Here is a 71,727-nt window from a genome sequence, read left to right on the forward strand (position 1 = left end):
AACGCCTGTCGCCTAAACAGGTGTTCACCAGACCTGGCCAAGCTCAGCTTCTACTAAGGCAGATGTCTGCTTCAACCTCAGAGGCACCAGAAGCCTTTAGAGTAAAAGTGTTTCCTCCTCTGCCTTTGCTGGCAACTCCCTTCTCTTGTCTCTGTCCCGTGCGTCAATGCTCTTCATGACATCTGTTTGTCACCCATGTCCTTGGATATGTACACCTTGTTTTGCAGCATTTTTCTCACCTGTAACTTTTAAGTTCTGGACTCAAGGGTGTTCTGCAAACAGAAAACACCAGGCACAGCTCCTACATCTTCCTTGTCCCTGGGAGAGGGGAGGTAGGACCTGAAGTCAGGGAGACATCACAGAGCAGAAGGCGCAGGTTATTTCCCACTTAAGATACTTCCAGAGTATACTGTGCCAAGTGAGCTGCTACGTGCTTTTCAAACATACTGAGTTCATTTTCACAAAAACCCCGAGGTAGGCACTCTTTTTACTGTTCTATCTTACAGATGATAAAACTGAAGCATAGAGAGGTTAGCTCAGTGGCTCAGGTTCACTTAGCTAAAATGGGCTGTGCTGGAATTAGGAGGAAGGACATTCATTGCCTCGAGTCCACACTTCCTCTTGGCTCTGCTAGAGGGAGAGCTCCAGGACCCTCCACAGACCATTTTAACTTTCTTATAAAGTGGGGAAATTACTGCCACTGCTTTCTAGAATCTAGACACAAATTCATCAGGAATCAAGGGCAAGAGGAATGGCCCAAGTCATATGACACAGCAGTGTCTGTAAACAGCGAAGGAAGACTTCGTCCCCAGACATGTTGGTGATGTGATCCAGCACCTATTATAGGTGCAGGCAGAAGGCTGCTCTTGGCTACCTAGGATGCTCCAGGATAGGCTGGGAAACAAGAGACCCTGACTCAACAACAACAAAGTAAACTTCCCATCCCTCATCATCTCATTTGCCCTGAGCAGTGAATTTTTAAAAAGCTGCTAAGAAACAAATTTACTTACTTTGAACAAATTTGGGTAGTAGCAAATCTGAAAAACCAAAGTCCAGGGAGTAACTACAATCCAATGTTCTACAAATTTAGAACACAAACTACTTCAGCTATTGCAAAAGCACAGTTTAATTCTAAGGAAATTCATAGCACCTTGTGATTCCTTGAGTGCTCCCAGGGCCTGGGCTGTCCTCTCCTCCCTGTTAGGACACAACACAGAAACCTTTCATCTGAAGCTTGGGAGACTCAGAAATGCAAAAACCCCTTCAGACTAATCTACACAGAACAGCATCTTCCGAGCCTGACCAGTCCTTTAGAAATACATCTTCAGTAACTCCTCTTAACCCCAGGAACAGTACTCTCGTTCTAGAGAGAAGTACAATGAAGGCCGACGGTCATCATTTGAACACATGCACTATGATTACTGGGTACCACCTGTAAAGGAGCGTGCTGTTCAGCCCTCAGGAACAGAGGTCGGGGAAGGCAGCAGAGTGAGGCCAGTGCTGTTGGAGGGGCATGCTCAGGAGAGCAAGAGCAGCTCCCTGCCCCTGGCCAGTCCCATCACACAGGTTAAGGCAGCCAAGAGTCTGGGTGCTGTGGGGTAAAACAGCAGTGGCAGGCCATGGGCAGGAGACCAGAAGGAAAGCATCCACAGCAGGAGGAGAGCGGCATGTGGGCATCTAATGGACAACCGACATTTATCACTGGTTCAACGCATCTGAGCACCTCCGAGAAGATGGGCTTGCGCAGTGTGTGAGGACCCCATGAGGAATGAGGCAGGCAAAGGCCTTGCCCCAAGAGGTATAATTCAAGTAACGAAGTCTTCTCAGAGGATGAAGATCCCACAGAGAAAGCCTCTAGGAAACCTAGTATGAGCAGCTCACTGAGGGAAGCGCAGTGAGGACCGTGTGCAGGCCCAGGTCATGGAGGCTCTGTAGGCATGACACATTTGGGTTTTGTTCAGAATGCAGTAAGAAGCTTCCTTAGGTTGCAAAGCGGGAAGCAGTGACATTTCATTCATGGTTGAAAGCGCAGCTCTGGACACTCTGTGAAGATGAATTACTGGTGTTGGGTACTGGAGTGGTACCAGGTGGGAGGCCATGCCCAGACTTCAGGTGAGAGTCTGTGTAGTCTGGAGAAGGCTTGTACTGTAGACAAGAGCAGTGGGGGAGCTGAAAGAAGCAGAAGCAGCAGGGCCTCCCGATAAACTGGGCAGAGCACGGAGGAGCCAGCAAACACGAGCCCTGTCCTGAGGTGAATCTTAGCCAGGCAAACCCAGAGTCCTCTGCTGGAAATGTGGAGTGTTGAACCTGTCCAGGACCACCAAGACATCTCACCACCTGGAGGCAGCTCTCATTCCTTGACTGTAGAGTACACTGGCTTTACATGGTCGTAAGAGCTTGGGAACAGAAAGGAATGTTCTAGAGAAGACTGTGCTAAGTGAGGAAAGCCATCCAGAGCCCTCCAGTGATGGCGAATGATGTGGAGAGACCAGGCAGACAGAGGGAGCCTGCAGGGGCAATGGAAGATGAGATTGATGCGCAGAGCTTAGGTTGATAGTGTCCCCCGTGGCAGGAGAGCAACATTAGAGCAAAGAGGGCTCAGGAGAGAGGAGACCAACCAGAACCATCACTGCCAACAGCTGTTTATGGAGATGTTTGCTGAAAAGGAGCAAATCGTATAAAGGAGATGACCAGTTTTCCTGTTTCTCTTTAAAGAAAGAAGAAACACTAGGATGTTTGTGCGCTGATGGGTAGGACCCACTAGCAGGGGGAATGGAAGGTTCTGGGTCCCTGAGCTGGCAAGGACAGCATGCGCCTTCTCCTTGTCTCAACTGCACACTCCACTTCCTGTACTGGTCCGGCTCCTGTGATCCTCCGCTGCCCAGAACCCAGCTCTTCTCCTCTCTCCACACCTCCTTGGTTGTCAACAGTGTGGCTTCAAACCCTGTCTCCCATCTGGCTCTCTCGTCAGCATGCAAATGCTGAGCATTCACACTGGCTGTCCCAGGAGCCCCACACTCTTGGACTTCGGGGTAGGGCAGAGGATTTCCCCATGCCCTTCACACACTTCTAGCCAGACCTTGCATGGAACATGGCGAGAAAGGGTGAGAAGCCAGCTGAGCAACTCCAGAGCCAGGCTTCCACTACATACTTCCTTAAGGGAAGCGCTGTAGTTTCTTTGTTTTCAAATTGCATTAGAAAATCTTTATTGTAATTAGTACACAGCTATTCACATTTCAGTCAGAAAGAAAAAGTATTGCTTTGTGGTAATAAATATTCATGTGAGAAAAGTCTGCAAATTGGTTTATTCTCACAAGTTACTGTTGGGAGAAGTCCTTCAAACAAGTCAGTGAAAATAATTAGCGCAGATTTTTCACCGCTGCTCTCGCAGGCATCCTCTGTATTATAACTTTATAACCGAGCCATCTGTCTGCGGCTGTCCAGGGCTACACAAGGGCCGTGAACTGCCTCACCGTCCTCTCGCTTTCTCTTCTCAGCTCTTCAATGTGTGCATCCAGGCGCTCTAGAATATGGTGCGACCGTAGCTCCTCCTCCTCCAGGAACCTGGTAGCTATCGATCCCAGAGGAGAGACAGGCAGCGAGCACTGGGAGAGGGACAAACCGTGACATGTGTTAGGAAGCAGAGATGGATGCTCTGACACTATTTGTGATATTTTCTGCCTAGCAATGCAAAGGGGAAATTTTCCTCTGAAGAGATATTTTTATCTTACTGTCAAGAAAAAGGAAGGTAAAGTTCTGAAAACATTGCACCACAGGTCTCTTTCTTTCTGACCCAAGCAGTGTCCACGTGAAGTGTAAAATTGGTATAGAAAAGCTCGTCACTACTTGGAGAGGATCTCAGCTCAGACTTGAGTGTCTGCCTGCCACTGAGACAAGAACACAGCCAATGCCTGCTACTTCAGACGCTGAACACCACTCTCACTTTACAGACTGAAAATCTACAGAAAGCAAATTGGATGCTGGTTAAGAATCAATACTTTTCTCCCTTTCTCAAAATTCCACTCCATGGTCTTTGATCTGCAATTCTTGGATCTGGCGATGTTTCAGATCTCGGGTTTTTTAAGGTAATACAGGAAATCTACCCCTCATTTACAGTTATATTTGAGCATTACCCTGAATGCTGAGTTAGCACAGACGGCTGCCTCCAGAGTAAATAAACACACAGTACGGAAGAGTCCCTTGTCTCCATCTGACAAAGCAGAAGTAGGTTTCTAGAGTGGGAAATGACTTTCCCAGGGCTGACAGCACACTAAGTGGGGCTGGAATTAAAACTCTTACACTGCACGGTGTAGCATCAGCACACGAACACTGAGACAGAAATGCAGGACGAGGCTGCCCTGTGCTACCTCCATTAGGAACTTGTAAACCAGCTCTCCTGTTTTGTGTATGTCCACACACGGGCACAGCAGGACCACAGTAAAGTCTAACTGGCAGGCAAGCAGGCAACTGCTGAATAATCAGGACAACCATGCTGGCCTCACAGAGTGCTAGCACCAAATACCGAGTACTTCTGAAGGAAAATACATGGATGCTCACACTAATCAGAAAAAGCAACATCAATAAAATTCACATCATCGCAGGTCAGAGAAGGTGTGCTGCCAAACTCAGGAAGAAAGTCACTTTTCTGGGTGATGAGTTTTTTGTTTGTTTTGTTTTTAACTACATGTAAGTAAAACAGATATGTATTTGACAACTAAAGGGGAACCTTTCCATGAAACTGCTGACACATTTTACAAAAATCAAGGTTACTGAACTTTTACAAGGATACGACCACAACTGACAACAGACAATGACTGGTCCAACACAAGTACTTCCCTACTGAGGACAAAGAACAATAGAGCCCAGTGGTAGGGATGAGAGACCAGCACAGGGTCAAAGATGGCCTCTACCACCGGCCACTACAGGTACCTAAATCACACTCTGCACACCTCAGATGCACCACCCTCTGCCACCTAACACCAAGCCCTCTTTTCCTTTCTCTCTATCCATGCTTTTGGACTCCATTCTTGATGCAATCGTTGCAGCACAGTTAGCCCTCTCTGTAAAAGGCAGGCAGGAAGGTGCAGGCTAACAGCAGTGGAAACTTACACTCATATTTCAAAATGTGAGTTTCAAGTCATGTTGGCTGAATGTGCTTTCACAAGTAAAACTGTATGGTGGCAATGTGTGAAAATAATAAAGGGCACTGACTAGGACCCGGTAAGAAATAAAACAAAAACAAAACACCCTCTCCAGCTTAAAATAAAAGATAAAATAAATGTTAAGATCAGAATGTTTCCATACCGAAGACACAAACTCTTCTTGGTCATTCATACAGTCAGACAGGACATCAGAAAAGCTGGCATCATTTATATCTAGCATTGAAGGCAAAGAGTGAGCATGGCACAGAAAGTTGGAAGGCAGAGACACGGTGGAGCTGTCAGGGCTGATGTGAGAACTCCGGGGACTGGGGCCCCTGGCCATGGGGTCTTTGCTACCCAACATTTGTTCTCGAGGCGAGTGGTGACCTGTTTTATACTGCTCAGTCTTTATTCCATCATGTCTGTGCTGGCCATGGGTTGGCCTGGATAGCAGATTAGAAAACAAAATAAATGAAAAATTGTAGCAACTTTTCTTTCTGTTAACTGCTGAAAGAAATATGCTCATTTGAATGTTAAATAAGAGGCTAGGCAGTGAGGCACTGTCACTTACAAAGGAGCAGCCCACTTGGGGACAAGCGTTCCCCACTCATTCAAGCTCTACTCCCATGTTTCCATCACACAGAGGCCAAACAAGCTGCCACTGTGATTCAGAGTGAGCAGGCAGGGCAGCCTACGCCCAGAGAAGACACACAATGCCACGGTGGGTGAGAGTGGGGGTGGGGTGCCACCAAAGACTTCTGATTGGAAAACATACAAGCTATATATGATGAACTGAAGCCACTTGGCTTCTCATTGAATGAATCTTTCTTACGGTAATAACCTAAAATTAATCAACCAAAAATACAATGGCTGCTTTTTATAAAAAGCCACGTTTTACTTCTTATGGAACAGGTGGAAAAGAGGTGGTGGGAGGCAGCATGGAAAGGTTCTGGGGAACAAGACGGTGTTGACACTACATCCAGTGCACAGAACAAAAGCTGTAATGAAGTAAGGGCCGAACCACCTGAGCCGCGTGTGCACACTGTAGTCAGAATTAAACCTAGAGCCTGTGATGACTACTTCTCAAAGCAGAGGAAATCACATTGCAGCACACACATTTCAAAGAGACTTTTAAGAAACTTTACTTAGACTCTGTGTTCTTGAACTCGGCTGCTCTGCTATGTGCTGGTTTAAAAATCCTGCCATCTTTTTTTTTACACACGAGAGTAGCATGCTGCAGCTGAGACTTGGTGTTCATCAGATCTTTCTGGAGTTGTTGATTTTCAGACACTAATTTATTTAATGCCTCAATATAATTCTCCTGAAGGTCTGCTAGTGAAATCTCTTTTGCCTAATGGAAAAAGAATACTAGAATCACCCGCGTGTTTAAGGGTACATACAATCAATCTACAACAGTGCTGGCTGAAATAGTTTCTTTTTCAGTTGTACTAATCCATGGCTTTACTTAAAGAAAGTGAAAATTTGTCTTTAGCCATATTAAGATGAACACAGAGAAAGCATCAGTCTTCCTAGAGGAAAGGGAGGAGAAAATTGGGGGCAGGATGGCTTCCTCCTATACATGGACACACAAGGGACAGAAAGAGGACAGAGGAAAGCTTAAGAATAAGAGACAGGGGAAATCAAGAAAATAACAGCCATGGCTCTTAAAGAAGAATGAGGGGCTCCCTTCCCACCCTACCCCAGCTCACACACAGAATACCTGTGAAAGAAAATAAAAAGAACTAATTCAAAGAAAGTAATTTAAACACAAGGCTCTAAAAAATTCTAGCCAATGGGGTAGCTTTTAAATAAATACCCTCTCCTCTTAAGCACTTTATGGTACCTAGTTTTACATAAAGTTAGGCGACATAAAAGCAGGACTCAAGTATATGGCAGGAATTACCACTGTGATCTGGTCTTAGTTCTAGGACCACACATCTCATTTCTTGATAATACAGGTCTAATTTTGTTTTCTAATGATAGATTTCAATTAGCATTCTAAAACATAATTGTGATCTTTACAGTTTAGCATTTCATTGTCTGTAAAGAAAAAATTGTGAAAGCTAGCTGGTAAATAGTGCTCTGATAAACATAATTTACCTGTCACGTCACAAACGTGTATATAAACCTGTAAACTAGGAATTACAAGATCTTTCAGTAGCTGCCCATGTCTGACACATCTCAGAGAAGCATGTTTGCAGGACACGGGATTACACTGTCAACTACCACCCATCCTTGTGTTTGCAGGACACAGGGCTACACTGTCAACTACCACCCATCTTTAATGTGATCAATATTCATCAGAGCTGCTGCTTTCATTACCATAATTAGATTAATTTAGAAAAGTAATCTCACCTTCCCGGGTGGTAGCATGCAAAAAGTACTTCCTAATAATTATGTTTTGATAATTTGTACAAGATATCCACACTGTATGTAACTCTGGAAACACAGAAAGCTAAGACTGACAGGATTTTTTTTACCACTTTGATGTCTAAAAATCATTAAACTAGCATTTTTCAACCAGTGGGCTACAATCCCCTTTGGCAAACCTCTATCTCCAAAAATATTTAAATTACAATTCATAACTGTAGCAAAATTACATTTATAAAGTAGCAACAAAAAAATTTATGGTTGGAGGTCACCACAATGTGAGGAATTGTATTAAAGAGTCAATGCATTAGGAAGGTTGAGAACCATTGCACATACATGAAAAAAATATAATACTTGTCTTTCCGTGTATCTTCCTGGAATCTCCAAGACTTAGTGGTTTATTAACAACTACTCCAGGAACATGAATGGTGAAGGCAGCATGACAACTGGGTAGCAGGCCTGTACTTAGTGGGGTAAAGAAGGGTCAGTGTTCCCACTAAGATTCAGGAGAAGCTCAGCTGCACAGAACTCTGGGCAGAGTCCAACTGTGACATTCCTGAAAGCTCTCAGTTCTGAATGTGAACAGGGAATCACTCTATCAGGTAGGGGCCCCTAAATCTTTAACACTGCCAAATCATATATTCTTAAAGGATTCTGTAGTATAAATCAGATTAGTTCATGAATTACTATTCACTCAGTGTTGGCTTTACCAGTGCATACAAGGTCATTTGTTGTCCATACTCCCACTCAGTTACTTACCCACTCACCCACTAATCCACCCATTTATCGTCCATCCATCCAGTCACTAAGCCAGACAGCTCGTTAGCTAACTGGCTTCCCAACCCCTGCCCTCCATCCATCTTCCACTTCCTTTATAAAATGTTGAGTTATAGGACTGAGAAGACGGTTCAGTTGGCAAAGTACTTGCCATGCAAGAGGACCAGCGCTCAGATTTATAACACTCATGTAAATGCTGGCCGAGTGGACTGGTAGACTGCCTGTAAAACTGAGAAAGAGGAAACAGGATCTCTGGAGCAAGGTGGCTAACTAGATCAGCCAAGTCAGCAAGCTCAGGGTTCAAGTGAGAGACCCTGCCTCAGTACGTAACGTGGAGGATGATAGAGGAAGATGCCAAGTGCCAATCTCTAGATTCCATTCATACACACACATACACACATGTGCCCCCACACATGAAGACAAGCATATACCACACACACAAAAATAAAAGCAAACATTTTGTAAATGTTTGGCTACTGTCTCCTCTCCTATTTTTCCCCATCCATACAAGTTTGTGCTTTAAAAAAACAACTTTCATTATATCAAAGGGATGTGGAGTGGGGGCAAAACTGAATGAATATTCCCATCTGCTGTATTAAAGACAGCATATTTCACAGTACAGTCACAGACCAACCATTTTAGTAACCAGTTTATTTCATAATACTGCTGTGCCCACTTCCAGACATTTACTCCTACAAGATGGGTTCTTTGGGAATGCAAACTGCTGGGGACACTGAAGAACATGACTATTAATATCACAGCTGTAAATACCCCGGTGTACTTGGGGCTGTATGTATTTACAGCTTGATGTCCACGGCCAAACTTTCCTGAAAGTCATATCAATGTGCACAGCAGAACCTGTCCTTTTAATATTTGCCAACAGAAGCCATACATTAGCTTTTTAAAGCATTATCAAGTCCATTAGCAAGAGAAATTTTATTTTTAAAATTGTTGGTTATTAGGGAAGTTAAGCAGCTTCCCTCTCTCACTTGAATTTAAATTTCTATGAAATATCTACTCAGTTCTTTGCCATTTTTCTTCTGCATCCCTTTCCTATTACTCTTTAGGACATTCTTATTTGATAGCCTGCATCTGCTTATAGGTTACTTCTCCTTGTCTGTCATTTGTTTTATAGTTAGTTAGTTAGTTAGTTACTCCTTTTGCAGTGCAAGGGATATCAAATCCAGAGTCGCAGGCTAGGCAATTGCTCTCCATCTAAGATACACTCCCAGTTCTTTTGCTATTACTTTTATTCTGACACAGGGTCTTGCCCAGTTTGGGCTTGAACTCTTAGTCCTCCTGCCTCAGCCTCCTGAGTAGCTGGGTTTATAAACATGAGCTGCCATACCTGGCTTCTATTATTAGTCTTTTTAATGGAGTCTTTTGCCATCCAGAAATTTTACATTTTTATGTTGTAAAATCCTTTATGGTTTCATGATGCTCAGAGAATCTTCCCACCTGAGAGATTACAGAACTAGTCCCCTATTTTTCTAGTTGGAAGTAAGTGTTCTTCTAGCCTTTTGCATTTTCTTCCATCTCAGCCTCCATGATTGTGAAATTGGGACTACTTAGGAGCAAAGAGAGAGCCTTGTGTGACTATACATCTTTTTGGAAGCAGAACACTCCCTAGAAGTTCAGAGAAAAGAATTCAGTCTTCAGACATTTGACCTATACCAAAAAAAGATGGGTCAGAATAGATGTATCATTTTATAAATCATAAGAATTTTTTAATAAAATGTTTAAAGAACATCACACTGCCTATAAGTCAATCTTGTCCTCTCTGATTTCACAGTAGCTATTATGTATTTCTCGCGGTCTCTATTAAATTAGTGGAATGTCTTTAGAATCAAGAATTTGATCATTCATCCAATGTTCAATCTAGCACTTAACTAAATATTCTAGAATATTTGACAAAATAAAATATACCTCATTGAAATGCAATAAAAACTGAATTATTTCAAAGATGGCATACTTTATAATAAAAAGACACTGTGAGTACAAGAACACAGGACTAAGACCAGCACCAGGATCCATTTCATGCTTACTGCAGCACCATGCTGAACCCTTTGCAGACACTCTATTTGCTGAGAACACAGACTATACAAGCATCGTATCTCACACAGAACAGAAAACTATTCTATTGCTGCAGCAAAAACTCCTCTGGCAGTAGGATACTTGCATTTCATCTGTGACTACACCTACCAAGGGACTGTTTCACTAGTTTAATTCTAACTCCAACTAACATCAATATTTACAAATTACTTTTAAAGGCTTCAAAAGTACAACAGCTTAAGTGTCTATGTGGGTACCTCGTGCAAGCCCAGTTCCAGCTTCATCACTGTTTCAGAAAGACGGCGATTTTCTAACTTGAGTGATTCTAGCTGACTCAGAATCTCCTGAAGAAGGAAAATCAGGGTGAAAAAAACTCACATAAATCAAATTATCTTACAAAGCTTTTCCATGGCTAATTTTCACTAGTCTAGTTATTCTCGTCTACATCCTCCATTCATATAGATAAACTTATTAAAAAGTGTGCACATATACTGTGTGTGTTGTATGTACATAAGGGCACAAGTGTGCCTGCCATGCATGTATGCAGAAGCCAGAGCCAGCGAGTTCTCAGAATCCACCTGTCTCTACCCACCCCACCCCACCCTGCCCCCACAATGCTGGGTAATAGAACACAACATGCAGCCATGCCTGATTTTTTATGTAGGTTCTGGGAGTCTGAACTCAGGTCCTCATTCTTACAGAGCAAGTGCTCTTACCCCCTGAGCCATCTCCCAGGCCCCACACATCCTTTTTAAAATAATGTGTCAAAGGTGTTAGCACGTAAACTAGCATGCATGCAATTAAATGTCACTCCCAGTGATGGATGGGAGCTGGGAAAGTTTCAGGTCACAGGTAAACCCGTAGTCACAACCTGCCTCCACCCCTGATCTTTCCACTTTCCAATACCACATGGAGCTGCACTTTGATAAACTGCTCAGTCCCCGCCCTGCTGAGATTTTCTACTTGACTATCTCTATGAAAAGACTTCACACCTTCTTTCTCAGCAGAAACTGCCTGTAAAAGCTCCAGCTCACTATCTCTTTTTGTTTGTTTGTTTGTTTGTTTTTATTTTTCAAAACAGGGTTTCCCTGAACAGCCTTGGCCCTTGGCTGTCCTGGAACTAGCTCTGGTAGACCAGGCTGGCCTTAAACTCCCAGAAATCCACCTGCTCTGCCACCCTGTGCTGGGATTAACCACCACCACCACCCGGCTTCCCACTATCTTTTTAAACCCAAACTGAGAAATATCTTAAGTCTAATTCAAGTCACTCTTGTGCATACTCTATTGCTTTTTCATTAAAGCCACTATGTCTGACGAAGGGGAATTTCAAATGCCAACTTCATGCAAGGTCTTCCAAAACTAAAGGGCTAAACCTTGGATTCCAGTCTCTCCACGGAGCCAACTAACCAGTTTTCCCATATAAAAGTCCAGGCTTTATCTGAAACCAAATGAGCCACACCAACATCCCCCTCCACTAGCTTCCCTAAGACTTGTATCATCCTCCCCAACCCTTCAGCTATTTTCTGTCTCATTACAGAGTATTACTTAACTTCCTCAACAACAGCTTCTTTCACAGTCTACTCTGCTATCCCAGTCTAATCAAACACAAAGCCTAGCCAATCAAACCAGCCAAGAATCCTTAGAAGCCAGTACTTCCCTCTACAGCCTTCGCACACTGCTCAGGCCACGTGCTGTGTCACACCCACTCAATGTCTATATCCTTGTCTGTATCCATCGAACCTCCCCACCAACCCTCACTACACTGTTTGCTGACCATCCAAAATAGGTGTCTACTAAAAGCTCACTGAGTAAATATGGAAGTTATACCTTGAACAAATTCATTCTTTGAAAACAAACAAGCAAATATCAATTAGAAAGCTCTGGGTGGACTTTACCTTATGCTCTACTGCCTTTTCTTCAGCTTTCTGCATCTCTGCCTTCAGCTGCTTTTCCATGTCTGAAGAAGAACACTTGGCAGAAGCAATAGTGATATCTCGCTGGTGTAACTCGCGAGTCAGCTGGGAGATTTCCATCTTCATTCCTTCCAGCGCAGAGCTATAGGTCTGATCAGCCTGCAGAATCTGTTCTTTCAACTACAGAGAGGCACAAAACATCAAAAGTGCAGGACGGGATTTAGAATTTGGGAATATGGTAATGTACAGAGTTAATTCTAGCACTCAGGAAGCGCAGTCAGAGGCAGGAAGACCCTAAGACTGAGACCAGCCTGCTCTAGTCAGTGATTTCGAGGCCAGATTGAACTTCACTGGAAGATCCCATCTCAAAAATCGAGGTTTGGGGATACAGCTCATTGGTATAGCACTTGCCTAGCATGCAGAAGGCCCTAGAAGAAAAGAATACTTAGAGAGAAAGACACTTGGTTAATGGTTACCAGGGAAGGGTGTCACCTTCTTTGATGGTGTAGTCACTGGCAAACTGCTCCAGTAAATAACAATGTTATGTAAGCAACCCTAACTAAACTCAGTAATCCTAAAAAACAAAACGAAGTGAAAGCAGCAGAGAGGCTAGATGGGAAAGGTGAGCTCAGCAGTAGAAGGGGACAGAAGAAGGTAATGGTGGTGAATATGATAGCAGTACATAGTATGTATTATGAAACTGACAAGTCAATGTTTAAAATGGACATAATTTAACTAAGAAAATATATGAAACATTAATAATGCAATGCTTATCTTAACTCAAGACATAAAATTATTCCTAGATTAAATAGACAGAAATGAGCAATTTACCAACTTGTATAATTATTTTGAAAGTCTGGTAGTTAAACTTAAAATCATGTATTAAGTATCAGAAGAGCATGAGTTACTCAAACATTGAGGGTCAATTTCAAGGTCTATGCCCAATTTATGTAGGGGGCCCTAAGACTTTCATTCTTCTCACAGCTACAAATTAAAATTTTGTTTTTTGTTTGTTTATCTGGTTTTCTGGTTCACAGAACAGGCATAAAAGATAATAGGAAGAAAGGAGCAAGAGCTTTTGGGGAGATGGCTCAAGCTACGATGCCCCTACAGGAGAAGCATGAGGGCCTTGTCTATACTCCTGGCACCCAGTAAAACATGCCTTGGCAGTTTGTATGTGTCTGTAACCCTAGCATAGGGAGAGAGGACACAGATCATCCTGGAATCAAAGACCAGCTAGGCTAGTCAACCAATGAGTACTGAGTTCAGCAAGAGCCCCTGAGAAATCCCATCTCAAAGTGGGTGGGGGTGAATGTCCAGGAAGAGACAGCAATAGACAGACACCCAACATCTACTTCTGGGCTCTATGTACACATATGAACACATGTGTGTACATGCATGCACACACTGATACACTCAAACTAGGAATAACTCAGGAAGTAATGAAAATGTAATTAAACCACGCTTGATGTCACACAAGTCGGAATTCAAAGGCCAGAGGATTGTGAGTTTGAGGCCCATGTCAGCTACATAACAAGACCAAGCCTCTATATAAGCAAGTAAATAAATGCCAACAAAGAGAGCCAGAGCCCTTTACTAATTTATTGTTGGTATTTTGAGACAGCCTTGTATAGCCTAGCTGGCCTTGATTTCCTGTGTCTTCACTTCTCAAGTGCTAGGACTATAGTGTACCAGCATACCTGGGCCAGGAACCTCTAATAGAAAGGCTCTCAATAACTCAACAGTCAAGGAGGACACTAACTGCATCACAGCAAAGAGGAAATACATATTTAGCCAATGACAAAATATTAAATGACAGCTCACATAATATGTTTTTATAAGAAACAATACAATTGTTTGGAAACCATTATGATGTTTAAAAGAAAGTTTTAGAGTTTGAAGTGAACACATTTCAATTATATTTTTAATTTGCTGATTCTTTCACAATTTCATTCATATACACAATGTATATGATCATCTCCCCATCATCCTCTTTTCCCTTCCTTCCCCAGTGAACCTCTTCTTTCCAGCCAGACTTCCACCAAGCGTACTCCTAAACAGCTCCCTCACTAACAGTCTCCCCACTCGCGCCTTGGCCCATAAATACATCCACCTTGTGACCCAGGCACACAGGGCTTCACCTTTTTAATCTCGGTCCTGTACTCATTGTTATGCCCTTCCATTTTCTTCAGTTCTTCATATTTTTCCATTAATTCTTGGCTCAGCTGTTTACAAGTTGCACTCACAGATTCCAAACTGTATTGCAGAAATACAACCACATATAAATAAAATTCTTGAAATCCATAAAATGGATTATTTAAATGTACTCTCTTGATGCCCAAGATACATCCTCCTAATACCTTAAACTTCATACCCCATATTAAAAAGTCCCTTCCAATTGCCCATAACCAGATGCAGCAAGTCCATCCCAAACCTTTGAGGTAGCTTTGACTTCAATGTTTACCTCCACTCTTCCTCTTGATTTAAACTGAACTAGTTACAGAATTATAAAGACACCAACTTTACTAATAGTTTTACGATAGCCATATGACTTTTCTCTAACCGTATGAGAGAGGGAAAGCTACCAAGAACTGTCACAAGTGCAAACTTCATCACCTTAGTGACACATATGCCAGACTATACAAAAACCTCAAGAACAACCTTTAAAGAATACTAACTCACAGGGCGGTGGTGGCACACGCCTTTAATCCCAGCACTCCAGAGGCAGAGACAGGTAGATCTCTGAGTTCTAGGCCAGCCTGGTCTATAGAGTTTCAGGACAGCCAGAGCTACACAGAGAACCCTGTCTTGAAAAATCAAATAATAATAATAACAGTAATAATTAGTTATAATAGTAAGCATTATTTGACTCCATCTAAAGTAAACACATCTACCTCAATAGTGATCATCAATGTCTCACATACTCCAAAAGGGGTAAAGTTGACAGTGTGAGCAAACAAAGCACGCCCAATACTAGTGCCGTCCAGAAACAGCAAAGTGAAACAAAAGGATGTAATGTATAAAGACAACCTAGAAAGTGCAAAGTGGCATTTCTTCTTGTTCTTCTCTGTTTGCCTAATGGCTAATTTGTTTTGTTTTTCGAGACAGGGTTTCTTTGTAGCTTTGGAGTCTATCCTGGAATTAGCTCTTGTAAACCAGGCTATCCTAGAACTCTCTTTCTGTAGATCAGGCTGGCCTCAAACTCACAGAGATCCACCTGCCTCTGCCTCCCGAGTGTTGGGATTAAAGGCATACACCACCACCGCCCAGCATGGCTAATATTTATGTAAATATTTCACCTATCTTTTGCACACACAAAAAATTAGCACACAAGCAATTATGATATGAGTTGAAAAAAATTTATCAAGCTCTGCCTAGTAAAAAATGTTTACAAATATAATAAACTAAAAGTTTGTAACTCTGGCAAAAATAAGCATCACCTGCTACACTATGCCATGATACACTACACTATGCCATGACACACTACACTATGCCATGACACACTACACTATGCCATGACACACTACACTATGCCATGATATGCTACACTATGCCATGATATGCTACACTGTGCCATGATATGCTACACTATGCCATGATATGCTACACTGTGCCATGCTGGGCTACACTATGCCATGATATGCTACACTGTGCCATGCTGGGCTACACTGTGCTATATACAACAAATACTACAGTATACTATGCCATTAGCCAGAATTCAATTCATATACAAGAAAATCTAAATCATACCGTATAGGCGAAAAAGAAGAAATAACACGTGCCCACTATGTCCTCTCCAAGAACAGTTTCCGTGAAGTAGTAGAGAGGAAAGTTGAATTCAGGCCCCTACAGGGGGCCTAAAAAGGCAAAGGGTGAAGTGAGGACAGTCAGAACACACAAATCTTGAAGAATTTGATTTTGAAGAACAAAGAAAGAGGAATTTTTTTTTTTGGTACAGGTAAAAGTTTTAAAGGGAATTTAACTGTTTTCAAAATGGAAGAGATCACAGAACACTTTCTGTCCATATAAATCATACTAAAGAAAGAGCCCAGAGAGGAAATCAGGGCAGGAGCAAGTCAGTCTCAGACATCTCAACAGACCATAGGCCCGATACAGGCAGACTGGCAGAAAGATGGGACATTCTCTTCTATGTTTTCAATGAATTAGGAAGCAAGGCCATTATGAATGCTAGAGGGGAAAATCAACTTTATTTTCCACACTGTATTATTATTTTACTGAGTCACCAAGAAGATCAAAGTTCATCCTAACAACTTGAAACGTGAAGTTTCAGACATGTAGCTAATTATCTACCTGCCTTCAAGACGAGTCACCTCTGCCTGCAGGAGCTCCTCGCTGGTGTGGCTGAAGTCCAGCTGTGATAGCACATTATCTAGGACTCCTGGGCCTGGAGACGGGAACTTCCTTTCTGCCTGACACTTCTCCAGCGGCCTGAGGGGCAGGAAAGGAGGGAACAAGACAGTGCAGAGCCAGCCTGCTGTCGCAACCGCTCTCGTAATTAAGCTCAGTTTGCCGTCTGCTTTGTGGATAAAAAGAAATATATACCAGGAGAACAATCCAGGGTCAGCAGCAATTTAATCTTTACTAGGATTTGGCGTATTTTTCAAAGGGAAAAGGCACATAAAACAGCAAAACCACTCTGTTGAAACTTGATTGCTAACTGATAAATGACAAGATGTACGACTTAAACAAATTCACTTAATTATTTTTTACTATAAACCTAGCAATAACAGATATAGAAAAACAAACCCAGAGCTGGGGATGTACAGCTTAGCTGGTATAGTACTCCCATGGCATGCATGAAGCCCTGAGACTAGATGTGGTCACATGCACTGGTAAACCCAGCACTTGAGAAATAAACACAGGAGGATCAGGAGCTCAACATCATCCTCAAAGTATTAATTCTGAAGGTAGACTGGGATACATAAGATCCTGTTTCAAAAAATAACAATAATAATACAATAAAATCAGTTTTCAAAAGGGCTAGCTCAGTGACAGGCTGTTACTGACGACAAGCAGCTATGCCCTAGTCTCCTACAGCATGGAGGTTCATCAGCCAATGAGGAAAAAATAAGGAGTTCTCAGTTTATGATCCTCAGAATCACAGAGACTCAAATGAAAAGGAGACAAAACTATCCATGAAAATGTTATGATAATGAGAATCTAACTCATAAATTAAAACCAAGTCAGACAAGATGATCAAACACAGAAATGTAAATGTTCAATATTAAAATCAGCATTCAATGCCAAACCTTCAAATGGACTGGCAGAATAATACTTAAGATTTGAACAGACCTCATGCTTTCTATGGGGTGCTGAGTGTCAACTGTCTTCAATTTTGTTTGCAGTTTCTCCTTCTGCATTTTTGCCTCAAGGATGAAGTTTTCTTGAGATTGAAGACTTGCCTTCAATCCTTTCTGTTCTTCCTGCAGAGCCTGCAAAAAGAAAAAAGTCAGATATTATTACAACTTTTCTTCAGCTCTCTCTTTTTCCTGCAGAGTCTGCAAAATACTCCAAAAAAAAAAAAAAAAAAGTCAGATAACATTACAGCATTTCTATTTCATGAGAAAAGCAGCAACCAGAGAGGCTGACTGTAAGTTTTATGACAAGGACAGTATTAATACAGCTATCAGCAGCTGAGCCATCAGCCTCAGCTCAAGGAGGAAGCTGAGAATTCTGGAACATAGTTCTAGGTCAACCAGTCTTAAACACTCGTACACGTTTCCCTAACCTAAGCATTCTAACACACACCTCTAATAACTTCTCAGACTCCCTCAGTTTCTCCTCCTTCTGCCGCTGCTCCTGCAGGATAGTCATATTGGTCCCCATCAGGTCATTGACCCTCATATTAAGGCGCTCTATTTCCAGCTCGTTGGCACAAATGGTGTCCTTGGCCCGCTCGAGCTTACTGTTCAGGTGCTGGATTTCTGACTGGCTGGACAGCTCCACAGACTCTAATTTCTGTTTCCGGTTAGCAAGCTGAGCCTAGAAAGATATTAATTTTTATTATTAGAAATTATTATTAGGGATTTTTAATAGGAAAAGAGAAGTGATAAAAGAATAATCAATAAAATAATAACTATTCATTGAGGAAAAAGTACTCATAGGAAGGACTGGTTCAATCAGCGGGTTTTGGAGACTTCTGAGCTGACAGATATAACCAAATATAAACAGCTGAAATTAGTTCCTTCCAGTGGCATCACTATCAAAGTCTACTCAAATCAAAGGACTCCAAGCAACTGTGTTGTGGGCCTGTGGTGTACAGTGCCTAGCCTTACAGCTCTGCACGCCAGCTGAGTATTTTGGCTTTCCACATTCTGGTTTTCTCAAGTTTTAATTCAGTATCCAAACTGGTTTTTCATCTATACATTCAAAATGGACATGAATCATTTGTAAAGGTTAACTTCCTTTATTTTAAACATCTTTTAAGAAAAAGACACACAGTTTTATTTTAGAAATTCAAACAGAAATATCTCTGTGGAATTCATCTGCTACAGATTTAAAGATTCTACTGTATACAATACAGGATATCAAACTCTTGTACTTTATATTATGGTGACACAAAGATGCTGCTGGGAGAGAGAGAGAGAAAGAGAGGGAGGGAAGGAGGGAGGGAGGAAGGGAGGACAGACAAACAGTGTTTGTGAAAATGAGAGCTCAAGGCTTTAGTGTAGAGGCAACTGCTTTGTCTTTTGACCAGATCCCTAGAATGGTGTGTGTGACAGTCAACCCAGCTTGACTGCTAACTGCTATGTATGCAATTGTCTCCACACTTTCAAAAACAATTTAATCTTCTTACCAAGAAGATATCTTCCACAGAACCCTCTGCAGAAGTAAATACAGAGATTGGTTGAGGGTAGGAAGGAGAAAGTCTGTGGCTCTTTGTTGAGCCTCGGTTCACTCCAACACTAACCTATCCACTAGCCTGGAGCTCACAGGACACAGCTGGAAACCTCTGCCCAAATGAGAGCTCTGGGGGACAGACAACACAGAAAACTCAACACTGTGACCACTATGTAACACTGTGATCGCTATGTAACACTGGGAGCGCTATGTAACACTAAAATGGCTATGTAACACTGTGGCCACTATGCAACACTGAGATCACTATGTAACACTGTGATAGTTATATAACACTGTGATCTCTATATAACACTGGAATCTCTATGTCACTCTGGGATCGCTATGTAACACTAAGATGGCTATGTAACACTGTGATCGCTATGTTACACTGGGATCGTTATGTAACACTGTGATCACTATGTAACACTGTGATCACTATGTAACACTGTGATCATTAAGTAACACTGTGATCGCTATGTAACACTGTGATCTCTATGTCACACTGGGATGGCTATGTAACACTGTGATTGCTATGTCATACTGGGATCACTATGTAACACTGTGACCGCTATGTAACACTGAGATCGCTATGTAACACTAAGATGACTATGTAACACTAAGATGACTATGTAACACTGGAAGCAAATTCAGTTCTGAAGCTTTAGCTGTGTTAAACAACAGTGTAACCAGATTTGCTATTTTAAATTAGCTTCTCAGTTTTGAAAACCAAGTCTTCTTTTAATCATTCACTATTTCACTCATGTAAAAAGACAGTGTTGGCACTGACTAGAAATGATACTCAGGCTGTACTGTGCACTAGAGCAGTAAGAGACATATTGGAGACTGACCACTGCGCTGTGGCTATTCTGATTTTAGAAATGCTCTAATGTAAAGCGCACAAGGGAGTGCCAATGGCCTGGTTTTAAAAAAGAATGCAAATTCTGAACTGATAATATTTGACATACTGGGTTAAATAAAACATATTAATTTCTTTTTACCTTTTAAATCTAACTACAAAAAGAATGGTAAATTGTGCAACTCACATTATATTCCTGCAGTGGCACTAGCATCAAGAATACCTCTTCAATACTAAGCAAGTATGAAAACCACAAAAACAACTAAAATTATCATCACTTCTCCTAAACAGCTGACTTTAGAAGCATTTAAAGGTAAATATATGAGAAATCTTTTCATGTACAAATTACTTCAAGGAAGCAGAAATTTTCCTTACTTGCTAAGCATTCAGCATTGTTTTACTGAATGAAGAGGGGAGCTACTACAACTCCACAGAAGACAGTGGAAGGAGGAAAGCACCGAGAGGGCGATACAGCAGGAGACAGAAAACTCTTCAAGTCAACCTGCACTGGACGGTAGGCACAGCGGGGTCAGAGGTGCTCACAGAGGCTTCCCACTGGGATATGATGGCCTGCGTGCACACATCTGGAGGCGACACTGATGGGGAGATAGGTCAGGGCTGGGGCTGCAATGACTAGGCCTTTCTACTAGGATTCCCTGGAAAGATCAAAGCCCTGGCTCCTTCCAACCATGCTGTTCTTAAGCAATTTCCCTATCTGTAACAATGGCTTCCTTGAAGCTCCAAAATTACATTGTAAAAAAAAAAGTCATAGAAAGGATGTCCTCATTTTTCTAAAATGAGCATGAAGTATATAATTTTAATAGCCGAATAGAAGAATTGGAGTAAATGCATGACTCAAAGAGCATGAAGTTATTTTTCAATCTAATTTTTAGATATAAAAATACTTAAGAATTTTTTCTCATAAGATTTACCCAGTCTCCCAGATTTTCTGCTTTCCTACATATCAGCTAAATGTAATGAGTCAAGCTCAACTGGATTCTGCTTCATACAGCCAACAGTGGAAGGGTGGCTTTTAGACACTTGGAGAAAACTGCACAGAGTGAATATTAACTTATATTGCTATGATTTATCTATTAATGTCATTCTGTCATACTATAGAAATGTTAAGTCCTTACGTGCTCTGAAATGAGATAGTCTCATTTGCATTGTAACTTTGGGGTGGGGGAGTTGAGACAGGGTTTCTCTGTGTAGCCCTGGCTATCCTGGAACTCGCTCTGCATACTAGGCTGGCTTAGTCAAACTCACATACATCCAACTGCCTCTACCTCCCATTGCTGGGACTAAAGTGTGCCACCATGTCTGGCCTGCTTGGTAATATTTTAATAGCCAAAAATAAAGAGTAAAAGTGTACCCAGTTTTAGTTTTCCAAGATGGAAAGAATCAGGCTGGACAGGTGGTTCATTAGATAAGAACATAAGCTGCTCTTCTGGAGGACCTGGGTTCAGTTCCCAAAACCCACACTGTAGTACACAAGGATCTGTAACTACAGTTCCGAAGAATGCAAGGCCCTGCTCTGACTCTGTGGCACTGCACACAGTGGTACACATGCATACGTGCAGGCCAAACACCCATATACATAGATAAAAGAAAATATACTGATTTTTAATGCCATATCCAAACAAAGAAGAAAAAAGTTCCAAATAACAGCTGTACAAAAATGTAGACATGTTATTAACACTAATGAACAGCACACAGAAAGCCAGTTTAGATGGCATGGGGTTTAGCTCACTGGTACAGTGCTTGCCTAGCATAAGTGAGGCCATAAGTTCAATACCACACTGAAGAAAAAATTAGGTATAGCCAGGTGGTGGTGCGCACGCAGAGGCAGGTGGATCTCTGTGAGTTTGAGGTCAGTCTGGTCTACATAGTGAGTTCCAGGACAGCCAGGACTACACAGTAATACCATGTTTAAAAAAAGAAAAAAAGAAAAAGAAAGAAAGAAAGAAAGAAAGAAAGGAAGGAAGGAAGGAAGGAAGGAAGGAAGAAAGAAAGAAAGAAAGAAAGAAAGAAAGAAAGAAAGAAAGAAAGAAAGAAAGAAAGAAAATTAGGTACATTTCTGTAATACATTTCTAACGCCCACTCATACACAAGATTGACAAGATGATGACAACTATTAACACTAGGTAATGGGCACACAGAGTTTAATTAAATGTTTAAGAATGATAATCATATAGCATTGATTGACACAAACTGAATCACAAGAAGCTTTAATTCTTGTTTAGTTTGCCAAAGGAGAAAGAGAAGTACATTTATCAGATAACTTTATTTTAAACAAAACTATGATAAGAATTATTAAAACTATGATAAGAATTACTCAAACATTCTTAGTGGATACAACAGACGTCAGCTCTTTAAAGGTGTCTTATTTTAGCTCTAGTCAAGTGAATGGTAAATAAAAACTCTATTTTTACTAACAAGGAAGTTTGAATTACATAGAATTAATCACAATAGTAATTTGATAGTAGTGGCTTAAAGGCTATGTAATCAATAAACAACATGAATAAAATGAGAACTGAAAAAAATAAAAACTCAATTTGTTCTTTCCCAGTCTAATGGCTATAATTAGAATACAGCAGTGTATAGCCTTTAAGAACGTAGGGCTTTCTCAATTAGGTTAAAATCTCACCCCATCCCATGCCCTCCCTCAATGAGGGCTCCACAGTCCCACTTTGGCTGGTAGCTTCTTGAATTTGACAATACAGTCTTTGTTCTATGGGGTGTAGGGTTGTCCTGCAAGTCTCGGCAGAGTTCCTCACAACAAAACCACTCACAGTAGTGTGCCAGACAACTGGTATTTCAGGGAGCCAAAGAAGATGAAGGTTTAAAAGAAAAACAAACAAAAAAACAAGAACATCTTCCTCTAGCTCTCTGAACTTACAGGCATTCTAGAATCTGAGAACTACCAGTGTGGATGGATTGTCATACCTCAAATAACACACCTACTGACCAGTATCCAACAGGTAACAGAGAGTGGTTATACAAACTCACCACCCTCTCTCTGTTTATTTCTTTCTGTCTTCTTGATTTTAAAGGAAAAAGGCAAAGAACTGGCTATGACCCAAGAAGACATATCCTGAAAAAATTCAGTGTCTATTTAGTTTTTGCTGAAGTCATTAGTTTCTGTAGCCACAAGACATTATTTTCATTCGGGTGCATACCAGTGCAGTGAGATGCTTTTCAAACAGCCAAACTAACTGAGATCTCTGGCTGAGGCACCTTAGCCAAAGTGCTCGACCTGTCATGGAAACAAACAAAGCAGACGGAAGTAGAGACAAAAAAACCAATGACAGAAGCAGAAAGAAACGGGAAGAGAGACAGAGAGAGGGAAGAGGCACGGTGGGATAGGTAGAAACCAAATTTAGGAGAGTGAAGACAATGTGGACGAAGGGTGAGGCAGGGAGAGGAGGAGCTGAGCTCTAGATGCTGACGAGGCTAAGCCACAGTAGAGGAAGATGGGCTTGACACGCAAAGGTTAGCAAAGAGAATCCAGAAAGAACAACAACCATCAGAAGGTGCATGGCAGTCGGTCTAATTCAGTCAAAACCTGTCTGCTGGACAGCTTACTCTTACCTGAATGATCTCCGACTGTTCAGCTAAAGCCTTCCTTTGTGCTTCCAGAGAAGACACCTGTTGCTGATAAATCAAACGCTGCTTCTCCCAGTCCAGAGACTTCTGTCGGAATTCCTGAGGAGACAGTTATGGTACTCAATACCTAAGTGCTTCCTGGACTGTGACACTCCTCACTTTGCTTCCCAGCCTCCCACTCCTGGATGCAGCGGTGCCCTTCTCCTCAGCAGGAGCTCCATTAGCTGGCTGAGCAGGAGAGGAATAATGAACTCTTCTCACACTGTGGGTGCCTGTCTTTCTAAACTTAACACCCTGATGGTAAAGAAGAAGAAACAGACCTGACAGTGGGCTCATGGGCATCTTCACAGGTCTGCTGCCACCTAAGGGCTGTTACCATTTCGTATAATTTTACAGAGAAGTGATCTGAAATAACAGTATTTCCCTTGCCATCTAAATTCCTGACATCCACACCCAGAACTGAAGAGCTTTGGACAGATTTCAAAATCAGTAACTCAATAGCCCAATTCTAACTTCATATTCTACTAAACCAGTATTTTTGATAGTCAAAGTTTTATTATTCCACAGAATTGCAAAAGCTTGAATAATATGGAAAATATGTACCACATTTTAACAGGTATTTATTCACAACCCAGAGCCAAATAGTTAAAAGTTATAGTTGATGAACAGAATTTTAAATTGTACACCATGAAAATGAGCCTGACATTTCTGAAAATAAGGCAAATCAAAGAAAAAAGACCCTCAATCGTCCCATCTTTGTCCTCCAAGAATCCTCAGCTTTAGATTGTTCCTTAGATTGTTATTTCAGCTTTCTGATATTCCATTCAGTCAGTCAGTCAGTCAGTCTGTATGGCATTCCATCATATGTGCCAGCACCGATTTAGAAAGTATTTAAAAAACAAAAAAGCCCAGCCACACAACTGGAGGGTGACATGTACATGGCATGCACACTAAATGAATAAATAGATAAGAATATCTAATGACATCACACAGGACATAAACTTTTGAAGGAATTCAAAGAGGACATAAACAACCATCTAAATGAAATAAGAGAGTCAGTACAGAATACGAAAGAGAAATTCAATAGAGATAGAAATACTGAAAAAAAAAAAGAACAAACAGAAATTTTATAAATAAAAATCTTATTGAATCAAATAAAAACTTAATGGAAAGTCTTTCCAATAAACCAAATCAAAGATAAGAGTTTTAGAGTCTGAAGACAAAGCAGATGAATTAGAACTTCCCGACAATGAGAAACATAATAAGAAAGTCAGGGCTGAAGAGATGGCTCAGTAGTTGAAAAGACTGACTGTTCTTCCAGAGGACCTGGGTTCAAATCCCAGCATCCACATGGCAGCTTACAACTGTCTATACTCCAGTTCCAAGAATCGAACACTCTTACACAGACACGAATACAGACAAAACACCAGTGCACATAAAACTAAATTAAATATTTAAAAAAAAAATAATAAGACAGTATGAAGACAATGTACAGATCCACAGGATACCATTACAAGACCAAATGTAGGGGCTGGTAAGATGGCTTAGAATGTAAACAATGCTTGCCATGCAAGCATATAGGCCAGCACTCACTAGAAAATGCTGGGCATGGCAGTACACAATTGAAATTCCAGTGCTAAGGAGGTATTAACAGAGGGATCCCTAGGCTTAAAGGCCAGCCAGGCTAGCTGGATCAGTGAGTGTCAGGTTCAGTGAGAGACTCTGTCTCTAAAAGTAAGGTAGAGGGTAACGGACACTGACTTCTAGCCACCACACACACATGCATGTTCATACACATGTGCACATACATACATAAAGATCAATCTATAATTCATTAGCATAGAAGAGTGAGAAGATCAAGATAAAGTAGCAGAAAATACACTCACCGCTATGGGTTAAAACCCAAATACAGGAGCTGAGCAATCAAGACACAAAAAACACCTAGAATGTCAAGACCAGAAAAGAACCTTTCCACATCATATTATAGTTAAACACTAAACATACAAAACAGAGAGCACCAAAGCTACAAGAAAAAGGCACAAATACATACACAAAGGTAAAGTCATCAGAATAAAAGATTTCTCAATGAAAATTCTAATAGCCAAGGCATTACAATGTAATTCAAGCTCTGAAAGACAATATTGCCAACCCAGATTATTTTAACCACTGAACCATCTGTGCTAGTTGGCTTTATTAATTTGGCACAAACTAGACATGTGGGAAGAGGGAAGAGTGCCTCCATCAGACTGGCATGTCTGTGGGGCACTTTCTTGATTAGTGACTGTGGTAGGAGATGCCATCCTTCGGCAGATGTGTCCGGGCTGTGTAAGAAAAGCACTTGAGTAAGTCGAGGAAGCAAACCAGAAGACCGCATTCCTCCATTGTCTCTGCTTCAGTTCCTGCCTGCGTTTCTGTTTTGTTCGAACTCCTGTCCTGGCTTCCCTTGGTGACAGACTATAAGCTGTAAACTGAATTGTCTCCCCAAGTTGGTTTTGGTCATAGTGTTTCATTCAGCACAGCAACAAAATATTACTAACACACTATTCTTCAGAACTGAAGGAAAGAGAAAAATTTTCCTTGATAAACACAAACTAGAGGAATTCTTGACCTCGTTGTAGTAATACTGAAGTAATCTACATACTGATGAGAAAGATCAACATCCATGATGCAACAGGAAAGAACAAACTTCAGTGGACAAATGAGGATTAGGAGGACACCAGACACTACAAAACAAGATGACAGAAATGAACAGTAACTTTCACTAGTATCTCTGAATAGCAATGGTTTCAATTCTCTAATCAAAAGACACAGACTAGAGCTAGGGAGCTGACTCAGTGGGTAGGGGTGCTTACTGAGAAAGTGACAATCCCTGAGTTCAAATCCCCAGGACCCACATAAAAACTTGACATGGTTGTGTGTGCCTGTAATTCCAGTGTTTGGAGGGAGAGACAATAGGATCCCAGGAGCTTGCTTGGCCAGCCACCCTAGCCAAAATGGCAAGGTTCAGGTTTACTAAGAAACCCTGTCTGAAAACATAAACTTGAAATTGGCAGAGGAAGATACACAATTTCTCCCTCTGGCTTCCACATGTGCTTATATGGGCACACAAAGACATGTGTACATTCAACTCTATATAACCTCTCTCTGTATCTCTCTCCCTCACAGGCTAGTTAACTGAATTAAAAAATAGGATTCATCTATTTGTTGCCTGCAAGAAACACACCTACTGGAAAACATAAACACTGCCTTAGAGGGAAAGAATAGATCATTCACTATGACCAAGTATGCACCATTACAAGGATACAAGAATGATTCAACATATACAAACATAATGCATCATATTAACAGACACAAGGACAGAAATCACATGACCCTCTTAATTGATGCAGAAAAGACTTCTGACATAATCTAATAGCCTTTCATTATAAAAGCCTTGAAAAAACTAACAGTAAAGAATAATATCTCAACATAATAAAGGACATATATAGCAAGCCTATAGTCAACATACTAAATAAGGAGAAGCCCAAACATTGCCACTAAAATGAAGAGTGAGAGGTAAAGACATACATTTTCTCCATTGTTATTCAATAGTATTTGGAGTTTTAGAGCAAAAAGCTAAAGGAAGAAAAGAGATACAAATAAAGGAAGAAGTCACATAATCCTTTCTTTGGACACAATGATCCCGTACATGAAACTCTACTCCCACCACCAGACAGCTTCCAGAACTGATGAACATCTTCAGAAAAGGAGCAAAATATAAAGTCCACACACAAAACTCAGAAGCTTTTCAATAACCAATACCAGACACCCTGACAAAGAACTCAAAAGGGTAATCTCATTCACAACAGCTTTAAAATAAATTATTTATTAAATTAAATGCAGAATTAAGTAAATACACATATGCACACACATACATATGCCGTGGGATAACACAACCAAGAACCCAAGAATCAATCTCTTCAACGAAATCTTTAAAACACCAAAGAAGGAAATGGAAGAAACACTGAGAATGGAAAGGTCTGCCATACTCATGGACTGGCCAGAGGATAACTCCTGAGGTTCTGTGCTCATGGCTGGTAGTGTAGGTTGATGATAAGGATGTGAAGGGCTGGGAGAAAAGGTAGCAGTGGAGACGGCTAGAGGGAAAGCAGTATGTGTGTGGTATTTTGAGTCCAAGTTCTAAATTTATAAAAACATTAAAGTATAAAAGAGCATTAAGCATGAGAGTTACAGTTCAAGACAGTAAAGTATACTGGCATCTGTGTGTGACAGATAACCCAGAACAGAAAATGTTTAAGTAGTCACACAGAGGTGCTGACTGGTGTTTCTCAAATAGGGTAAAGTGTAGATTCCTAGATCCCATGCCTACTCTGAATCAGACTCTCTGAGGTTGCAAAGCACCCTGGTGACTGTTACAAGGCACTGCAGAGCTCATACAGAGAGGGAACTCATTGCCTCCTGTCAGTAATCACGGAGTTGCAGAGCAAATACAAAATCAGCAGAGGGAGGCGAACCCTTTGTAACTCCGGCCCCATCTAAATGGGAACTGAAACTAAACCACCTGACGTGCAGAGCACTCTCTGCAAGAAAAAGCCAAGAATTCCCCACATTTGCTAACACCTACGCAGTTAGGTGTGGGAACACGATGATAACAGGATGCTGCTACACTAACTGATGGTCACCGTTCTCACAATAGGAGGTACTGAATACTAGGATCTTCTCCAGGATACAGTCCCAAGCATGTTGGCTACCCCTGCTCCCTGTACCCTAAATGCCAATTTCACGCTCCGTCATCTTAACAACAATAACAAAAAACAAGCAAAACTTCCACACATTTCCAAGGGCCCTGCAGGGTAGAACTACCCTCTTGAGAATGACTGACGGCCTAGAACCCCATCAGCCACAGGGGAGCAAGTGATGATGGGCTGGCTGTACTGTGGATCACCCACCCACTACTGAGTAGCTCAGAGGCAGCCCCCGAGATGGCAGGAACTCGCTTCAGGAAACGGGTTCATGGGAAATAGCATTTTCCTCCACAATGGCTGATGGTCGCGACTGAGACTACTGCTGTGAACATACCTCTATTTTTCCAGTCAGCCTCTCGATCTCAGACCGATCCTCCGGCAGACTTTTGGTATTTCCTCTAAATTCTCTTAGTTGCTTTTTCTGCAGCTTTTCATAGCTTCTTTTCAGTCTGCCTAACTGTAAAAACAGTTACTTATTAACTTAAATTTTAAGAGCTAGTAAATTGTGGTGGTCAGACAAATTGGGATTATAAAGCAAAAGCAGTACTAAATTATCCTATTGAAAATAGATTGGAAGCATGCTAGAGTTGCAAAACAAAATAAAAAAAAAATAAAAAGAACACCTAAAAATTCTAGGGCTGGCATATAGCTCTGCTGGTGAGTGCTGACCTAGTCAGCACTGGGTCTGGGCTGGATGCCCAGGACCACATAAACTGTGTGTGGTAGCAAATGTGGTTATCACACAGCTAAGTGGAGGCAGGAAAAAAATCAAAAGATCAAGGTCATGAAGAATCTGAGATCAGCCTTACCTCAAAGTACACGCCTGCTTGCGTGTGTATGTGTGAGAAATAAATGCTAGCAATGAAATTTCCAGGCAGAAAAAGGAAAACAAAAAGTCTGGTTCTACTACAATTGCAATGCATTCACAGACCCCCATGACCCACTCCACATAAGAGAGGAAGCAGTAACTGTTCCCCTTTAGGTCAGTGGTCTCAAGACATACTCCTAGGGCATTAATGCATAGTAAACAGACTTTGACTTCAACCAAAACAAAAACAATTTTCCCCAAAGTTAAAAAGTAAATTAAATACTGCAATAAAGTTTTCTTCACTTTAAAGATTTTATTCTTAATTTCTATTATGTGTGTTCTAATTATGTCTCTACGTGAGTATGTACATGCAAGTACAGATGCCCATGGAAGCCAGAAGAGGGTGTCAGATCCCTCAAGCTGGAGTGCTGGGTGGTTGTGAGCTTCCTAATGTGGGTGCTGGGAACTGAACTGGGGTGCTCTGCAAGCGCACTACACTCAACTGTTGAGCTAGCTCTTGCCTCCCAATCTTCTTCCTTTAAAAAAAAGCTTTTAAAAATATTTATTTCTTTATTTGTGGGAGGTAGGGTGTTGGGGAGGGGTTAGAGTGTGTATCTATAGCCTACCAAGGGAGGTTCAAAGGACAGCTTGCAGGCCTCTACCCAGTGAGTCATTGCGCACCCTTGCTTTTCTTAATCCCAAAATATTTCTAAGCCTTTTGTCTCTTTCAATATTTAAAAACCAGCTACTGAATTAACTTACAAATTAAAATATTAAGTTTTCTGGTATCAAGATTTTAGTATCATAGCTCTTTTTCCTTTAGGTGCTCAGTCAATTGCTGGTTTAGGTAATATCAAGTGTATTAGGCAAGATTCTTTGTCGAGATTCAAGGTCAGAAAATATATTTCTACCACATACTTCCCACAGGGTATCCTGTACGATATGTATTTCCTACCATATAAAGTAGTAACCAGTTCTCAACACCAGTCAAGGGTTACAGAGAAAGAACATCACATCACATCACATCACATCACAGAACTAAAGCCTCACTTCCTCCTGCAGCTTCTTTAACTCCTGCTTATACTCTATGGCCATTTCTTGCTTGCTTTTTTCATGTTCTTCTATCTGCTGATGCAGCATTCCAATCTAAAAGCAGAAAGGGGTAGTACAATTCAGTATTAGCATTGAAATAATATCCCTGCAACACAGAAAAACTAATCCTTGCATTTCCTTGTAAACTAACATTCTCAATGTATCTACATGGTTAGCCTTAAAATACGAATAATTCTTTTACAAATTTAAAGTTAGTTCAAGACTCACACTCCTTGTCTGATTTTTTCCCCAACTCTCTTTGTTAAAATAAATAATAAGTTCTCATAAAAATAGCATATGTTTAAATTTTTTATAACCAAAAATATTTCACTTTTAGAAACCTGTAAAACTTTCTACAAGTAAAGCACAGTTCAGTAACATCAGAGACAGACTGAAAGACAGTGAGTAGCTACTACTTACTTCATAATTTCCCTGACTATCAGAGTAAGGAAGGGATCCTAACCCATTCTGCAGTGACTGGATACCAGTGACAACAATTTCATAGCTCATCTGGTCAGCTAGACTAGGACCCTCCACTGCTCATTACAGATGTGTGCAGTCACACCTGCAGTGGACATGGTGCTGGGGATTGAACTCATGCTTGTGTGGCAAACAATTTACTGAGCCACTGTCCCAGCTTTTTCTGATTTCTTAAAATGGTTATTTAAATGACTGATTTTCAGCCTTCCTATTGTAACATATCTGGAGATATAGCTAGGTAAAATTCTCTTTAGGTACCATGTGAGAGGCATGCTGTGTTGTTTTTCAGTTTATCTTGGTTCTATGCTGAGGACTGATCTTAGGGCCTCTGCAGAGACAAGCACATACTCTGCCCCTGTGCATTCATCTAGTCCTACAAATACTGATCCACAGGGACTGAACCCAGGCCTTTGCATGTGTAAGTACACACTCTGCCACTGGGCATTCATCCAACCCTACAAATGTGACCCACAGGACGGTCATTTTCATTATCAAAGTATATTCTAATTTTTACTGTGATTTCTTCGTGATTTAAAGGTATCTGGGAGGCTGAAGAGCTGGCTCAGCAATGAAGGGCACTGACTGCTCTTAGAGAGGACCATGATTCAGTTCCCATCATCCATATGGTGGCTCACAATCATCTGTAATCCCAGTCCCAGGGGATCCAACGCTCTCTTCTGACCTCCTTGGGTACCACGCATGCATGTGGTGAACATAAATAAAATAAACAAATCTAAAATGAGGGTCATTTAGGACTATATTGCTTTTCCAAGTACTTGAAAGGTCTTTTTAGAAGTATATTGCTTAATTTCTAAGTACTTGAAAAGTTGTCTTTTATTGTGTTGTTTTAGCTTAAAACTACTTTGTTACAAAAACACACAATTTAATCTGCTGTAGCTGCCTGACAGCAATAAAATGCTTCAGTCACATTAAAAGAACATGTTTAAAATTAATTAGGTCAAGTTGATTTTGGTCAACCCTCCACCTTAACTGCCTTTCCATGTACTTGTTCCATCAATAGCAAGAGAGCTGTGTTAAGGCTTCTACAGTTTCCATGAATAAAATTTCTCCCTAAATCCTGTGTTTGCTTTGTACATTTTAAGACTGTTATTAACTACTGACAGTTGGATTACTAGAGTTACCAAGTAGAAGTCAGAGGACAACCTGTGGGAATTAGTACTCTCCCTATACTCTGTGGGTACCAGGGATTGAACTCAGATCTTTAGGCTTAGCAGCAAGCATCCTTACCTGCTGAGCCATCTTGCTAGCCCAAGTTACCTCCATTTCTTTTGAACGTCTTCTCATGGCACAATATTTTCAAATTCTTACTTTCAAATTTTGGTGTATATTTTTCAATTTTCCTTCCTCTAAATTTTTTGGATTTAACAAGCTTTCTTCCTAACCTCTGAAATAAATCACTTCCTACAGATTTTCAACCTATCTTCTTCTGACATACTCTTATGCCCTCTTGGACACAACTGCACCCTGCAACTCTCATTATAGTTCTATCTACTACCTTTCATTTCTATTATGACTTCTCTGAGTCACTCAGAACCTTACTTCTTAATTTCCAAATGCACAGATTTTTCAGTTATTTCTGCTATGTTAAGAGAGTTTATCTGTGATTTCAAGCCTTTGTTCATGGCAAAATTCACTCCACAGCCCAGGATAGAGTCGATTTTGGTAATCAATCAGTTTGTGCTGGAAAGAAATGCACACTCTGCAGTTCCCTTGTGTCATGGTCTATAGTTACAAACTAGGTCAGGTTTGCTGATCACGCTATTCAAATCTGTATCTTTATGAATGTCCTCCATCAGTTACTAAGAAAAATGTGTTGAAACTCCCAAGCATGACTGTGGCTTCATTATTCCTACTGACAGTCCTGGTACTTTTTGCATACATCTAAGAAAGGTTAAAACTATCTTACTGTATTATTTTGCCCTATTTTGAGTTTTCCTGCAATCTGAGATGTAGACTTCTGAACAGGTAACTGGAGTGACCGTGGAAAGCACAGTGAGGTGACAGGAAGGAAGGGCCATACTGGGTCTATTCCTGGGCAGAAGACCACAGTAAGCAGCTAGAGCTGTGTTCCTGGGAACCTACTAAGGAAGCAAACAGATGTGTTTCAGAACTGTCTCTATGAGCAATGGGAGCCTGCTGACCTTACTCACCCTCACCCTGCCGAGGTTTGCCCTGGGAAAGTTAACTACCCCACAGCTGTAGATTTAGGGTGAGCAGCTTTCCGAGGTCCAGAGAGGAGCGCGTGCAGTGGAGTGATGATGACACAGAAAGCCATACTTCATGGCTGAGAATGAAGTCAGAGGAAGGGAATGTGGCACAGAATGAAACAGTGTCACTGACAACTGCCATCCTGAGACTGACGCCCTGCAGATGGAGCACCGCTGTCCCCTTTAGTCAAGCTCTGCGATTCCACTTCAAGCACGCTTTTTCTAGCATGAACAGTTACATCATCTTTCTCTTCAAGTGTCTGGGTGGCAGCTATTTTTATTTTGACATTTACTTTTAACCTTCATGTGCTTTTACAATCATTAAATAACCGTGGTTCATTATTTTCACTTTGTTAGCTAATTTTTGTCTTTTAATTGAGTCAGTGCCTAACGGACTCACTTGAATTTAAATTATTGTCTTATGTGCTATGTATACTTAATAAGCCCTGCACCTTTTTTCCTTACTGCTTGCTCTCTTTGGACTGACTCTGTTCTCATCATTCTATGATCTCCTTCTATTAACCTGAACAATATTCTCAACTAGTATAAACTTTAAGGTTCCCTCAGCCTGACACAGGAATCACTGACATAACAAGTCTAATGTCAGATGGTCACATTTCCAATTCCCTGGTGGTAATCCTGAGATTAAAAATGTAATTTAATCCCATTCATCACCAGTTTGACTTCACTATGCACAATACTGAATGTATGATAAGCTGCTGCATCTGACCACTATTTGCTTAGATTTTCTTCCTGGAGCTCTGGTCATCCATCTGAAGGATGTTCTTTACTAATTGTTTGTTTCATCCATTGTGTGCATGTCTCATGCATGCATGTGCATGTGCGGAGGTCAGTGGACAGCTTACAGAAGTCAGCAAGCACCTCACCACTGAGCTATGACCCCAACCCTCAGGGGTCACTTTAGATATCACTTATTTCTTTCAAGGTGGTCTCAGTCTTCACAGCAGTACTGGTATAGGGGTCTCCACTTTGTACATGATGGAGCAGGCTGAAGCTACTTGTCCAAAAACTTTCAGCTGAAAAACACTGAAAGAGGGCTTCAAACTCTCATTTGTTCCAACTTGGAGTTAACAGTGGCAGACTCCATCAAAATCAACCTGATCTCAACTCCTAACAACTCAATCAAGGAAGCAGCAAGTCAACTAGAAACTAAGCTAGAAAAGTAATTTCAAACTCAGCCTCAGAGTGGAATAATAGTCTCACAATTATAAAAGTGAGTTTCTTTTGTGGATTTTAACAAACTAAACAACCTAGACATCAATACATACAGTCGTTTTCTGAACCAGGAAACTGCTGCCACTTCAGTTACTGAGCATAACTGTTTCTGTCTTGCCCCAGGAGAAGTGAAGAAGCCACAGTAGTTCCCAGAAAAGCAGCATGGGTCTACTCAAATTGATTTGTTTGCTTGTTTGTTTATTCTTATATGTGTGTTTTGCCTTCATGAATCTGTGCACCATATGCATGCCTAGAAGGTGTCAGATCTCCTGGGACTGGAATTACAGACAGCTGTTAGCTACCCTATGAGTGCTAGGAATTGAACCAGGGTCCTCTGAAAGACAGCTGGTCCTCTTAATCACTGACCCAGCAAGTTAAGTTGTTGGGGGAGGGAGGTTGTTGGTACTTTTTTTAAAAATCCAATATGACTGTCATTTGGTGTGCTTTTTCATCACCTTCCCAATCTTTGCATAAATTATATTCTTAAAAGATCTAACTAAACTTTAGAATAAACTCTAGACTAGCAAATAAACCATTTATAAAATTCTAAATTTGATACAGATGTTATTACTAAAGTGCTATTTGACTCTAAGTGCACTAGGAGATAATGTTTTAATTATTTGAAAATTTCCTGCATGTACACAGTATCATCAACCAATCACAATGTTGTGTTGCCAGTCCTGCCATAGCAGTCAGCTGTATTAACCTTGATGAGGGCAAATCCCATGTAGGCAAAGCTGGCAAAATAAGAATGAGGTTTGGGGTTAGCATCTACCTACAGCTCTTCATTCCCAGACTAATTTGTATAGAAACTTAGAGACAATGCTTCCACCTGCAATACTTCCTGCTTCCCTTCCAGTATTCAGTGTTCTCCTAGTGTACCAGCTGAATTAGGAGAAATAATCAGGGAATATTCTTAAACTTCCCCCAACACTATCAGTATTAGTGAGTGATAGGACTGCAAATTTATTTTATTTTCCTTCTTCTCCCTTAGTTTTTTTACTTTTGTCTGGTTTTTCAAGACAGGGTTTCTCCATGTGCCCCAGCTGGCCTCAAACTCACTTTGTAGATCAGGGTGGCCCTGAACACAAAGATCTGTCTGCCTCTGCCTCCGAGTACTAGAATTAAATGTGTATGCCACCACCACCTGGTGGGTCTCCCTTAGTTTTAAACAAAGGTCCTTCTGAAATAGATTTCCTTAACTTAGCTTACAGTGCTGGAGATCCTGGCCAGGACTGTGCACATGTTAGGCACACTCCATCACTGAGCTGCTTCTCCAGCCCTGATTTGTTAACTTAACAAAAGAGGCAAATTATTAAATATAAGGACTCAATTCTTGTTTTTGTTTTGTATTTTTGGGGGGTTGGGAGATAATGCTGGGAACTGAACCTAGGACTTCAAGCATACTAAGTAAGCACTCTATGGTTAAACCATATCCCCAGGACTTAACTTTGTTTTTTATCAAAATTTGCAAGACAAAACCAGCTCCTATTAAACTTGGTGACATTAATACAGACATGTAATTTGATAAAAGTTATGCAAAGGTTACGTGGCCCTGTCTTCCACTCTCTTCATGTGCTGAGGTTACAGAGGCACAGCCCCATGCTCATCTTTATCAATGGGCCCTTAGGCTTGCACAGTGAGCACCAACACAGTCATAGCCCCAGCTCCTCTGACACTTTCTTACATAAAAAAATGTATGATACGTCTGCAAAGTAAAATGTCCTTAAAGTAAATATTAATATTATTACACTTTAACAATAAATTTTCAACTAAAAGAAACCATAAATATTGGAATAAACACCAAAAAAGAAAAAGCAAAGAAGAAACTAATTTGGTAAACAAATGTTTTTTTTTTTTAACAATACTTAAAAAACATGTTTAGTACAAAATGTCAAACTACCAACAGAGTGAACCGAGGGTACTGGGGTGTCGGCCTGACACGGGCGTGCAGAACCCTGGATAACAGAGTGAACCGAGGGTACTGGGGTGTGGGCCTGACACCCTGACACGGGCGTGCAGAACCCTGGATAACAGAGTGAACCGAGGGTACTGGGGTGTGGGCCTGACACCCTGACACGGGCGTGCAGAACCCTGGATACTCAGACTGAGGCCCAGAGGTGAGAGCAAGAAGAGTGACAGCCCGGCTACCTCCTTGTGCTTCATGTCCAGCTGGCTTCTCAGCGTCTTCAGCTCGCGATCGCGGATGTCCAAACAAGTCTCCAGCGCGTGCGTCTGCCCCTCCCATTCAGATTTCTTATGTGCCACCATTATGTCGATCTGTTTCATGAGCTCCTGCAGTTCTGCTTCACAGGACGTCAAAAATCCCCTACAGACACCAACAGACCAACACCACTTATGCCCACGTGGGTTCTCATCTTTCACAGATAAAACTACCACAGCCGAAGCCCAGCTGACAGAGTAAAACATCGCAGCAGCACACCCAGGATGTCTGTGCCCTTGCTCTTACGCTGTCGTCTCCTACACTCAGTGGGCTGCTTACTCTATACACCATTTTGCTCTCCTCCAGTGTGTAACCTAAAGCTGAAGCCACTTAAAACACAGATGGTTGTTTTACATCTGGCTTTCCAAATCAGATTTTCACTATTACTAACCACATTGCTGGGATATTTTAGAACGCTCTTGGGAGAATCCAGGCAAGCTTATGTCACGACTCTTTTAGCCCAAATGAATGGCCACGGCAGCAAACGGGCTACTGTGCAGGGAAAAGATACTTAAAAAACCAGCCAACAAACAAAAAGCTGTTTCAAAAAATTCATCCTTGAGCAACATCTATTGCAATTATTTCTTCCAAATGTTACTGGGAACGCACCCACTCACCTACCTCACTGCTCTCCACCTACCGATGCCCTCTGAACCATAGGACAGAAGCAAGAGTCCATCCACCCTGGTACTGTTAGACTGAGATGCAGGGAGGGATGCCATCCACAAATGTACAGTGGCTCAACTTAGCATCTGCTTACCAGAAGCAGATAAGCTTTTAAATTGCACCAAGAAGCTCCCAGTCAAAGACAAACTTACCCGCTATGCCCTCGATTTTGTATTCCTTCCAACAAGGCCTCCATCGCTAAATCCCCTTTGTTCTGGCAACTGGAGAAAAAAGAAAAGGAAAGGTGAAGAGAGTGAGAAAAGTCACTGTTCTCAATCCCAACATTCAACCTAATGTGAATGAAAGCAGTCACAATATGAAACAGAGCAGGGTAAGACGGCTGTAGAAGCAAGGAATCTCACTCAAGAAATGCTAGCACAGCCGGGTGGTGGTGGAGCACGCCTTTAATCCCAGCACTCGGGAGGCAGAGGCAGGCGGATCTCTGTGAGTTTGAGGCCAGCCTGGTCTACAAGAGCTAGTTCCAGACAGGCACCAAAGCTACAGAAAAACCCTGTCTCGAAGAAAGAAAAAAATGCTTAGCACCAAATACATTCTAAAAGAAAAAAATCCTAATTGCTTCTGACATTATCCTGCAAATCAATGAAACACCTAATTATTCTAGGCCTTTTCATTCATTGTTGAATTTAACTTAATTTTTGAGACAGGGTCTCACTACACATCCCTGGCTGGCCTGGTATCAGTTTTGTTAAGTAGAACAGACTGGCCTTGAACTCAGAGAAGCCCACCTGCCTCTGCCTCCTGAGTAGTAACACCACGCTTGGCTTGCTGTTTTTGTTGTCAGGTTGATTTTTTTTTATTGATTTTTTTAACTGTGTGCTTATGCATGGGTGTGTAAACATATGTTCAGGTACCACAGAGGCCAGAGGCATTGGAGTCACCAGATCTGGGAGCTGGGAACAAACTCTGGTCATCCTCAAGAACATTAAGTACATGCTCTTAACTGCTGAGCCATCCCTCCCGCCCTGCTAGGCCTAATCCTTAAAGAACAGGGCGGAAAGCATTTTCTCTCAAGGGACTTTTACAAACCTCTTTACAAAATGAGAGGAAATAGTTTTTCACTCACATAACACAAGGGTTTTTGTTTGCTTTTCAAGCATAGGTTTCTTGATTTTTAAAACTAGAGCCATTATACAGAGGCTAAACTCCCTCCATTATACAGAGGCTAAACTCCCTCGTCAGGGGTTGGAGAGACAACTCAGTAGTCACTCCTGCTCTTGAGGAAGACCTGGGCTCAGTTCTCAGAACTTACATGGCTATTCACAATTGTAGCTCCAGTTCCAGGAGTCCCAACACCCTCTTCTGGCCTCTGCAGGCACCAGGTATGCATGTGGTAAACATACATGCAGGCAAAACACCCATACTTATAAAACAAAATAAGGAAGTCTGTGAGTTTGAGGCCAGCATGGTCTACAAGAGCTAGTTCCAGGATAGTCAGGGTTGTTATATGGAGAAACTCTATCTCAACGCTCCCTCCCCCACCCGCCAAAAAAAAAAAATTAAGCTCCCAGGTCAGCAACAGACCCTACTGACTCTAAGAGAAAACTTCCTGCATCATACTCTGTCCCCTGAAACCTAAGAACAGGGTCAACAGCACTGCATGGTGCCTTGTCTTTGACACACTCCCCCACCAGTCATCCCAAATTACACAGAATTTGCATGCTCCTCCTTTTTTCTAGACCACCGGTCTCTCAAGGACAGAAAACCAACAAGACTCATTTCTGCAGTGGAGAACTGAGCTGTGTCCCAACATAGCACCATTGCATGCCTTGGGTGACCCCATCTCCCCTTCCTCATTATGCAAACTGCTACAACTAAAGACAAAGAGGGGAGATAGAAAAGAGAAAGTCATACAAAAGAAAAAGACCCTTAAATTCAGAAGTATCGTGAGTTGTGTGGTAAGTTTCTCTTCATAAATCCTCAAAACATTCCTTGGCCAACCACCTTTCATGACTTAGAAAGTGTCCTATTGGCAGAAAGAAAGCTTAAACGTTAAGGACACTTGTTATTGCAGAGGACCCAAGTTTGATTCCCTGTTGGGAGCTGCAGACTCCTGGCCCCGTGACTTTCTTTGCCTGCCTCAGACCCTTTGCTGCTGGAATGAAACAACTTGTTTTCCTGTGCCTGCAGCTACTCTGAGCACGAGACCCTTGTGGTTCCTGGTGGCAGGGGAGTGAATTCTGATGAGTTTTACAGCTGAAAATCCCAAGAGCTGGGGCGTGGCTATCAGTTAAGGATCCCTGGAACACAATAAAGTTGGCATTCTTGTTTCAAGGATGACTGTGTCCCTATCTCTCTCTCTCTCTCTCTCTCTCTCTCTCTCTCTCTCTCTATTTTTAAATCTCCAGCTAGTTCCCAGCTCACATACCGTCCCCAGCACCCACATGGCAACTCATAACTATCCATAACTTTATTTCCAGAGGATCGGCAGGCACGTGTATGGTGTACAGATAAACATGCAAGCAAAACACTCATACACATAAAATTTAACTGTCCTCTTTCCTTAAGCTTTCAAAGTCTCAACCATGAATTAGCTAAAGGTTAGGGTGTAGAGATTCGGTCCCTCTATCCTAATGCTTTTCAAAAAACTGTATTTCTCTGAGAAGTAGATTGCTTCAGTCTACAAAATCAGTGTTATACAAACTGCTCTCTAGATAGCAATAAAAGGTATGCTCCTTCCCAAGGAATACCCCAGCATGGGACTGAAAAAGAAACAGAAATGCTCACCATCCCAGGCAATGAATGTAGGGATGGAGGACACGCAGAAGACTCCAGAGACAGACGAGGATGAGAAGAGGGGGAAAAGCACAAGTGTGCTGGATCTGCACCTATTTCTACACTGTGCACTCTTCTTGCATGGTGTGGGCTCTTTCCTCCAGCTAGTGTTCTGATAGATTTCACCATGACCCAAAATAAAACCCTAAAGGAGAGGACTCCACTTTCTTCCAAACCAGTCAAATTACAAATTACACTCAGGCCCCGCCTTTGCTCTGCTCCAGAACCGGGAGGCAGAAGAGTCCACTCAACACTAAATAGAGGCCCATAAAGCAGTTCTGCTCTGCAACTAATCAGCTATGAGTTGTCGGACTTCAGTTGTTCCATCTGTAAAATGAAGGTATGAACAGTAACTGCCAAAGTCTTATTTCATCTTTATAACTATTTCTCAAAATTACACCTCTTTAGGTCACATTATTCTTAGGGACCTACTTAATAATACATAATTTGTTGGCATTTGTGTATGACAGTATTTAATAACAATGTGTATAATAGATGTTAAACTTTAGTGACTGTTTATCTTATCTGCCTGCCTCTTACACTTTCTATCTTCTGTACACCCATAAAAGACATAAAATATGGTTCAGTGATTAAGAGCACTTCCAGAGGACCCAGGTTCAATTCCTAGCACCCACATGGCAGCTCACAACTGTCTATACTCCAATTCCAGGGGACCCAACATTCATGACAAAACACGAATGCACATAAAAATATGTGTGTATAATGCATGTTATATATACACGCATACATATGTATAATATAATGTATGTGCGTATATGTGTGTATGTATACACAGGTGCTATCACTTTAAGGAAACAGCCTTAGAGAGCACGATGACTTCACTACAGAAAGCTACAAACTATATTGAAGCTCAAACCCAAGCAGTGTGACCCTCTGGTCCGAGCCATGTGCTACCTTTTATTTCACTCTGCCTTCTTATGCTTAACGAGATCTTCTCGGTGGGAAACAGAATAAAATTGAAGTATGTGGCCTTGTGGCCACTAGGTGGCAGCAGCACTGTGATAAAGCTATTAAGGTGTCAGGCGAGCCACCCGCTCAAAATGAAATCCTGAGACAAAGGCATTCTTGTTTAAAACAGGCACAGAAGACCGGCAACGCGTCCTGGAAAAACGCCTGCCAATGTGAGGTGTGCTTCTTTAGCAACACCCTCTGCACCGGTCTCCATTCTCCAGGATCAGATAAACTGCGAGGACTTGGACTTCCTGCGGATTTGGTTGTCTCGTGCTTCTCACAGCCACAACACTGATTCTGTCCCTAACCAACATGGCCTTCGTTCACCTCAGACAAGTCACTTGTTTCCTCTTTGAAGGAGCTGTGTGACACAAGACTGTGTAGCAGAGTATTCTGTGTCCCTAATCAATACAGATTTAAGTAAAAACTGTTTGATGATCTGCCACTCCTTACCACCGACACCGAACGCGGCCTCTGCAGCCAGCCAACAGGCAGAACTCAGTATTCACAACAGCCTTTGGGCTGAAGCCTGAAGGGAAAAATGTCAACTCAGGACCCAAGGAGACCAAGTTCTCAGCACAAATGAGATTTGTTTGACCCAGAGGGAGAGGAACAGAGGGTAGGGAATAAGAGACAAAGATGGGAGACAAAGGATGAGGGAGAAGGGGAAGGAACAAGGGAGAGGGGCAGGGATGGGTATTTGTCCCAGAGGACAAAGGACTGCCTCTGGATAGAGAGGAGGCAGATGGTGGAGCAAAGGCAAACGGTGGTCTATAAAGTAAAAGGGAAAATCCCTGTGTTAAGATGAGGTGCTTTCTTTAAATTGGGCATGTTAATTAGGTGAGCCACAGGGGGCTTTTGACTGCTGGACTGATAGCTGGATCTTGGTAGTCAGTCTCAGGAGAAGAAAGTGACCAATAAGGGAATGGAATTTGCTGTCTTTAGGAATTTAATCTAAGGGTTTTTAGCAAGGCAGAGAGAACGAGAAAGAAGGCAAGACCTGCCATATACACAGTCCTGCTTACTGGAAAAATATCAACTGAGATGTATAAAGGGCATTCCCGGCAGCATTATTCACAAAGTAGGAAATCACTTAATATTCATTCACTGAGGGAATACTAAGAAGCTATAAAAAGAGGTAACAATCACAATACTTCTTCTATGGAGGATCTGTTACAAGGTAAAAAGAGTAAGACACAGAACAGTAAAAGAAATGTGTAATGTAGAATATTATTTTAAGATGTGTTACATTTGTTTATGCTATGGAATATTTGTTTAATGATGCAAAGATGTGTTGCATTCTTTTTTTGTTTTGTTTGTTTTTTTGAAGACAGGGTTTCTTTGTGTAGCTCTGGAGCCTGTCCTGGCATGCACTCAGTAGTGTTCTCCAACTCACACAGATCTGCCTGTCTCTGCCTCCCAAGTGCTGGGATTAAAGGCGTGAATCACCACCGCCTGGCTTAAGTATTACATTCTTTTATGTTGCATTTGTTTAACTCTGTGAAGCTGTGTTACTTTTCCTATCTAAAACACCTGATTGGTCTCATAAAGAGCTGAATGGCCAATAGTGAGGCAGGAGAAAGGAGAGGCGGGGCTTGCAGGCAGAATAAATATGAGAAAAAGGAGAGGAGGATGCTAGGGGCTTGATAGTCAGCCACACAGCCAGCCATGGAGTAAGAAAGGAAGTTAGATTACAGAAGAAAAGGAAAAAGCCCAGTGGTAAAAGGAAGACAGGATAGTTTAAGTTAGGAAAAGCTGTCTAGAAATAATCCAAGTTAAGGCCAGGCATTCATAAGTAATAATAAGTCTATGTGTGTTTATTAGGGAGTTGGGTGGCAGGCCCCAAAAGAGAAAAGAGCAAAAACAGCAAGTGTGTTTGCCGTTGGGCGCTTATTTACTGAGAACAAACTGTGAAACAGTGTACCTGTAAGGAGAGAAATAATCACGGTGGAGGAGATGGGGCTAAAGCTAACCTGCTACACGTAAGCCTGGATTTACGTTGTTTTATAGGGACTGCGATGGTGTTTTATAACTAACACATTAAAAAGGAAAAGAAGCAATACTGAGCTGGACATGGTGGTTCACACCTGTAATCCTAGCACTTGGGAAGTGGAGGCAGGAAGACCATAGATTCAAGATCATCCTTGGCTACAGAGCAAGTTCAAGGTCAGCCTAGACTACATAAAACCCAGGTAAAGCAAACTAGAAGGAGGAAGTTATCAAAACTATGGGTCTTGAAGAGTTGCCACTGGCCAAAAACAAAATAATTTTGGGTATCAAAAAATTTACAATCCGTTCAAACAATTTAAACACATTAAAGTCTATTGGTTTCTTTTTAAAGGTAAAGCTCTCAGGTCGCCTCAGGAGATTGCTAGGCACAGATTTAAACATATCAAAGCCTATCTGTTAGTTTTAAAGGTAAAGCCTTCAGGTTACCTTTGAAGGTTGCTAGGCCACCAATTCATTGATGTAGTCTGAAAAGAAAGGAACAGAGTTAAGCATTTCTCTTGCCGTTCCTATCCCAGTTATATTTCAGGGTAGTCAGATAGTTGTGGAAGGCAGGTTCTTCAGCAGAGCGCCAGCTAAGCAAGCACTAAGACATGACACAACTAGAAAGTGCCACTCTGTGGCGTCGTGCAGTAACAGACCCAGGCACAGCTAGTCATGAAAGATCTCCCTGTTCATTAGAAGACTCTTGAGCAACTTCATGGTGGGTCAACTGAGCTGACAGCACAGGAACCAGTGCACAGCTCAACTGTAACATCCCAAATGGGAGGACTCAGATATCGTATGTCTCCCTGGTAATGAATGCAACAGATAATTTTCCTAATATAAAACCTACACCTATGGCATTTTTCTTGCATCTCTCATGAAAAAAACAAGGTTGAATCTAACATTTTGATCACTGTATTTCAACAGAATTTTCTATAATTATGGAAACATTTGTATCTGTATTACTCAAACAGTAGCCACTAGGCAACCTATGACTGCTGGACTAATGCAGCAAATGCAACTGGGGAACCACTTTTATTTCATTTAAACAGCACGGCTATATGATGACTACCACATGATGACTGGACAGTGTAATTCAAGACTTAGTGTGTGGAGGAGAGGTCACAGAGGAAGTAGAGGCACATTCAAAAATACATACAAACAGCTAAATTTTAAATAAATAGGAAAGGGAGATAAGAAACTGCTGCTGGTTAGAGGAGATAAACGCCTAGCAACCAGGTGCAGCAGACAGTTCTCTGCAGAATTTTGGTCCAAACAAGGTATTGCAAGCACATATGGAGTAGCAAGAGAAACCTGATCCCTCTGGACACTGACATTGTGTATTTTGCACAGATTTGTACTGATAAAAATAGTATTGTGGTTTTGTAAAAGTAAATCTAGCCCTTGGCATGGGACGCACCTTCGCTATGACAGCCAGAGGGTGGGGAGCACCTTCGCTATGACAGCCAGGGGGTGGGGAGCACCTTCGCTATGACAGCCAGGGGGTGGGGAGCACCTTCGCTATGACAATGTAGATTAGGGGGCTGGAGAGATGGCTCAGAGGTTAAGAGCACTGGCTGCTCTTCCAGAGGTCCTGAGTTCAATTCCCAGCAACCACATGGTGGCTCACAACCATCTGTAATGAGATCTGGCGCCCTCATCTGGCGTGCAGGCATACATGGAGGCAGAATGTTGTATACATAATAAATAAATAAATCTTTAAAAAAAAAAGACAATGTAGATTAATGCTGTCACCATCAGCTCCTTCCTACACAGTACTTGAGGGCAGAAAGGCTAAGTAACAGTCCTCTATGGCTCCACTGGAGGAAGCAGCATTGGCATAATTAACAATATCTGTATTGTTAAAACTTCAGTGTACACACATTTTAAACGACTGTGTCTGAGTTTGTAAATCTCTGACCCATTTTAGTTTCAAAGTCTCCTTTACTATACCGATCACTAAAAGACAGGTACAAGGGACAAAACTTAACCTAAAGATGGTGTTACATACCATAAGAAATTTTGTTTTATCATACATTAAGCTACAGACTTTAAGAGTAAGTGTAGCTGGGCGTGTTAGCGCACGCCTTTAATCCCAAGCACTGGGAAGCAGCCACAGAGGATCTCTGTGAGTTCAAGGTTCTGGTCTACAAAGCAGGTTCAGGACAGCTAGGGCTATTATACAGAGAAACTTTGTCTCAAAAAACAAAGTTTTAAAAAAAAAAAGAGTAAGTATAAATAGCTAAAGATAATTTATATTCATTGACCCTTGACTTACATACAAAATATAAATACAAAATTAAAACTAAATGGAGGTATTTGAGAAATTGAGCACCTACCTTGTTTTACTAAATAAATCTTAAAAATCTAAATTGGCCTCAAGAGAACTTAGAAAGTCAAGCGAGGTGATGCAGATCCTTAACCCAGGAGGCAGAGGCCAGCCTGCCTTATACGAATTGAGTTCCTAGCCAGCCAGATTTTTTATTGTTGCTGTTTTTCCGAGACAGGGTTTCTCTGTGTAACAGGTAACAGCTCTGGCTGTCCTGGAACTCGCTTTATAGATAAGGTTGGCCTCGAACTCACAGAGATCTACCTGCCTCTGCATCTGAGTGCTGGGATTAAAGATGTGTACAGCTCAGGTTCATAATAAAACCCTGTCTTAGAGGGAGAGCAGGCGCTGGAAGTGAAGGCGTACATTGGACAAGTGAGTATACAGTCCACACTGGCGACAACGCTCTGACTCCACGGTTTTGTAAAGGACAAAAGCCCTATTTGCAATCCAGACTACTGTCAAGTGTCGCCGTGATTACAGCCTTGTGGAACTGCCCTTTCAAAGCTTTCATTTCACTCTCCCAATATTGTTTCCGATGCTTGACTTGAAGGCAGGAGGCCATCTGCAATTCCCCTGCATCAGGGGTCCCGCCATACTTCCCCACCTCTCCTACTACTAACATTACCAGGGAACCCTGCGGGCTTCCCGCTTCGCTACTAGTCCCCTACACACACACGTACACACACACACTCCTTCACTACTGTCCCCCCCCCCGGGGGAGCTGGTCCTACGCCGGCGGCGACAACCGCCCGCAGCCTGCCCTCCTCTGCCGCCGAGGCCGCAGCACCTGGCCGGCCAGCACGGAGCTGCATATGGAGGAGTCGGAGCAACCCGGGGGTCCTGCGCCCGGGCGGCCGCGGGTGGACGGCAGCAGGCCTGGCTGCAGGCGGCGGCCGGCGACGGGCAGCGGCCGCGGGCCATGCGGCCTGGAGGTTAGCGGCACCACTGTGGCCAGGGCCGCGTCCGCACCACAATCAGCCGCCGCTCGCCCGGCTTTGGGGCACGCAGGCGGTTACAGAGCGCGCCCCCGGCCGAGCGCGCCCCCGCCGGGCCGGCGCGCCGTTCCTCGGGGGGGGGGGGCGCGTCACAACAAATGGACGCTCGTCCCGCCCCCTCCCCACGGCCGCGAATGGACTCACCCGCGTACGGGGTACGAGCGCGCCGCGCGTCACGTGACCAGGCGGAGGGGCGGGGCCGGGAGAGAGCCGTTTCGCGCGCTGTGGGTAAGGGTGCTTTTCGCGCCAGCGGCCCGGGTTTTGGAGGGTGACCAAGCGTGTGCCCTAGGCTTCGGGCGTCCAGTGCTTCCAGACACGCAGGCAGGTGCTCCCGACCGACCTTCAGAGCCACTTCTTTATTGTACGCCGCGCGGAGTGGAAGGGACCCGGCATGGCGACGCTCCACCTCCCCTATGCACTTCCGCATATGGTATCTCCAGCCTTCGGGCCGGAAGCGGCGGCGGCGGGCGGCTTTGCGTCTAGTGACCCAGGATGGTGGCCTGCGAGGGCCAGTTTTAGTGCCGGCGCCGTGCTTTTAGCTTAGAACTATATCTACAAAGCTGTAGATTTTGAAAATGTATATTACGCGTCTAATACTTGAAAAGAAATTTCTTGACAGTGTAACAAGCTCCCCTGTTACCAAGTTTTGTGCCCAGAGATCTAGGGGACTGGTGAAGAGATGGGCTCTTAGAACTTGCGTTCAGCATGGGTCTAAAGGAGACAACCTCAGAGATGAGAGTTTTGTATTATCGGGTGTGGGGGTGGGCGCTAGAAAGAGAAGGGTACATATGTAAAAATATGTTTAAGAAACCCGGAGAAGTTAGGACGTGCGGTAAGAGTTCGGCGCAGTGGCGGTTGCCTGGGCATTGTCTGTGCTTGCTTCTTTGTTCATGTAAAGGGGGGAGTACCCGACTGCATCACCCAAAGATCAGTCATCGTGTTGTGCTTGGAAGGACGGCCAAGCATTACTGATGAAGACGTGCAGGAGGTGGATGAAAAGCACGCCAGATGGCGAGCGTGTAGAAGAGGGACATGTTACAAAATATTGAGGCCAAATTGTAGAAAGATTGGGAGTCATTGGTACAGCGTTTACACGTTACCACTGAAACAGAAGTACCCTACCCACCAGTCCAAAGCTGACCTGATTTGTTTCATAAGGACAGCAGCAAGCCTTCGAGGACAGAAAGCCTCCTAAAGCTAGAGGAGTCAGACCGCTTAAGAAAAGGGTGCGATCTATATAGACCTGGTCAGATCAACAGAGCAAGTGTGAAGTGTAGCCCACAGCACAGCCCCAAGAACAAAGGAGTGATAGAAAAGTAGGAAAACTTGGGGAATTCTAGACGTGTAACTAGAACTGACAGGAAGGATTAGTTATACACTACTGCAGGTGGGAATCCTTCAGTTAGCACTGGCTAGACACAGTGAAATCTAAGTAAAAACGCTAAGCCGTCACCTGGTTCCTAGGTGGCAGGTGGAGCTGATGGTGGTGAAGGTTCGAGCCTGGAGGTGGAGTGGGGGGTGAGTGTAGAGGCCAGAGGTCAACAGCAGTGTCGTCCTCCGTCACTTCCACCTTGAATCTTTCACTAAATCTGGAACTTTCTGATTCAGCTAGACTGCCTGGCCTGGCCATCTCCCAGAGATCCTCCCGTCTCTGCCTCCCAGCTCTGGGATGAGTGCCAGGATCTGAATTTGGGTATTTTTGCAGAGCAAGCACTTCACCCACTGAATTGTCTCCCAGGCCCCTTCTTTGTCAGTTTTGAAAGTAAAAAACCATTCCCCCCCAAAACCAGATAGTGCTCACTTGCCTCAAATACTGTTGGAGCCAAGTGCATACTTGTATGGCAGAGTTAAACTGCAATGCCAAAGGTTGTTTCTTACATTGTTTCTTACACTGGTGGTGGTAGTTTCTGGCCTTCTGTGGGTTGCCACTTTTTGCAGGGAGTACAGTGGGGCATATTTGTGGAAAGGAACAAACTTAGAAGCTGGAAACCCAGAAGTACTCCATGATGACCAGTCTTGTGGATTAGATTGCCACTGTTTCAGGAGAAAAATTAGGAGTGGCCTATGGTCAGGGAGCACTGGGGCCAGGCCCTGAGGAGGGCCAGCAATGTGACTCAGTGGCATAAAGGCCAGCAAAGCCTGGCAGCTGAGTTCTACCTCTGGGACCCACCTGGTGGAGGAAGAGAACCATTTACCCCAAGATGTCCTTTTACTTCCACATGTACATACACAAAGAAATGTAATTTTTTTTTCCAGAGGAAGAGGGTTGGGTGTTGGGAGCGCAACATGAAGGTCCTTGCACCCACAGATCTCCAGGGAGACTAGGAAATGTTCAGCATACAGGATTGTCTTTCCAATGGGAAAAAAAGGAAAACCTGTTCTTCCATCCAGAAGGCTGGGAATTGGAAGTGACTAATAGCTTGATGATCTGTGATAATCTGTTGGGCCAGGACATACCAAGCTCGCACAACCAGGACTAGAGAAATAGTCTAAATAACCCTTACAATACTGTATAACCAGAGACTCCCCCAAACGCCCATAGCCAAGACCAGACGTGGCTAATAGTCCAAACGGCCTCTGTGCTATCTGTTTGACTGAGACCGAGATCTGACTAGACCCTTCCTTGGGCCCTTAAGCAAGTACAGGTGCCTATCTCTAGAACCCATCTTCTTGGAAGAAATGACATGTACCCTGAGTCAAGTTTTGTTGTGATTATGCTTCCTTGTGCACTGGGGATTGTATTGCGCCAGGTAACTTTTTCCAAATTATACTGTGTTTAAATGTGTTTGGAATAAACCACCTGACATCAGATTCCCCAAGTGTGATCCGAGTTGACAAAGTCAATCTGAACCCTGTTTTCATTCTCGCTTCCTCACAGTTTACTTCCCTGCCTGGACACCTGCAGGACCCTCCTCAGCTGGGGATGTAGGTCATTTGGTATGGGCCTTACCTAGTATATACAGAACCCTGGGTTCAATTCCCAGTACCTCGGTGGCACATGCCTATCATCCCATTGGTAGAGGCGGGGGAATTAGGAGCTTAGGCTGATTTTGGCTATGGAGAGTGTTTGAAACTCCGTCTCAAAAAAAGAGGAGGAGGGCCCGTTGGGTGGTGGTGCACACATTTAATCCCAGGACTCAGGAGGGAGAGGCAGGTGGATCTCTGTGAGTTCGAGGCCAGCCTGGTCTACAGAGTGAGTTCCAGGACAGTTAGGGCTACAGAGAAGCCCTGTATGAAGTGGAAGCCCAGAGGGACACACAACCTGGAGCTGCCACTGTTGATCATGGCATACTACTTTCAGAGCTCAGTCTGGACGCTGTTTAAGAAAGGAAGTGTTTCCTTGGCACGCCCATATTGTTCCTGCGTTAAGGGTTAGCAGTTGGTCTATGGCTAGTCACTTCACACGTTCCAGCTCGGTGTCACCCTGCATGTTCCCATAGCTTCCGTGTCTCAAGAGTGCCAAGGTTTGAGCCAAGGCAGGTGGAGATTTGTGCCAAATAATGGGGGAGGGCTTAAGGAGCAAGAGATGAGACTCAACAAAGACATAACAAACAGGGAAAGATTGTAAAGAAGACTACATTTAGATGCAGTGCCTTTCAGGGCTGTTTTCAGAAATGTGTTGCTCTCTGTTACACTAGGAACTTGTCTGTCAACTAGACCGTCTCTATACACAATCAAGAATCTGTCAGTGAAGTGAGGAAAGAGCTGTAGTCTTTTATGTTGTCACATGACCCATATAAGATGGGCCCTTCCTGGGATGGTATTAAGAAACAAAACAAACCACAACAAAACCAATTTCAAGCTTTAAAATGTGGGGAATCCTGGTCCTGGATTATACTGTACCCTCATTATGACCTCTTTGGCTTACAGAACTGACGAGACCAAAGCTGCAGGAAAATGGACAGCGAGGTGCAGCGAGATGGAAGGATCTTGGATTTGATTGATGATGCTTGGCGGGAAGACAAGCTGCCATACGAGGATGTCGCGATCCCACTGGTAGGTCGGGACAATGAGTCAGAGGTGTAATGTGGTGAGGCCTTGTGGATGCTGCTGGAAACCCGTGCTGTGGCATCTTCTAAATCTAGAAGCCTCTGGAAAACAGCTAGTTCATCTCTTCATGGCTCAGAACCATCTGGTGTAATCACCTTAGTTAGGGGTCATTCCAGAGCTGGTGCCCAGATTCTCAGAGCCATGTTGTGTCGCCCAAAGCCAAGGTGAGCCAAGCATGAGTTCAGTGGATCACCACAGAGGAGCGAGGAGCTTGTGTGTCCTCACTTCCCGAGTTCAGTGCATCACCACAGAGGTATTTTACGTTTGTAAAATAGATGCAAGTGATGCAAACACATTTGGGTTTTTCTTGCATGTGTGTGCACCTGTGTGCTATGACACACATGTAGAACTCAGGTCATCAGCCTTTGCAGCAAATGCCTTGACCCACTGAGCCATCTTACTGGTCCCGATTCAAATAATTTGTACGTATTGTAGATAAATATCATTTACTATATGTTGAACATAATTTTAAGGAGAAAAATAACTAAAGAAAATAGTAAATAAGAATTCAGTGGGAAAGCCTAACTGAATATTAAGCAGCAGTTTGTCAACACAAAGTGTAACTTCGGGTGATTGCACAGAAATACACGGTATCTGTGAACTCTGGGACCAAGCACAGATTCAGCAGATATAGGTTCACGTGTATCAGGGAATGATACCAGCTTCTGTCTAGTGTGGTCCTGTGGGATGTGAGTTAGTCTTTCCTATGTTTTCCCACTAGGGGGAAGTCTCATCTGTTACACTGTCACTGTCCCTCACCCAGCCCATATTGTCACATAAGCATTTGGAGTGCAGCATTGTTGTTGATACATTTGCTGTATTTAAAAACACATTCCAGCAAATCTGATTTGCCTTTACTGCATTTCCAGAAAGGTTCAGCATTGGCTGTTGTCAGTGTTTTTAGCCACTCATCCTAGTGAGTGTCGTAGAGCACCGGACACCCAACGCAGTGCCAAGCACTGGATCTAAATGTCCTCATTCTATCTTTACCAAAGCCTGAGATGTGAAAAAAGCTAATTTTTTCTTCCATTTGTGAGATGGGAAACAAAGGCCCCATGAGTTTGAATTATGTCATACAAATCAGCCAGCGAATGAATGAATGGCAGCCTGGGACTCCTCCAGTCCCTGCCCTCGGCCCTTCTGCCACACTGCCTCTTGTAAGAAAACCAGAGTCATATTCCATGCTGAAAGGGGAAGCGAGCCACGCTGAACAGAACCTCTGGCGTTTTCCATACATCAGTTTATTTTGACTCTTTAGACTGTGCATATCGGTTATGCAGGCTGTTCTAGGACCTCACGGGCTTTAGTTCCTAGTGCTCTTGTGTTTTCAGAAGTAAGTATTCGACCCCAGGTCCACGCCTGTAGTTGCAGCTCCTGAGAGGCAAAGGGAGATAGGATAGAGTTCAAGGTGATTGGCTGAGAGTGGGTGTGGTGGTGAGATGCTTTGAAGCGTGCGCGAGGCCCCTGAGCTCAGTCCCTACCAGCGCGGAAGCCACACAGAAGGTGACATAGTGAGTCCAAGGTCAGCCTGGGCTGCGTGAGGCCCATCCCTAAACTAAACAGAAAGAAATTTCCTGATGGTTGCCGTGGGTGTCCTTCCCTTTCAGAGTGAGCTTCCAGAGCCTGAGCAGGACAACGGCGGCACCACAGAGTCTGTGAAAGAGCAGGAGATGAAGTGGACGGACTTGGCCTTGCAGTGTCTCCATGAGAACGTCCCACCTGCTGGAAACTGACGCTGGGTTTCTTTCTCTTGGTAGAGTTTTCAAAAATATGTAGGTAAAACATGTTTCTTCTGTCTCCAAATTCAGATCTTTGAGTAATAAATCAACTCTCAAAAACATACACCCACTTGATGTTTTAGGAACAAAACACAGTGTAAAACATGTTTCTTCTGTCTCCAAATTCAGATCTTTGAGTAATAAATCAACTCTCAAAAACATACACCCACTTGATGTTTTAGGAACAAAACACAGTGTGAAATGTCCTGAATGAGAAGCTGAGACTTCTCAGGCATGCAGACGGTGGTCCTCGAATCCTGCAGTTAGTCCTGCACTCGCTAGCGCTTGAACACAGTCCATTAAACGTCTGCCTTTAGCTCCAGTGCGGCTGCTGTCAACGCTTAACACTTCCCAGCTACTGCCATGTGTCCTCCGGCACAGACAGTTGAAGATACAAGTGGGAAAGGCAAAGAGGAAGCCAGACGTGAAGGGAATCTCAGACCTGTATGTCCATGCCTGAGAAGCGTTCTGAGTGGAGGTACCTGTAGGTGTGTGTGCCTCAAGCAGATACCCACTCACCGATGACTGGCATTCCTAAGGTTCCCAGGCTATTTTCAGACCTTCCCTAAAAGGACAGACTAAAAAGTTACCTCTGAGGAGCTAGGGGATGGCTTAGTCAGCACCTAAGTTTGATCCCTAGAACTCCAGTAAACACTGGGTTTGGTTGCCCAGTGGTGTGTGCTTGTAATCCCAGTTAGCTGTTAGTTCCTTCTGCTCCCTGTCTGTGGTTGTTACCATTGGGCCACCGGAAGGGTCTCTATTTGATGGAGTACTCCTTTTATTCAGAATAGTAATGGCATCTCATGTATCAGAGCCCTGCAAATAGAAAATGCTGTGGATCCAAAAGCCAGTACTGGAGAGAGGCTGGAGAGGCTCCGGTAGTTAAGAGCACTTGATGCTCTTGCAGAGGACCTGGGTTCAGTCCCTGGTGTCCACATATTAGCTCACACCTGTCTGTGACCGCAGTTCCCGGGGTTCCCTTCCCCTCTTCTGGCCTCTGAGGGCTGCACATGTGAGGTGCATATGTACACGTAGACAAGATGCTCATACACATAAAAATAAATCTTATTCTAAAAAAGAATCTGTGGCTTGCCAAAACACTCATGCATATTTCACCACCAGACTTATTTCTGTTCACCCCTCGCCAGCCTTTGGCTTTGTGGTTTCAGAGGAAACAATACGACATCACCTGGAAAGTTGGTTGCAGCAACTTTCCTGTGCCCCACAGGCATGCAGACTCACCTGCCCTGCCTGCACGTCATCATCAGAAATGAGACCACAGCACCATACACTCCTTCTATAACTAGAGACAACCTAGTAGAAGAGAATCATCTTGAAAAAAATAAATAAAATCCAGTGTATAAACTAAGGATTTCAACATCAGGCATGTAAACTGAGGACATGACCGTTCCAAGGTATGGTTGAAGGGAAGATTTTTACTGTATATGTGAGGGAGAGAAGAGCCAGAGGCACCTGGAAGAGTTCAGGGTAGAGAGAGAAATATTAACCTGATCATGGTCTGAACGCTGTCATTGATTGTGAGAAGAAAGAGAGGAAGAAAAGTAGACAACAGAGAGAGAGAGGCAAAAGAGAAGCATAGGCCAAATACTAGGGTTCTAAAGAACGAGATGCCTGTGAGCTGAAGTTTAGGGTAGGGGCAGGGTGGGAACAGCCACAGGCACTTGTGATACAAAGGAGCCTGGAAGTCAGCATATGCTTTGGGATGCTAATAGGACCTTAGATGGCGATTTGTCTGAGTTCCTTTCGGAGCCTTTCTTGGGAATATTGGAGCACCAGTAAAATTGAAGTATTGCCTTGATTTTGACTGAAATGAGATATAATCTCGATAAGACCCTTTTTGATTTGTCTGATTGGCTTCTGGCTCTCATCTAAGTAGGGACTCCATGCCCAGGAATGTCCTGACTGGCCAGATTGACCTGATAAAAACAGAATTGTGATTCATTGTGTCCAATTAAGTGACCTAAACAGGACCAGTCAGAGACCGTTAACTCTGGCTTTGGAATTTGAGGGGAATAAACAAGAGAAGGCAAGCTGGGACTGTAGGGTGGCTTTCTTTCCCAAACACCCAGAGGAGAAAGTGTCTATTGCTAGAGAGGTTAAGAGGCTCTGTGACCCTCGGTGTCTGCCAACTTCTCCATTGTATGCCTGGGTTCAGATTGACACTGCTGGAGTCATCTTGAGTCATAGCCACCATGGCTGCACCCTTGCTGGTGTTCCCTGCAAGGCTTTCTAGCAAACTATAACTAGATAAAACCATTAGTCGGGCTCAGCGGTTAAGAGCACTGCCTGCTCTTCCAAAGGTCCCAGAGTTCAATTCCCAGCAACCACGTGGTGCCCTCTTCTGGCCTACAGGCAGAGTACTGAAAATACTGTATGCATAATAAATAAATTAAAATAAATAAATAAAAATAAAACCATTAGTCATCTGGAGCTCTACACTTAGACCTTGACTCCCAGGATGGACCTGACGCTTGCATATCATCTTAAGAAAACTGTGTACGAATCAGGAGCACCAGGAGAGAGAGCACGAGCAAGGAACTCAGGACTGCGAGGGGTGCACCCACACACTGAGACAATGGGGATGTCCTATCGGGAACTCACCAAGGCCAGCTGGACTGGGTCTGAAAAAGCCTGGGTTAAAACAGGTCTAGCTGAACATAGCGGACAATGAGGACTACTGAGACCCCAAGAACAATGGCAATGGGTTTTTTATCCTACTGCACCTATTGGTTTTGTGGGAGCCTAGGCAGTTTGGATGCTCACCTTACTAGACCTGGATGGAGGTGGGTGGTCCTTGGACTTCCCACAGGGTAGGGAACCCTGTTTGCTCTTTGGGCTGACGAGGGAGGGGGACTTGATTGGGGGAGGGGGAGGGAAAGGGGAGGCAGCGGTGGGGAAGAGACAGAAATCTTTAATTAATTAATAAAGAAATAAATAAATTAAAAAAAACTGTGTACGCTCCTGCCCTGGCTTTCATCCTAACTGGCTGAATATGCCCCCGCCATATCTTCTCACCCAAATTTCAGGATCCACCTGGGCTTGCTGCCACCAAGAAGCATGATTTCGACATTTAAGTTCCCGGGTATATGCGGCACACCACAGTGGTAGCTCTCTGGCTCTCCTCAGTCTCTCTAAGAGAAAGAAGTGACCTATTCTCTCTACCTAGTGCTAGGCGGTGGATCTGTGTGAGTGTGAAGCAAATCAGGTCTACCTAGCAAGTCCCAGGGCTACATAGTGCGATGAGTGAAAAGAGGTCCGTTTCCAGGGATCTTTGTTTACTTAGGGATACTTGGGATGAATAAATATTAAACTAATAGCTGTAGAAACTGTAGATTCAAATCGGACATCTACAAAGGATAAAGGATGTGACTGAGTTTGGGTCCCTAGAAGCAGAGCCTATGGTGAAGTTTCCTGTGCAAGTGTGATGAATCAAGAGGCTTCCAGAAGCCTGGAAGAAGTGGGGCAGAGCAGAGAGAGCCAAGCAAGAAATGCTTCCGTAGCCCGTGATGGTGGTGCACACCTTTAATCCCAGAACTCAGGAGGCAGATCTCTGAGTTCAAGGCCAACAAGAGCTAGTTCGAGGACAGGTTCCAAAGCTACAGAGAATCCCTGTCTTGAAAATCCAAGAGAGAGAGAGAGAGAGAGAGAGAGAGAGAGAGAGAGAGAGAGAGAGAGAGAGAGAGAGAGAGAGAGAGAGAGAGAGAGAGAGAGAGAGAGAGAGAGAGAGAGAGAGAGAGAGAGAGAGAGAGAGAGAGAGAGAGAGAGAGAAATGCTTTAGCTCAGAGTCTCACTTTGGGGGCATATGTACTGCGATGAATCAAGTGAATTGTCAGTTGCTAACTTCCAGCCATCCCTGGGAGACAGTATAAACACAGCACTCCAGAGAACATGAGCTGGGTACCTACGGCAGCCTACACTCAGTGGCTAGAGAATGGGTGAAAGAAAGTAGGGAAAGGGGTATTGCTGAGGCACAGCAAAGTAGACTCAAATAGATTTCATTTGCTTTAATGAAAATGTGACATTTCTTATACCCGCCTCGAGTTTGTGCACCAACACATGATACACGAGCCAAGTGGACGGGGACACGTGAGAGGTGACTATTGACTATAGAGAGAAAACTGTCCAAAGCCCCAAAGTGGAACTAGTGTTACAAGCAAGGGGCCTGGGGTGGGCAAGAGGCTTCTCAACATTTTCCTGAGTCACTGAAAGGTTTAATCAGAGCTAGGGGACTACTTGGCCATTTTGTTTTATTTTGATTTTTCGAGACAGGGTTTCTCTGTACAACCCTTGCTGTCCTGGAACTAGCTCTGCAGACCAGGCTGGTCTCGAACTCACCAAATGCTGGGTATTAAAGATGTGGGACATCATCACCCAGTTTTGGTTTTTGTTGATGTTTGTTTTTTTTTAATATAAGTCACCCCAATATATGGATTTCATAGGCAGGAAGTGAAAAAACAAAAGAGCTTTACACTGAAAGAGATTCTGGTGCCTTGGACCAGCAAGTTGGAGATAGAAGAGAAGCTTGGGATAGCTCTTCCAGGTAGACCTTGTTCAGGCTTGCCCACTGCACAGAATTTCCTACAGTGAGAACTCTGTCTTGTGGCTGTATGGCTCTAAGGAGACTCACAAACAGTGTGAGCCGTGTTTTATAATCCAGGACTGAATTCTCCGAGCAAAACACAAGCCTGCGGCTACAACCTCTGTCCCTAAGAAAACAACTGAGTCCAGGAGCTGTCCGTCCTCCAAAGCTCGGTTTAGACCCACCTCTTCATGGTATAGTAATGGCAGGAGCTGTCCATCATCCGAAGCCCGGCTTAGACCCCCCCCCCTTCATGGTATTGTAATGGTGGCAGCTGGGATAGATGAAACATTTCCATGGCTCAAGGATCTCCAGCCTTGGCTTCTCCTTTTAGCTGGATGTCACTGTCCTTTGAACAGAAAATGGCAGCTTAAAATTTGATGTCATTTCAAGTGAAAATCAGCTTGTTGCAGGTTAAGAACCTTATGCAAGTCACGCAAATAACAAGTGACTTCCAACCCAGACTGTCGCATTCCTAAACCTATGTCTTTCCAAAGGCCACATCAGTGCCCTAGAAAATCCCACCAGATTTCTTAGAATTTTCTCATTTGTCTTATTTCTAGAATGGAAGCAGAATTGAGATAATTTTTATTAGGGATCTTAGATACAGGAAACATTAGATATTCCTGTTTAATTGCCAAAATAATGTCATTGCCACAAAAAAAAAAATCAGTCTCGCTAGTTTTCATAGTCTAGTGTCAGTGCCCCTTTGCACCCAGCAGGGGTCGCTCAACGCCTTTTAAAAAGTGTGTGTCCAGTTCTTAGTTCCTTCCTGTACCGAAGTCCTTCCATAAATCCAGTGGCAGCAGCAAGGCCTGAGGGGCTCTCCTAGAAGGGCAGCTGGGAGCCAGAGGATAGACGCCCCTAGCCTCTGGCCCTAAGCCAGCCAGGACTGGCTCCACAAATGTGCCTCCCCAGAAGCATGCATTTGGGTCAATACTTGATCCTTCTTGTCTTGAATCCCTCAATAGCCTTTGACTAAGGGCCCACGTTTTCATCTTGCAAAGGATTCCAAACATTATGTAGTTAATCCACGGCAGCCGTCTGTCGGCGTTCCATGCCGGATAGAGAGTAACTCAAATGGCACTACATTGAAGGAGTGCACATTTAAGGTCCTATACAAGCAGACTTTTAAAGTGCCAAAAAAAAAAAAAAAAAAAAAAAAACAGGCAGGACCAGGAGAAGCAGAGCAGAGGGCAGGGATGAGCATCCTTGCCGCCCTTTGGGACTTCTTGCTTCTCTCAAGATCTCCCGAGGGGGTTGCCATTGAACTCCCTTGATCAGGGTCTCTTCGGGAAGCCTTGCCTAAGTGACCACGGGGGAGGGGCAGAATAGAGATTCTAAAACCCAGCAAGACAGGTGTGTGGACAGCTAGGAGCACAGGAGTACTTGAGGCCAGGTTATCTATTGCCCCACTCCAGGGCATGTCCTTACTGCGGCTTGCCCTGGCTCATAGCCAGTGACTATGTAATTTTCCCTAGCCCTGTTTCAGAATAGACCCTTTAACCCAAACAAGGTAGGAAACACATGGCAACAGCTGGGGAACGTGTTCAACTCCTTGGTCTATTACTTAGTAGTATAAAGAGTTTTGTACCTGTGCTTTTTTTTTTTTTTTGAGTTGTTTACCCAGTTGATTGACCACATACAAAAACAATTTTTGTAGTTCAAGATTGGCCAAATCACAGCAGCTTCCTTTGTTTTCAGCTGGTATTATTCTGAGACTTGATTGTACATATATAGAAAAATATGTATGCACACACACACATAAGCCAGATTTGCTGGGGGCAGGAGAAGGGGACAAAGGGTGGAGAATTCAAAAATACCAAATGACTGGAGAGGAAGTGAGGGAGGGTGATGTAAAATACCCCTCCCTGTTATCCATGTCTTCCCTGGTGACTCAGATCCCCTTTGTGGAGATGCCACCACCCAAGGGCTAAAAAGCTTTTCCTCCACCCTTGCTCTGGTCTTGCTTCGCCCTTTTGGCACTTCTGCCCCCAGCTTCCACCCCACCTGCCTTCTCAGCAGTGGCCCTTCCCCCACTGTCCTCACAGAATGCTGCTCACTGGAGCTGGCACCCGTGCTAGTTCTAGAGGACTTCCTGAGGGAAAGAGAGAGAGCTGGGTCCCCGCCTCTTCACCCGTGCTCTTGACTGAGACCCCTGGGTTCATCTGCACGGCTCTTGCCTTCCCAGCCTCTCTCCTCCCAGTCCCTTTTCTCATGGCTGTGACGATGTTAGAAGATGCCTCTCCACTCAACCTGCTCTTACCCAGGCTTCTGAGGAGACAAGGGACTCGGGAGTCTTAAGACCACAGGCACCAAGGCATCGGAGCCCTGGGCTGGCTTCAGAGGACTCCTGGCAGAAGTGGAGAGGAAAAGTCCTCTTTCCCCATGGACTTTTCACCCCGTAGCTTTGTCTCAATTAACCAGCGCATCTCCCCATGTCCCCGTTTTCTCTGTCACTTTTACTCTTATTATCCTCTTATCTAGAAGCAGTTACACTTCTCCTCCCTCTGCTTTCATATTGCAAAACCTCGGGAATGGACTTCCTGTCAAATTCACAGCTTATTTTTCTCACATAATAGTTGTTTATCTAACATTATGTGTGCATAAAATGCATATAGTACACGAAGTGCACAAACCTTGAAACAGAAGCACGCGAGTTCAAAACCCGAAGCCAAGCAATACTCCAGCTGGGCAACCCCTCAGGGGTTATTACCTTTCTGAGCTCAGGTCTCCTGGGAGCCGAGGTTGACAGGACTGCCTGTATCGTGTGCGTCTCAGAAGGTCCGGTGAGCCAGTGGAGGTGATGTGCTGAGAACAGTTTGCGACCCGTGGCAAACACCTGTAAACCTGAGCCGTCCCGCTTCTTATCAATCTAATGCAGTACGCATCTCAAAGGCATTCTATGTTAAACTCAAGAGTCGGGAAAACAATTTCCTGACCTTCAGCGACAGCGAGGTTCAAACAACAATGAATCAGAAGGCAGAAGGCCTGGGTTTGAGTTCTCTTTTAAGGGAAATAGTGCTGACCTTCCATTGTACTCAACAAGCACGATACCACTGAGCTCCATCCCCAGGCTGACCTCCGTTTAAGCTCTAGTTGACTCTTTACTGACCCTAGGACCTGGAGGAGTCTGTCTGCTAACTTCTCTGAGCCTTCCACCATCAAAGAGTAAAAATGCATTCGAGACTCCTTTGTAGCCCAAAGAAGGACAAACATTGAAGTTACTCATCCAGATTTTACTCCCCGCATGAATTCACAGGGTTTTCTCACATTCGTGTTTTAACAGCTCTTAGTGTGTGTGTGCATGCTAATTTGATAGATGCTTACATGGGCATAGCTGTCTATGAAGCTACATAAATGGGTTTTATACATACAGTCTTGAAAGGAAACTACTGGCAAGGGTCATATCTAGGAACAAGATTTGACAGGCCGAGGGAGGAAATTCCACAGTTAGCTTTCTGAAAAAGTAGTAGCTCTTTGGGTAATTTGTTCAGATAATCATATAAACACCACAAAAGTTAGAAAAGTATTGTTGATTAAAAAAAAAAAAACTCTTCCCACTGCTTTTGAATGAGGATCTGGGACATGGGTCAAAACTCTACTTCCATTCTGCTAAATATTTAGCAGCAAGCAGCAGATACACGAAGAATTCTGGGCAATGCAAGTATAGATGGGAAGCTGGGGCTCTGCCTGACAGTAGAGTGTGTGAGGCAGATTAGCCAGCTGTGTAATGGGTACAGTAGCAGAAGAGCTTGCACAGCTAATGCTCTAGAGGTACTGACGGGAAGGATGGGCTGCTGGATGGCTGCATGCGTGCACACGTCAGATGCAAGGATGCATGGGTGGACTGCTATGGACACGGAGACCAAGAGGGGATTCAGAAAGACAAAGGGCTCTGGCGATTAGGGAACTTGGGAAAGCTTGGTGGAAAAGGTAGCTTTGGGAAGAGGCGTTGAGAAGATGGCTTACAGTAATGGCCTTCTCTTTATTTCTGACTCAGTCTGTTTTCTCCGCCCTCCCCTCCTCCCCTCCCTCCTTTTCCACTAAGGGACAGGAATGGTATGTTTTGAAAGCATGTGAGAACATTTTTTTGGTTGTCCTGACTGGCATAGGAGGTAGGTAGCTGTCGGGAAGTACCAGTGCATTTAGTGGGGTGCTGGCTAAGACCATTAAATACATTGCAACAAAGAACTGTTTTAGCCAACTTCTATTTTTGAAGTGGGGCTTACCTCTGGAGCTAGGGCTGGCCTGGAATTGTGTTTGTCAGGTGGAATTCAGATTTGGGGTCTTTCTGATGCTTCTGACTCCTTTTTCTTTTATTTAAGATTCATTTCTTCTTTTTTTTTTTTCAAGACAGGGTTTCTTTGTAGCTTTGGAGCCTATCCTGGCACTAGCTCTTGTAGACCAGCCTGGCCTCGAACTCACAGAGATCCTTCAGCCTCTGCCTCCCGAGTGCTGAGATTAAAGGTGTGTGCCACCACCGCCTGGCTAAGATTCATTTCTCTACGTATTTTATGTATACGGATGTTTTGTTTATTTGTACATTTGCACACTAGAAGAAGACATCAGATCCCATGGAACTACAGTTATAGATGGCCATGAGCCACCATTTGGGTGCTGGGAATTGAACTCAGGACCTCTGGAAGAGCTGCCAGGCTCTTACTCATTGAGCCATCTCTCCAGCCCAATAACTAACTTCTAATGGAGACCACATGGAGAAATCCTAACAGGTGAGGGGAGAATTCTAAAGGCTGTCCAGTGATGTGAAGTTGCTGTTGTGAATATCCGCACCCGTTTTTGGCTTCTGTTAGCCGATTCTGTGCTGTCTTCTCTCCTGCACACATGAACAGGGAAGTAAGATGGCCAAGGCCACTGGTAGGAGACGGGGGTCAGCTGGGTAAACACAGGACTAGCCAACAGATTAAACCTTTAAGACTGAGGAAGAGGGGCCCAATCAAGCCTTCTGAGTAGTGGGGGTGACCTATCACATCTGTGCTTTGGGGATGCCAAACCCATCTTTTTAAAGCTTTTGAATAACAAAAAAGTGTGAAGTCATCAAAACTAATTATTGTTAGGCTTTATCAAGGGGGAAAAGGAAAGTGGTTGTCTTATGTTTTAAAACATTCTCAGGTCTAAACTATGTTTTTTGAGGGGGCAAATTATTCAAATTAAGCTAACTGGGACAATTTGTTTTCCACTGGGAGTGGGGATGGGGACAATGTTAATCTAGATCCCTGGATCTACCACACATTACACTTGATCTTAGCCAAAAGGCTGAGCTGCGATTATACCACACGATAGAGAAAGTTTTAAGAATTAAGCATAAAATGTCTATAAAGGCATTATGAGGGCTGGTAAGATGGTTCAGCGGATACGGGAGTTTGCCATAAGCCTGATGATGTGAATTCAATTCCCAGAACACTGTAGAAAGGAAAACTCAGCTCCTGAAAGCTGACCTCTGACCTTACCACTCAAGAGCATGTGCCCCTACACACATCACATATCGTCATCATTTTAAAATAAAAAACAATATGATACAATACAGTTGCACCCAGTAGAAACACTGAGGTAGCAATGCGTTCTTAAGCTACAAAACCTAGGAACCACAAACTAGGAAAACAGATGAATGTAAAACGCCTACATGACAGGAAATATAAAATTAAGTAGATGATTATTGCAAATATAATAGCTAAAATTATTTTCCAGATAACACATTAAAGCATCAGTGAATCAAGTAGGAAAATGTAATCCCAGTAGAAAAGTAGACAAGGGGTGTAACTGAGCAATCCATTTGAAAAAAAGATACAAAACACAGAAGTTATGATGATGTCACAGGTTTCAGACTGGCTCAGGCCATGCCCTCCACCTTGCAGGTTTATCTTCCTGCCTGCTGGAATGTGGATGGCAAAGCTGTCCCCTCCGACTGCCTTAGTGCTGAGCTTTTGTATGTGGCTTGATATATTCTGATGTGGTGTCCTAGAACAGCATTTCTCAACCTGTGGGTCTCAACCCCTTGGGGGGGGGGAGTCAAACAACATTTCATAGGGGTTTCTTTTTCTTCTTTTCTTAAATTTTATTTATTTTTATTTTATGTGCATTGGTGTTTTATCTGCAGGTTTGTCCATGTGAGGGAGCCGGATCACCTAGAATAGAGTTACAAACAGTTGTGAGCTGCCATGTGGGTACTGGGAATTGAACCCAGGACCTCTGGAAGAGCAGCCAGTGCTCTTAACCTCTAAGCCATCTCTCCAATCCCTGATAGGGGTTTCTTAAGACCATAAGAATGGTCTTAAGACATTCTTAAGAATGTCAGAAAACACTGACATTCACATTACAATTCATTGCAGTAGCAAAATTACAGTTATGAAGTAGTAACAAAACTAATTTTATGGTTGGGGGTCACCATGACATGAGAAAGTTTATTAAAGGGTCACAGCATGAGGAAGGTTGAGAACCAGTGGTTGGGAGGGTGTGTGTGTGTGTGTGTGTCTACATGTATGGGTCTCCAGATCCATGGGTGTACTTGACAGAATATAGCCATCTATTGTTTAGCTCAGATAGTGTGGTCCTGGAGAACAGGTATGGCCAAGGCTTCCTGGCTTCTAGGCTGCCAAGACTGTGATTATGTCCCAGGTTCTCAAGCTCCCAGCTTCCAGATAATGGTAGAAGGGGAAGCTGCATTGATGGTCAGCCTGTAGCTACAATTCGGACATGGAATCTCAACCTGGAACCTTTTATTCCATCTGATTTGATGTAATTTTAAGCAACTGATTTTTAAAAGTAAAATCTTTCTCCCCGTGGTGATTTCTGTCATCTGAAACTGAGCTAAGACATTACTAATAATTAAAGAAATGCAGATTATCAACAATGCTGTGATATCTCGTTCATCAAAGTGTCAACCCTTTTTCAAAGACTACTAGAAGACCCCACACTGGTGAGGCTGTCTGTCCTGGAGGCTGTGACTTGGAGAAACCATTGTTTAAGACAGTTTGGTAGTATACACCTAGAAGTAGCAAGTTCACGTCATAAGGGATTGTACCTAGAGGATGCTGTCAGAGAAGCATGCCCTTCAGGAGACACTTGCGGGGTTAACAACTGCATCGCTCTGAGGGAGCGCTATACTATAGGAAGAACTAGAACCCCCACCAAGAGGGGACAGCCTGAAGAATTATTCTACAGCCACCCCTGGGAATTCTTTGCAGCAGTCACAGAAGGAGACAGAGGCACCCGCGTGAGTGAGAAGATCATCCCGCAAGTGAGAAGTAAACCGCTAAAGAGCATGTGGAGCATGACCTCATTCGGGACTGAAAACATGCGTTTCTGTGTGAGCACATGCATGTGTTCGCATAAACATGGAGAAAGGACACAGCAAAGCTGCCTGGGAGAGGGTGGCGGTGGCAGGAGAGCCCGTGCCTGGTTTTCGCTTCTGTTCTCTCTAGAGTCTAAACTCTCCAGTTTGACGTCTTCTGAGATTATACTCACATGTCACGTTAGTATACAATTAAACACTCTAGGGAGCAAGATACAGATTTTCCAATGTCTAGGAAAAGATATGTGTGGGCATTTCCTAGAGGAAGCGGGGAGACAGAGGGGGCAGGACAGAACCGAGCACTTCCTGAACCTAGGCAGAAGGACATGAATGTTCGCCGAGCCAGTCTAACAACTTGAATTCCTTTCATAACGTACAATAAGAGCACATTAAATAAAGGCCCTTGGATGCACAGCATTTTCCTGCAGAAGCAGATTTTTCCAGATGTGGAAGCAAAGCCTGTGGCTTGCTCAGCTGTAATTACGGCCAAAAGTTCTTGGTGCTCCTCCTTTCCCTCCCCACCCCAGCTGCTTAGAGGAAGTGTGTCCTCACCCCTGTGGCCAGTCCCTCTGAGGGCTAGGCCCTGCTGGACCGCAGAGGCCAGGCTGGCCTTCTACCCCTCCTCCTGACCCTTTAATCCAGCACATGGCCCCCAGGTGTCCCTGGACTCTAGCTGGTGACAACGCAAAGAATGCGTGTCTGAGGAAAGCATGGGACCTCCTAGCAGCCCCAGGAAGAACCAGGTGGTCAGGGCGGGAAGATGACATGAAGGGCCCTTCTCGGCCATCCAGGGGACTCCAAAAAGACCCTGTTCATTGGACTTCGCTCCTTAACCTGGGGTTTATTTTTGAGATAGCAGTTTGAGAAGAATGGGGGGGACTACAAAAGTGGGGGGGGGGACTGGAATTTTAATGAGAACCATCTGGAGTGTTTTCCAAGCGTACAATGTTTGGTACGAGAAGCTAATTCCTCAGCTCAAGTGAAGAGAAGAGAAATGGAGGAGACTGTTTCATTGTGTTTACCCTCAAAATGATGCCAAGCAGAGCTGCTTAACCAGGCAGGTCGCCCTTGAGTGGGGCTGGGGTGGGGGCTTGTTTTGGGGGGCAGAGGGTGGACAGCAGCGTCCTCTCTCGCTGTGACTGCTCTGACGTCGCTCCAAGGAGAAGGAATGCTTCATTTCTGCCAGGGAGACTCTGAGGGATGGGTTGTGGTGGGCCCAAGGCCAGTCCCTGGAATCTGGGTAACTATGGAAACGGGCTGAGGCTGGCAACAAACACAGGATGGAATTTCAGACTTTGCAGCAGCAGGCCAGGGAGGAATGGGAAAGTTCGGGAAAGTTTCGCTCCTTTCTTTTTCTCTTTTCTTTTCCTTTTCTTTCCTGTCTTTTCTGCATTCCTTTCCTCTTTTTTAACTTGGGGGAAGAAGGAGGCACAAGCAGGCAGCCCCCGGCCCTCCCCCCCTTGCCCCAGCACCCTAATGGAGGCACAAGAAACAAAATTTGCCAGAAGTCTCAGATTTTTGCTTTATTCTTTATTTTTAACCTGTTGCATCCAGTCAAGTGCTCCATAGTCACTAAAGCCACTCTGGGGGGACCCTCTGTCCACTGTCTAAAGGGTGGCAGGCCATCATGAGGACAGTCACTCTCCTTAGGCACTTCTGTACAGCTTCTCAATGCATCCTCACCTCAGCCCTGCAGCCCAGATGGGATGGTTCCTGCCCTACAGATGGGGGGAAAGGAAACTCAGAGCCAAGATCACCCGGAAATCTGGGAGCAGCTGTCTAGCCCAAGCCCAGCAAGCCATCATTCTGACAACTTTTATTCTGAGAAAATAATAATAACAATAATACAGCCAAATTTTATGAAAGCGAATCAAGCTGCTTCTTACAGTGATGGGGAGCAAAAGGCAGCAAAGGCTGCAGAAGCAGGCTCCCAGCTCCTGGATATGGCCTTGAGAGGTTAGGAAAGAATGCCCTAGGGAAGTGGGGGAAAGTTTAGAGTTAACTAAACAGAAAAGTTCAAGAAAAGAGTATAAATTCTGGAATCTTCTCGCATTTCTAACTTAGAAACGGAATAGCCAATGTCTGTGTAGCCATAATAAATCGATCTTTGTCCTCCGGATGGAGAAACCAAGGCTCAATCATTACGTTCAACTCAGAGTTCTGCTACTGACTCAAAGTTATTTTCCTGCATGAGCCAGGGGTCTAGAAACAAGCTCCTGGAGCCTTGCCTTGGAGTGTAAGTGGGTTAGGTAACTTCTGCATAGAGCAGAGGGTTGAGTCTGGGGTCCAAAGAGGAAACAGTGGGGGACAGGCATTCACAAGACTGCATCAGTATGGTATAAATCCACTCAAGTTCACCATAAGAATCACAGCAGCAGCTAGGTAGGAACCTTTGTCCTGCAAGGAGCAAGAGACTCACCAGCTAAGGATTTAACGGAGAAGATTACTTTAAATCAGTAAAGACACATGATCTGTCCACGGTTTTAAGGGAGGGAAAAAAAGCTCCTGAAAAGGCCCGCAGGAAATAAGAAACACGGGAATTTCTGGAAACTAGAGAGTGGTTTTTTTGTTGTTGTTGTCTGTTGTTATTTTAAATGGAAAAAAAGTTTCGAAGGAAAAAGGAAGTCCTGACCCACATAAAGATAGAGTTTCAGTAAAACTAATTTGAGACCAAGAGGACCCATGTGAGGTGCTCAGAAAGGCAGCTCGGGCGAGGCCCTCAGGGTTTGGTGTAGAGCTGATGTTACACACTAAAGGCAAACCTTCACCAAAATGCAACCAGTCTGCAGGAGATTGTCCACAGCCCTGTTAAAGTTTAACCGTGGAAAAAATTTCAAATTGCTTTAGCGTTTGCAATCCTGGAATGCTTGCGACTTATCCTGAAATAATCGATTTTCTCTAAAGCTCTGCTTTGTAAAATTGTATCTTGAAAACACCCTGGAGGGGGTGTCACTAGAGTCTCAACTATGTGTGTGTGTGTGTGTGTGTGTGTGTGTGTGTGCATGTAAGGGAGAGTGTGCATACATATGCGTGTGTGTGCACTCAAGTGCATGCCTGTGCATGCGTGTGTGTGTGTGTGTGTGTGTGTGTGTGTGTTTAGAGACCAGGTGTCAACCCCAGGCATTTTGAGACCTGTCCATCTTGGTTTTTTGTTTTTTGGGGGGTTTTTGAGGGAAGTGGGGGTTCGAGACAAGGTTTCTCTGTGTAACAGCTCTGGTTGTCCTGAAACTCACTTTGTAGCTCAAGCTGGTCTCAAACTCACAGAGACCCACCTGCCTCTGCCTCTGCCTCCTGAGTGTTGGGATTAAAGGCGTGCACCACTACTGGCTCCAGTTTTTTTTTTTTAATTATTTTTATTTGCTGTGCATTACTGTTTTACCTGCATGTATATCTGTAAAAATGTCAAATACCCTGAAACTGGAGTCATAGATGTTACGCCCAAATCCGTGGGCCCCCACAAAAGCCAACAAAGGAGACTGAGTCCCATATGTAAAAGCAAAGAGCCTTTATTTTAATCAAGTTTGCAAACTTGGTCTCTCCTCATGTCCAATGTATTGGACTATCCGGAGAGCCCCGAGCTCAATTAGAATTGGGTTTTTAGAGCAGTAAAGGTGGGGGTGAGGGGTCTCTGTTGGCTGACATTTGTCTAGGGGTGTCCTGGTGAAGTGCTGGCGGGTGTTTCTATTTACAGTGCTTGGAATGCTGGGAATTTCCTTTGAATGGTGGGGGGTTAGGTAATCTCGGCCTGCCAGGCATTGTCTCAGGGTAAACTATTGAGACTCCATTTAAATTTATCGATGGCCAGAGTCCCAGGTGATGATGTTGGAGGGAGTAAAGAACTTCCTTTCTGCCCAGACTTAGATTATCATGGCTGGCCCTTACAATAGACAGTTATGAGCTCCCCTGTGGGTGCTGGGAATTGAACCTATATCCTCCAGGAGAACAGCCAGTGCCCTTAACCACTGAGCCATCCCTCCAGCCTCTCCACCTTGTTTTTGAGACAGGGTATCTTACTGGGACTTGGTCTATAGTGGCATGACCAACATGTCCCAGGGATCCTCCTTTCTCTACCTCCCCAGTTCAGGATCAGAAATAGAGGCTGCCATGCCTGGTGTTTGTGTGTGGTATATGTGTACATATGTACCAGTGCATGTGGCCGTGCGTGTGCATGGAAGCCAGACGAGTACATCTTGTGGCCTTCATCTCTTCCCCTTGAGACAAGGGTCTCTCACTGATCCTGGAGTTGGGCTGGGAGCCAAAGATAGGGAGCCCAAGCCACTTTCCTATCTCTGCCCCTAACAGTGGGTGTTACAGAGACAGACATATACTGCCCTGTCTGGGTTTTTATGAAAATGCCAGCTACCAGTCCCGGGTCTTCCTGCTTACATGACAAGCCCCTCCCCTTCCTCTCAACAATTTAAATTGCATTCTTTATTTCTGGTGTGTGCATGGGCACTCCATCAGAGGGCAACCTGAGGAGAGCTGGTTTTCCCTTTCTACCACATGGCCCCCTGGGATGGAACTCACATTGCCAGGTTTAGCAGCCAGTGTCTTTGCTTGCCAAGTCATCTCACTGGCTTAACAGACCTTCAACACTATGCCTAGCCCTAAGCAAAGTGCTATGAAGTTACCAAATTCTTTCTTCTTGAGCCAAACACTGTATCTAAGCTTTTAATACTAAAACACAGAATGTGGCTGGGCGGTGGTGGCGCACCCCTTTAATCCCAGCACTCGGAAGGCAGAGGCAGGCGGATCTCTGTGAGTTCGAGGCCAGCCTGGTCTACAGAGTGAGTTCCAGGACAGCTAGGGCTGTTAACACAGAGAAACCCTGTCTCAAAATAATTAAAAAAAAAAAAAAAACACAGAAGGTGTCATGAATCCATGCATCTCCCACTGAGTGCTGAGTTTCCTACCTTCAAATACCATGACTACTTCTTCACAAGCTGCGGGAGGCCACAGCTCCTTCCTAATGAGAATCTTCTGTCTATGATTCACGGGTTAAACTCCTATAAATGGTTTTATGTACATGCTCAAAATATGTGGATCTGCCAGAAGTCGGGGAGTACTCGCCTCAGTGTATATCTGCTCGTGAGAAAGTGTGTGTGGGAGGGAAGGCGGGCGCAGAAACTGCTTTCATTTGAAAGAGCCAGGAGGGTAAGCAAAAACTCCTGATAGACATCATCAAAGAAGCGAGAGCACAGGGCACAAGGAAGGACGAAAGCCATGTGTGTTCAGATGGCCATTCCTTTCATCCTTTAAGGCTGTGGTTCTCAACCCTCCTAATGCTGTAACACTTTAATACAGTTCCTCATGCTGTGGCGACCCCCAACCAGAAAATTATTTTGTTGCTACTGTTATGAATCGTAATGTAAATATCTGTGTTTTCCAATGGTCTAAAGTGACCCCTGTGAAGAGGGTTGTTAGACCTCAAAGGGGTCATGGCCCACAGGTTGAGAACCACTGCCTTAAGGCTCTGTTCCCTGATAAGAAACCACAGGCTGATGGCAACCTGTATTGAGAGCCAGGTCCCCACTGCTGGTGGGCTCCACGCCTGTAGACCAGCCACATTCATTTCAAGCCAGCCTGACTGACAGGGAAGGAGCCATGGAGATCCCTTCAGCCCAGTGTATGCCCATGATTTCACGAGAAACGAACAAGTTCTCCAAGCCAAGATGGCCTTTTCTGGTCAATTCAAGACTGTGTTGTTGGATGAGCAAAAGCTTGATTACAGACATGCTGCAAGTCAGAATCACGCTCTAGACCCCATCATCTCTCCATCATTGCTGGGTCCCCATGGCTCTCATCCAGCTAACAAGTAACACTTCTGTTTGGATCCAGATGCCTATAGAGGCTGGAGTTTCTACCACTGCCTCTGACGAAAGCTCTGAAGCTGAGCTCCTCTTTACCCCGGGCCATCAGTGACTGATAACAGCAAAGAAAGTAGCATCCAGGAATGGGGTGATGGAATCCACTGTGCCTTTTGCTTTGGTTGGAAGATTAAACACTATAGGCAATTGTTATTTCATATGTTCTACCCAGATCTGGGATTGGTCAATTCAGTGCCTAAATGATTCCACAGAGACCCTTGTCCACCTTTAAGGTTCTTGAGTCCTAAGCTTTCTTGTTGTCATGGATACAGGATGTGGTTCACAGCCCTGTGCAACCTCTGCTCACCTCAGAGCAAAAAAGGGCCTATCTTCTCTCTGTGGTTAATCTGGGCCTCTGAGAAATTAGCCTTGTGGACTGTAGGCAACCATCCTGTGACCATATTGTGGCAACATATCTAAGTAGGGCTCAACCAAAGAGACAGGACACATTGGCGCCCAAATGTCAACCTGAGCTCACCAAAGCTTCTGGACTTTTTCCATGACCCCAAAGCTCTCTCCGCAACTTGGTTGCCTATCCCTTGTAGCCCCAAGGACTTACTCAGATGCTCTACTTGTCAAAATAGAAATCTGTTGGCCCTAAGCTCCAAATCCCTTGTGGAGATTGGATGAAAACTTTTTGGAGTTGGTTCTCCCCTTCCTCCGTGTGGTTCCCAAGGATCAGGTGAGGAGCTTGGTGGCAAACATCTTCATCGGCTGAGCCATCTCTCCAGCCCCAGTGGCTCGTTCTCTTTAGAGCTACTGAGATCATGAGCAAAGAAGAAAGTTGGAAATATCACGTGCTAAGCAGACTGGATAGCTACATGTGAATAGATATGCCGGGCCATTCCTGGGGTAGAAAATGAATCCTGGGGAACCATGCAGTGAAATTAAAATAGAATCCGGTTTACAGTTCTGTATCTTTGTGAATTTTTTCCTTCTGACAAACACTCTGGGCTTTCTTAAGACATAAGGAAGTGGGAGTGGCTTAGTTGGGAAAGTGCTTTCCATGAAAGACTAAGGACCTGAGTTTAACCCCTAAAACCTACGTACAAGAGTTAGGTGTGGTGACACATGCTTGCAAACTCAGTCTGGGGAGGCAGAAAAATGAAGATCCTTGGGGCTCACTGGCTAGTCATTCCAGCAAGATCAGAGCACCAGGCCAGCAAGAGACCTGGTCTCCAAAAGAACAAAGTCAGAACCAACCAAAAAGCCAAGACAGTTGGCTCCTGAGGCATGATACCCAAGGCTGAACTCTGGCTTCCATACATATACACACACGTGCACAAGTACCTCACACACACACACACACACACACACACACACACACACCACATACACAGTGATATAAAAGATATAAAAGAAGTTGAATAGAAGCTAACATTAGGGAAAGCTACCTGCTTTTGTAACTTCTGTGAATCTAAAATTATTCCAGTTTGGGCCAGAGAGATGGCTCCGTGGTTAAGAGCACTGGCTGCTCTTCCAGAGGACCCAAGTTCAATTCTCAGCACTCACATGGCAGCTCACAGCTGTCTATGACTCCAGTTCCAGGAGGATCCAATACCCAATACACATAAAGTAAGTAAATATAAAGAAAGAAAATGATTTGTTTAAAAAAATTATTTTTTTATTTTTATACTTTACTAGCCATTGATGCTTTTAACTCTGGTAACCAGTGGGCCTATCTGAGTTTTTCAACTCACAGCTAACAACACTAAGTCCCAAGGAGGTTAAGGGACCTGCTTAAGGCACCAGGCCATTCCTGTCAGAATTGGACCTAGGACCAACTCTTGTCAACCAGGGTGGATGATTCCGGCAGCCCAGGGATGCCGGACCTTTCTCACAGGACTCTGTTCTCATGGAAACGGAGCTTTTATAAACACACTCAATTCCCTGATGGTCCTCACCACATTAGCTCTGGATTATTACATTTCAAAGTCCATTTTTCACATTGATAAATTACACAGTTACAGCCATCCAAGAA

General features: G+C 43.7%; 2 protein-coding genes across 14 annotated transcripts; one reads left to right on the forward strand and one right to left on the reverse strand.

The window, feature by feature from the left end:
• Window positions 1–3,286: 3,286 nt before the first annotated feature.
• On the reverse strand, window positions 3,287–46,426 carry Cep63 (centrosomal protein 63). Of its 11 annotated transcripts, none has more exons than XM_050139313.1 (16): window positions 46,284–46,422; window positions 43,257–43,294; window positions 37,208–37,276; window positions 36,317–36,494; window positions 30,180–30,275; window positions 28,656–28,778; window positions 23,562–23,675; window positions 18,023–18,256; window positions 17,567–17,706; window positions 16,565–16,702; window positions 14,395–14,509; window positions 12,236–12,433; window positions 10,598–10,684; window positions 6,287–6,492; window positions 5,305–5,584; window positions 3,287–3,605 (listed from the first exon to the last, which is right to left on the reverse strand). In XM_050139313.1, the coding sequence occupies exons 2-16, from the start codon at window positions 43,283–43,285 to the stop codon at window positions 3,447–3,449; spliced, it is 2,166 nt and encodes a 721-aa protein (XP_049995270.1). In that variant the 5' UTR covers window positions 43,286–43,294; window positions 46,284–46,422; the 3' UTR covers window positions 3,287–3,446. The 11 variants fall into 11 exon arrangements, with proteins under 11 accessions (XP_049995270.1, XP_049995269.1, XP_049995271.1 ...); XM_050139312.1 differs by lacking the exon at window positions 46,284–46,422 and adding an exon at window positions 45,932–46,257; XM_050139314.1 differs by lacking the exon at window positions 46,284–46,422 and adding an exon at window positions 45,152–46,257.
• Anapc13 (anaphase promoting complex subunit 13) lies at window positions 46,263–52,128 on the forward strand. Of its 3 annotated transcripts, none has more exons than XM_050139323.1 (3): window positions 46,263–46,367; window positions 50,010–50,135; window positions 51,797–52,128. In XM_050139323.1, exons 2-3 carry the CDS (start codon window positions 50,037–50,039, stop codon window positions 51,920–51,922), a joined length of 225 nt encoding a protein of 74 aa, XP_049995280.1. In that variant the 5' UTR covers window positions 46,263–46,367; window positions 50,010–50,036; the 3' UTR covers window positions 51,923–52,128. The 3 variants fall into 3 exon arrangements, with proteins under 3 accessions (XP_049995280.1, XP_049995279.1, XP_049995281.1); XM_050139322.1 differs by having other exon boundaries at window positions 46,339–46,460; XM_050139324.1 differs by lacking the exon at window positions 46,263–46,367 and adding an exon at window positions 46,430–46,569.
• The last annotated feature ends 19,599 nt before the right edge of the window (window positions 52,129–71,727 follow it).

The sequence above is a fragment of the Alexandromys fortis genome, unplaced genomic scaffold (genome assembly GCF_014885135.2).
Source record: "Alexandromys fortis isolate MF-2015 unplaced genomic scaffold, M_Fortis_MF-2015_v1.1 scaffold_36, whole genome shotgun sequence".
NCBI lineage: Eukaryota > Metazoa > Chordata > Mammalia > Rodentia > Cricetidae > Alexandromys > Alexandromys fortis.

Coding starts and splice junctions, on each gene's coding strand:
- Anapc13 (XM_050139323.1), top strand. CDS start 50,037: ATGGACAGCGAGGTGCAGCGAGATGGAAGGATCTTGGATTTGATTGAT. Junction 50,136..51,796: donor AGGATGTCGCGATCCCACTG/GTAGGTCGGGAC, acceptor CTTCCCTTTCAG/AGTGAGCTTCCAGAGCCTGA.
- Cep63 (XM_050139313.1), bottom strand. CDS start 43,285: ATGAATTGGTGGCCTAGCAACCTTCAAAG. Junction 30,276..36,316: donor TGGACATGAAGCACAAGGAG/GTAGCCGGGCTG, acceptor TTCTGCTTTTAG/ATTGGAATGCTGCATCAGCA. Junction 14,510..16,564: donor GTGACTCGTCTTGAAGGCAG/GTAGATAATTAG, acceptor TCTGCAATACAG/TTTGGAATCTGTGAGTGCAA.